General features: G+C 38.6%; 1 protein-coding gene across 1 annotated transcript; it reads left to right on the plus strand.

Annotated features, from left to right (window-relative positions):
- The first annotated feature begins 11,800 nt into the window (after positions 1 to 11,800).
- Positions 11,801 to 52,783, plus strand: NEMP2 (nuclear envelope integral membrane protein 2). The gene is made up of 9 exons (XM_004452556.4): positions 11,801 to 12,016; positions 27,380 to 27,495; positions 33,106 to 33,337; positions 33,483 to 33,555; positions 43,803 to 43,896; positions 44,640 to 44,754; positions 46,277 to 46,502; positions 49,604 to 49,780; positions 50,520 to 52,783. The coding sequence occupies exons 1-9, from the start codon at positions 11,917 to 11,919 to the stop codon at positions 50,641 to 50,643; spliced, it is 1,257 nt and encodes a 418-aa protein (XP_004452613.2). The 5' UTR covers positions 11,801 to 11,916; the 3' UTR covers positions 50,644 to 52,783.
- Positions 52,784 to 58,116: the final 5,333 nt, after the last annotated feature.

The following is a 58,116-nucleotide window of genomic DNA, read 5'->3' on the forward strand; positions in this document are numbered from 1 at the left end:
TTTTAAAAAGTCAGAAAACTGTAAATTTTGGAGAGGATGTGGAGAAATAAGAATGCTTATTCAGCGTTGGTGGGATTGTAGAATGATACAGTCACTGTGGAGGACTGTTTGGCAGTTCTTAAGGAAGTTGAATATAGACTTACTATGTACCTGGCAATATCATTGGTAGGTATATATCCAGAAGAACGGAGAACAATGACAAGAATAGACATCTACACACAGATTTTTATAGCAGTGTTATTCATGATAGCCAAAAGTTGGAAACAACCCAGATGTCCATCAACTGTGAATACATAAACAAATTGTGGTGTAGACACATGACAGAATATTATGCAGTGTTAAGAAGAAATGAAGTAGTGAAGCATATGAAAACATGGGTGAAGCTGGAGGACATTATGTTGAGTAAAGTAAGCCAGACACAAAAGGATAAATACTTTATGATTGCACTATTATGAAGTAAATATATCATATAAACTCATGTTATTAATAATTAGAATGTAGGTCACCAGAAAATAGAATGAGAGTAGAGAATGAAAAGCTCTTGGTTAATCTGTGAAGAAATGGTTAAAAAGTTGTTTGTAAATCTTTGAAATGTATGGAAATGGTGACAGCACATATGACACTGGTTGAAAGGAAAGCCTAAGGACATTTATATTACTAGAAAGGAAGATAAAAAAAATGTAACATGGGACTGTATAGTGAAACCTCATGTAAAATGCCAATATAGGTGATATTGCATACATGAGGCTGTTTTAACAAATATAAATACAAATAAATTAGAGAGAAGGAATCAGAAAGCAGCTATGTACAGTAGGTGAAGCATAAAGAGATTGAGAGGTAATGAGTTTGGTTTTTGTTTTTTCTTAAATTTTTATTGAAATATATCATTCATACATGAACACACAAACAGTAAGGGTAGAGTAAAGACTGCAAACTTACAAAATAAACATACATAACATCACACAGGGGTCTCATATATCACCCCTCCACTAACTTTTTGCATTGGTGTGAAACATTTGTTACAAACTATGCAAGAGCATTGCCAAAATATTACTACCATTATCTTACATTTGGTGTATTTTCCCCCCAACCCATACTATTTTTTTTAAGTATATTTTTGTTACAGATATTTGAACTTGCAAAACAATCATACAGATGTGTAGATTTCACATACAACTCCACACCCTGGTGGAACATTTATTATGGATTATGAGACAATATCATCAGACTATTATCACCAATCATGGTCCATAGCATACATTTGGCACACTTTTTAAATACACCTCCATTATCAACACAGTGCAGCTTGGCATTGATGCAAGAATATAATATTCCTGTTAACCACAGTCTGTAGGTCACACCAATTGTAGTTTTCCCATGTTTCTCCATATTCCCATCACCCTGCAATAGTGATGTACATCTGCTCTAGCTCACAGAAGAACTCTCTTGCATTTGTATCCTTAACCACAATTCTCAACCACCTCTGGGTTCACTGTGTTATTCAGTCCCTAAATTATTCTTTGGCTTTCTTTCTATTGACATTTACTTTCCCAGACTACATTTTTCAGTCACAATCCCATTTATAAACCAGTTGCTACTCACTATAATGTGTTACTATCAACTTTACCCATCTCCACACTTTTACAGTCAAGTTAATTAAAACTTCTACATACATTAAGCATCCATAGTTCATCTCAACCCTCCTCTTATCTCCTTATAACCTATATTCTAGGTTTTAATTCCATGTGTTTATTACTTGTATTTAGTTCATATTAATGAGGCCATGCAATATTTGTCCTTTTGTGTCTGGCTTACTTCACTTAGTATAAATGTCTTTAAGAGTCATCCATGTTATCACGTATGTCCCAATTTCAGTTCTTCTTATTGCAGCATGGTATTCCATCATATATATATATCACATTTTGTTTATCCATTCATTGGTGGGTGGACACTTGGGTTGTTTTCATCTTTTGGCAATTGTGAACAATGCCACTATAAACATTGGTGTGTAGATGTATGCTCATGTCATAGTTTTTAGTTCTTCTGAATATATGCCTAGAAGAGGAATTGCTGGGTCTTATGGCAGTTCTGTATTAAGCTTCCTGATGAACTGACAAATGTCTTTCACAGCCTGCACCATTTTACACTCCCACAAACAGTTAAGGAGAGTTCCTATTTCTCCACATCCTCGCTAGCACTTATCGTTGTCTGTTTTTGTTTTTTTTATATAATGGCCGATCCATGTGGTGTTAGATGATATCTCATTGTTGTTTTAATTTGCATTTCCCTAATAGCTAGTGATATGGAATATTTTTTCATGTGCTTTTTAGCCATTTGTATTTCCTCTTTGGAGAAATGTCTGTTTAAATCTTTGGTGCATTTTAATTGGATTGCTTGCTCTTTTATTGTTGAGTGTATGATCTCTTTATATAGCATAGAAATCAAGCCCTAATCAGATAATTTTCTCCTATTGGCTGGGCCACCTTTTCACCTTCTTGATGAAGTTCTTTGAATCACAGAAATGTTTAAGTTTGAGGAGGTCCCATTTATCCATGTTTTCTTTTGTTGCTCCTGCTTTTGGTGTAAGGTTTAAGAATCCACCACCTACCACCAGGTCTTGAAGATGTTTCCCTACATTTTCTTCTAGGAACTTTATTGTACTTCCTTTTATATTTAGGTCTTTGATCCATTTTGAGTTAATTTTTGTATAAGGTGTGAGGTAGGGGTCTTCTTTCTTTCTTTTGGGTATGGGTATCCAGTTCTCCCAACACCATTTGTTGAATACTGTTCTGCCCCAATTGGGAGGGCTTGACAGGCTTTTCAAAAATCACTTGGCCATAGATGTGAGGGTCTGTTTCTGAACTATCAGTTTGGTTCTATTGGTATATGTGTCTATCTTTATGCCAATAGCATGCTGTTTTTACCACTGTAGCTAGTTAATATGATTTAAAGTCTGGAAGTGAGAGTCTTCCAACTTCACTTTTCCTTTTTAAGATGTTTCTGGCTATTCAGGGTCTCTTACCCTTCCAGATAAATTTGACAATTGTGTTTTTCATTTGCTTAAAAAATGTTGGTGGAATTTTTATTGGGATTGCATTGAATCTGTATATTAATTTGGGTAGAATCGACATCTTAATGATATTTAGTCTTCCAATCCATGAGCATGGACTGTTCTTCCAATCATTTAGGTCTTTTTTTATTTCTTTTAGCAATACATTATAGTTTTCTGAATACAAGTGCTTTGCATCCTTGGTTAAGTTTATTCCTAAATATTTGATTCTTTTAGTTGCTATTGTAAATGGAATTTTTTTTCCTGACTTCTTCCTCAGATTGTACATTATCAGTGTGTAGAAACACCACTGATTTTTTTACATATTGATCTTGTATCCTGACACTCTACTGAAATCATTTATTAGGTTTGTTGTAAATTTTTCAGGATTTTCTTGATATATAATCATATCATCTGTGAATAGTGAAAGCTTTAATTCTTCCTTTCCAATTTGGATGCCTTTTACTTCTTTTTCTTGTCTGATTGCTCTAGCTAGAACCTCTATCACTACATTGAACAACAGTGGTGACAGTGGGCATCCTTGTTTTGTCCCTGATCTCAATGGGAAAGTTTTAGTTTTTCACCATTGAGTACAATGTTAGCTGTGGGTTTTTCATATATGGCCTTTATCATGTTGAGAAAATTTCCTTCAATTCCTATTTTTTGTAGTATTTTTATCAAGAAAGAATGATGTATTTTGTCAAATGCCTTTTCTGTGTCAATTGAAAAGATCATGTGATTTATTAATGCAGTGTATTATGCTAATTGATTTTCTTGTGTTGAACCAGGCTTGCATGCCTGATATAAAATCCACCTGATCATGATGGAATGTGCTGTTGGATTTGATTAGCAAGTATTTCATTGAGGATTTCTGCATCTGTATTTATGAGAGAAATGGAACTGTAATTTTCTTTTTTCATAATATCTTTATCTGGCTTTGGTATTAGGGTGATATTGGCTTCATAGAATGCGTTTGGTAGCATTCCTTCTTGTTCAGTTTTTTGGAAGAGCTTGAGTAAGATTAGTATTAAATCTTCTTTGAATACTTGGTAGAACTCATTTGTGAAACTGTCTGGTCCTCGGCTTTTCATTTGGGGTAGCTGTTTGATGACTGGTTCAATCTCTTTACTTGTGATTGGTTGGCTGAGGTTTTCTATTTCTTCTACTGTCAGTGTAGGTTGTTTGTACATTCTTAGGAATTTTTCCATTTCATCTACATTGTCTAGTTTTTTAGCATAGCTGTTCATAGTATCCTCTTATGATTTCCCTTTTATCTGTGGGGTCAGTAGTAAGGTTCCCCTTTTCATTTTTTATTTCATTTATTTACATCTTTTCTCTTTTTTTCTTAGTCAGTCTAGCTAAGCATTTGTCAATTTTATTAATCTCAAAGAAACAACTTTTGGTTTTGTAAATTTTCTCTATTGTTTTTTTGTTCTCAATTTCATTTATTTCTGCTCTGATTTTGTTGTTTCATTCCTTCTACTTGCTTTAGGATTAGCTTGCTGTTCTTTTTCTAGTTCCTCCAGCTGTGTAGTTAAGGCATTGATTTTAGCTCTTTCTTCTTTTTTAATATAAGCATTGAGGGCTATAAATTTTCCTTTCAACACTGCCTTCACAGCATCCCATAGGTTCTGATATGTTGTATTCTCATTGTCATTCATCTCTAGATATTTATTGATTTCTTGAAATTTCTTCTTTGACCCACTGATTATTTAAGAGTGTGTTGTTTAATCTCCATATATATGTGAATTTTTCCTTTATTTGCTGCTTATTGATTTCCAGCTTTACTCCATTATGATCAGAGAAAGTGGTTTGTATAATTTCAATTTTGTTGAATTTATTGAGATCTGCTTTGTGGCCCAACATATGGTCTATCCTGGAGAAAGATCCATGAGCACTTGAAAAGAATGTATATCTTGTTGTTTTGGGGTGCAATGTTCTGTATATGTCTATTAGGTTTAGTCCACTTATCATATTATTCAAGGTCTCTGTTTCTTTAATGATCTTCTGCCCACATGCTCTATCCAATGCTGAGAGCAGTGTATTGAAGTCTCCAACTATTATTGTGGAGATTTCTCCCTTCAGTTTTGCCAGTGTTTGCCTCATGTATCTTGGGACATCCTGGTTTGGTGCATATATATTTATGATTATTATTTCTTCCTGGTGAATCATTCCTTTTATAATTATGTAATGTCCTTCCTTGTCTCTAATAACAGTTTTGCTTTTAAAGTCTGTGTCATCTTATATAAGTATAGCTACCTCAGGTTTTGTTGTTTTTTTGTTTTGTTTTGTTTTGTTTTTTGCATACATGAAATATCTTTTCCAACCTTTCACTTTCAATTTATTGGTATCCTTGGGTCTAAGGTCTCTTGCAGACATTATATAGAGGCTTATATTTTCTTATCCATTCTGCCAGTCTTTGTCTTTTGATTGGGGTGTTTAGTCCATTAAGATTCAATGTTATTACTGCAAAGGCAGTTCTTATTTCATCCATTTTGATCCTTACATTTTGTCTGTCATTTTATATTTGGCACTTTTAGTTACTGTTACTGATGCAGTGTCATTTCTAGACTCTCTTCCAGGCCTCTCCCTCCTGTCTTTCCTTTTCAGGCTGTAATACTGCCTTTAGTATTTCCTACAAAGCTGGTCTTTTTGTTATAAGCTCTCTCAGTTTCTGTTTATCTGTCAATATTCTAATCTCACCTTCATTTTAAAAAGATAATCTTGCTGGGTATAAAATCCTTGGCTGGCAGTTTTTCTCCTGTAGTCTGTTAAATATATCATACCACTGCCTTCTTGCTCCATGGTTTCTGATGAGAAATCGGCACTTAATCTAATTGGGCATCCCTTATATGTTTTGCATTGCTTTTTCTTGCTGCTCTCAGAATTTTCTCCTTGTCTCTGGCATTTGACATTCTGATGAGTATGTGTCTTGGAGTTGGTCTATTTGGATTTATTCAGATGGGAGTACGTTTTGCTTCTTGGACATGGATATCTATGTCCTTCAATAGGGTTGGGAAATTTTCCACCATTATTTCTTCAAATATTCTTTCTGTCCCTTTTCCCTTCTCTTTTCCTTCTGGGACATCCATGACACATAAGTTTGCACATCTCTTGCTGTCATTTTAGTTCCTTGAGGCCCTTTTCAATTTTTTCCATTCTTTTCTTTGTCTGTTCTTTTGTTTGTTCATTTTTGGAGGCCATGTCTTTGAGCTTGCTGATCCTTTCTTCTGCTTCCTTGAATCTGCTCTTACATGCCTCCAGTATTTTTTTATTTGATTTATTGCACCTTTCATTCCCGTAAGGTCTGCTATTTTTCTATGTATGCTTTCAAATTCTTCTTTGTGCTCATCCAATGTCTTCTTAATATCCTTAATCTCTTTAGCCATCTCATTGAATTTATTAAGGAGATTTGTTTGAACATCTAAGATTAGTTGTCTCAAATCCTTTATGTCATCTGCAGGCTTATCTTGCTCCTTTAAATGGGCCATCTCTTCCTGTTTCTTGGCATGGATTGTAATTTTTTGTTGGTGTCTTGGCATGTGGCTTGCTAGATGTATTTATTCTGGGTGTAGTTTCTCCCTTTAGTTTAGGAAATTCTTATCTTTTCTCCCTTTCTGGTTGTGTAGTAGGAGCCAAGGATGTAGTTGGTGCTGTAAGCTGTGAAGGCTGAAGCTGCCCACATTGCCCCAAGAAGTGATGAAACTTCTCCCATCTTTCTCCTCTGTCAGGGGTAGGGACAGAGATGTAGCCATGTATAATAATCCCTGTTGGGCACAAGACTGTTTGTAGTCACCCAGAGATACTGATGAAGCTTCACACTCCTTCCTTCCCTACCTTAGGCAGGGATGGAGCTATAGTTTTGGTCAGCAACCTATGCTGTGTGGGTCCAAAATGACCACAGTTGCTCAGGTAAACTGATGTATCACCAGATCCTCTCCCTGCCGGAAGTGGGAATGGACCCTCTGGAGTGCCCAATAATCTAATCTCTTTGGGCCAAATGTGCCTGGAGTTGCCCTGAGAGGCTTAGGGAGTACTGTACCTTCTGCCCTTTAGGGGGTGGGAACAGAACCACAAGTGCTCAACAGTTTGGTCCTGTAGGCTGAAAGTACCCACTGTTGCCCAGAGAGACTGAGGAAGCACCAGTCCCCTCCTATCCTATTAGGTGGTAGGGTGGTTCTATGGGTGCTCAACAGTTCAACCCCTTTAGGCTGAGAATACCTGCCATTGCCTGGAAAGGTTGAGGAAACACCAGCCCCCTTCTATCCTCTTAAGGCATGGGGTTGGATCCACAGGCACCCAACAGTTCAGTTCCTGTTGGCTGAAAGTACCCACCATTGTCCAGAGAGGCTGTGGAGACAACAGACCCCTCCTATCCTATTGGGGGTGGGGGTGGATTCATCAGCATCCAATAGTCCAGTCCCTGCTGACTGAAGGTCTGCTGTTGCCCAAAAAGGCTGTGGAAACACCAGCCCCCTTCTTTCCTGTTGGGGGGTGAGGTGGCATCCACAAGTACCCACCAGACCAGGCTGTGTGGGCCAAAAGCACTTGCAGTTATCCAAAGAGGCTGGGCAAACACAGTGCATCTCTTTTTCCTATTGGGGATGGAGGTGGAGCCACAGGTGCCCAACAGTCAGGCTCGTGCAGCCCAAAACTTTTGCTCTAAGAGGTTGAGGCAACACCAGGCCCCTCCTATCCTGTGGGGGGACAGAGGTGGAGATGGGCTCAAAGGCACTCAACAAATCTGTTTGTGTGGGCTGAAAACTCCTGCCATTGCCTGAAGAGGCCGAGGATACCCAGCTCCTCTCCTATTTTCTTCGGGTGCGGGGATGCAGCCCCAGGTGTTTGACTATTCAGCCTCTGCCAGCGGAGAGCACTTGCAGTTGCCTGCTGAGTAGAGCTGTCCATGCCATGGAGGCATGGAGAGCCTGGTACAGGTCCTGCCAGCTACCTCTCTCCTGGAGGTAGGGCTGGAGCCTAGGCTAGGGCTGCAGTACAATCTTGGTGGAAAGAAGCCTGTCCCTAACTTCAATAGATTTCATTCAGCAAGACTTCCTCTCATGCCAGGGGTGGGGTCAAAATGGAGGCTACTGGGCTCCTTCCAGCTTGGACAAGCTCAGACCCCAGCTGTCTCTAAGATTATATTTTAGCCAGCAGAGTCCACTAATCAGTAGCTGAGGTCAGTGGACATTTGTCTCTTCTTCCACTGTTTACTCGGGAGTTGGAACTTCTAACTCCAGCCATGAAATAGTTCCTGAGGTGGCTTGCGCCCCTAGAATAGGATGTGCACCAGCTCTGCAGCGTGGCTTGCACCTTCCCAGAGAGGTGGTGCAGGTCCCCCCAGCTTCCTCCCTGCCGGAGGTGGGACTGGGGTTCAGGCTAGATCTGCAATTCAACCTGAGTGAAAAGAAGCTGGTCCTTACAGGCACTATGATTTTCAGTCAGAGCCACTTCCCATTGTTCCTGGGGTGGAGTCAAAATGGTGGCCACCAGCTTCTCTGACCTGGACAGGCTCAAAGTTTAACTGTTCCTAGGATTCTACTTCAGCCCGTTGAATCCACTAATCAGTAGCTGAAGTCGGTGCCACACCATGTTTTCCTCCCGTTTTTATTGGGGGAATGGAACTTCCAGCTCCAACCACAGAATAGCTCCCAAGGCAGCTTGCACACCATGGGCACTGACCTCCGCAGCGTGGACAGCTCTATTCACAATTCCTCTGTGCAGATGGGCAGTCTCCTCCTTCCACACTGTCAAGGATGTTGCAGGATACTCCTCTGGTCTCCTGGGTCCTCCAGAAGGTGCTTTAGGTAGCTCTGGGTGACCACCAACTGCCCTATTTCACAAGCTAACTCCAGGAGCTCCTTATTTTGATGCCATCTTGGCTCCACCTGGTTTTTGTTTTTTTAATATTATTATTATTATTGGAATAATGAAAATGTTCTAAAAATGACTGGAGTGATTAATGCACAACTCTGTGTTTATTTTATTATTTTTAAAGATTTATTTTTTATTATTTCTCTCCCTTTCCCCGCCTTCCCCCCCCAACCAGTTGTCTGCTCTCTGTGTCCAATCACTGTGTGTTCTTCTGTGTCACTTATATTCTTGTCAGCAGCACTGGGAATCTGTGTTTCTTTTTGTTGCATCATCTTGCTGCGTCAGCTCTCCGTGTGTGCAGCACCACTCCAGGGCAGGCTGCACTTTTTTCACACTGGGCGGCTCTCCTTATGGGGCGCCCTCCTGCATGTGGGGCTCCCCTACGCAGGGGACACCCATGAGTGGCAGGACACTCCTTGGACGCATCAGCACTGCGCGTGGGCCAGCTCATCACATGGGTCAGGAGGCCCTGGGTTTGAACCCTGATCTCCTATGTGGTAGGCGGACACACTATCAGGTGAGCCAAATCCACTTCCTACAACTATGTGTTTATACTGAATACCATTGATTGTACATTTTGGATGGATTTATGTTTTATTAATATGTATCAATTAAATTGGTTTAAAAAAAAAAAGGCTGTTCCACCAACCTATCAATCCAGCTTCTTCAGGATGATAAGGTTCATATTTAGCCCGGGGAATTCCATTGCTATCATTCTCCTTCAACCTGAACAACTTCCTTTAACATTTTCTGCAGTTCAGGTCTGCCGGCAGTGAAAAAAATTTGTCATTTTGCCTTCATTTTGTAAGATACTGTTGCTTGCATAGAATTCTGGGTTGACAGTTTTTCTCCCAGGACTTTAACGATGCACTCCCTTATCTTCTCGCTTTCATAGTTTCTGACAAGAAGTATGCTGTAATCTTATCTCTGTCCCTCTGTATGTAATGTATCATTTTTCTTTGGTCACCTTCCAGATTTTCTCTTTAACCTTGATTTTCATTAATTTTGGAAAATTCTCAGCTTTGTATATTAACATATTTCCATTGCCTTATTCTTCTGCTCTTCTTCTGAACTCCAATTACTTGTTGTTAAAACCACTTGATATTGTCTCTCAGGTCTTGAATCTTTCCTCCCTCCCTACCTCCCTTCCTTCCTTTTTTCCTCATGTTTGAGTTTGGGTAATTTCTATTGACATATATTTAAGTTCACAGGTTCTTTCAGTTCTTGCAGCTCTCTCAGAGGTTTTGTGTTTCTGTCCCTCCCCCAGAAACAGTGGGTCTCTGCTAGAGCCCTGCTATGGGAGTGTTTCTGCCTGTTCCCCAGTGGCTTAGGTTTTGCTAGGAAAAAAGGTTTCTGGGAATTGGGATGGGGTTTTATGATTGTTTTCCAGTTGCAGCCTATCACCTCCTAATAATCTTGTTAGCTCTAGGAAAATATTTATTGCTATGCCATAGAGAGGAATGTGGTGTTTCAATTTAGCGTCTTTACTAAGCATCTACTGCAAGCATAGCACCTTACCTACTACTCTAATTTGGTACACTGCCACTTGCCTTTTTATTCCTCTACCAGATACAGCTGTAGGAAAACACATTTGTTATTTGAGAATCCACCTGTTTCTTTTAGCCATTTTCTATGGTGCCATCCAAAATCGAACTAAATCAAAGCGAATTGAACTAAATCAAAATGAACATCAAAGAAGGGCCAAACAAGATTCAAGTAAACACCTCTCAAGTGGACCAAGGGCTCAGTCATTTTTCTCGGGACAGTTTGCCAGGGTCAGACTATCTTGGGGGTTCAAGTAATGATGGCTTATTTTTTAAAAATTATTCCTCTGAAGAGTCACTTACAAGGAAATTTCTGAATTTTCTAAAAGCCACACATTGGGTGTGCACAGAGTGCCAGGAGTTTGAGAGCTGTTAAACTTTACATTGGGGCCAGGGAATACTTTTACTGGGCCCTACTTAGACTTTTAGGGAAAAAGGTTTGGACTAATGTTAGAGGACAATCTCTTGGCACAATTGGGTTCCCTAAGGTACCTCAACAGAAGACCAGAATTAGAGAAGAGGAAATAGCAGTTTGTCCTTGTAAGTGTGAAGAGTGGGATACTGAATCACATTAATGGCTTCTCAGGATCTGAAGAGTCTTTTTTCCTTCTTTAAAGCATTGTATTGTTTATTCAAGGCTGTAAATTCCATACTAATTATTAGCATTAAAGTACACACACATAGAATGCATAAACACAATCTAATTTTAGAGGATTCTTAAATTGGTGAAAAAACATTTCACAGCCTCTTCATACCTGGAAATGTTTTATGTTTGAGAGCTTTGACATACAAATCCACGTTATTAAATCAATGTTACTTGGTCAAAACCAAATTTCCCATTTGTTATCGGCTGTCACTACCAAAAAGAAGAAAAGGTATACCACAGAAAGAAAAAATAAAGACACGAGCTTTCATTTATATAAACGGTGTGGGGGCTGGTTGCTGAACAGCCTTCCCGTTCCTAGGGTGTCGACGACCAGAGCTTTGAGAACTGACCCCAAAACTCCGCAGGTCAGAGGTCAGGCAAGTTTTGAGCACAATCGTGAACGTTCCCACTCCTCCTCCACTCTCCCGCCACCGTGGGCGGTGGGACGGACGTTCCGGAACTACCCAGGAAAGGAGGGCGAGGCCGAGAGGCCCCGAAGCCCGACAGCCAGGAGCAAGCCGGGGAGCCGCGGAAGGCCGGGAGGAGGCTGGAGACCGCGAGACGAGCAGCGCCCGCCTCGGCCAACCGAGCCAGACGCCGCGGGCACCGCCTACTGCGCCGGCCCCGCCCCGCCTCCGCCCTAGGGGGCGGGGCTCCGCCCTTCCCCGGGGCGGTCTCCCCGCCCCCTCAGGCCGCTCCTCGGCGGGCTCCCTCCGCGCGGCGCTCGGCCGAGCCGCTTCCCCTCCCCCACCCGGAGGGGCTGGAGTCGCGGCCGCGCGGCAAGGAGCCGACTCCCGGGTGGGATGCGGACGGCCTGGGCGCCGTGCTGGCTGCCGCACTGGCTGCCGCTTCTGGCTACCCTGGCTGCAGGCGCGGCGCGCGGGGAGGCGGCGGCGTTGGCAGGTAACCCCCGGCATCCTGCGGCGGACGCGCACTCGCTCGCCCCTGCCCGGCTCCTCGGAGGGCGCGCACCCTGCTCGGGGCGGGAAGGTGGATGGGCGCTTCCCTGCCCCGCGGGAGGGTCACTCCGCGACCGCGTCACTCCGCGACCGCGGCCCGCACCTGAACAAACCTGGTTCCCCTTTCCCGCCTTTTTGGACTTTGTGGTCTCTGTGCTAGCCCTTGGGCGTTTTATGATTGTAAGACTTAGAAGCACCGCAGAGTTCAAAGGCTGGCTCAACTTTATAAATGCTTACCAGAGCTTCCATTCTGCCTGAGACATGCAGGATGCCCACTGAGTTGGCAAAATTCCACAGCTAAGAAAAGTGGTGGGAAGCGGACGTGGCTAAACTGATAGAGCATCCGCCTACCACATGGAAGGTCCAGGGTTCCAAACCGGGGCCTTCTGGCCCATGTGGTGAGCTGGCCCATGGGTACAGCGCTGCGGAGTCCCATGCGCAAGGCGTGAGCCCCACACAAAGAAAAGGGCAGCCCGCCCAGGAGTGGCACGGCACACACTGGAGAGCTGACGCTGCAACACAATGCAATAGAAAGAGACACAGATTCCTGGTGCCACTGAGAATGCAAGCCGACATTGAAGAACACAGTGAATGGACTCAGAGAGTAGACAATAGGTGGGGGAGGGGAAAGGGAGAGAAAATAAATCTTTAAAAAGAAAACAAAAGAAAAGTGACAACCTCTGTGGCCTTATAGCAATACTAAACATTTCACATTGGCTTTACAATGTGAACGTGAAGTATCCAGGATCTTGTGGTGAGCTGATGACACCATTTTGGAACCTCTGGACTAGACTAAATCTAAGAATCATGGCTGTTGTAAAAGTCTGTGGTTTTATGAGGAACCCTGAGATGACCATCTGGTACTTCCTTTCATAAAATAGGGTTTGTCTATAACATAAGAGGCTTGGATTGGATGATACCTTAAGGGTATTTCATATTCTAAAATACCATGAAATGTAGAACATCTAGGCCAAGCCCAGCTTTCTGCCACCCTGTTTAGAGGAAAGACGCAGTTGACACCGGAAGGGCAGGTAGTTGTCTGCTGAGAGGAAGAGAGACTTCAAACCAAGAGTCCTCCATAGTTTAAAACCAGTGGGTCAGATTTCTAGACACCATGTGATGTTCTGAGAGAAGTTCAGGCCACTGAAGTGGTTTCCCAGGCTTAAACCAGAAAAATTGGCTGTTTGAAACTACAGCTTTCAAATTCATCAGTGGAAAAGAATAATCTGTGAAGTTAAAATCAGCCCTGAGTGTACAATATAGCATGTGCTAATTTCAGTTTTGTTTCTTACACATGGGTTTGGAGAAATAAAAACCAAGATGTATATTGAGGTCAGGTTTTTAGAAATTGGGGTTAAAAGAGAAGTTACTTTGTAACTTTTGTGCTACATGCTAACTCCTTTGAAAATCAGAATTTACATACCCACAAACAAGAAAAATCCTCTATTTGAACTCTCAAACTCACAAGTATGGTTTGTTGTTTTGTCTTTTTCCTTCTCTTCTCTTTCCCCTTTTGTTGCTTTAAAAGAAAAAAATATAGGTCAAATAGGGGAAATGGCTCCTTTAGTAAGTGATTATAGTATTCCGTTATAGTCATTATCTTCATATGAGAGCTATCTAAGGTTAAGTTTTCAGGAGGAGCATTGCTAAACTATTTTTATGTTGGAAGTTGTTTAAGATAGAACATCTAAGATTTGAGAAGAGTTTGTGCCTTTTATTTTTAGCATAATCTATAAGCAGGTTTAAGTACTACCTGCTCCTTTCTGAATTTTTGACTGAATATTTTATGTATTAATAAACTCTTTAGCTTAAATATATCCTTATGCATTTAGGAAAACTAATAAATGGCAAAAGTACTTCAAAGGAGTAACTTAAAACTGATTTGATTTGATTTTTTAGAAAGTACCAGGGGTTCAACCTGGGACCTCAAATGTGGGAAGTAGGTGCTCAACCACTGAGCTACATCCACTCCCCCCAAAATTTAACTTATTCGTTGAAGCAGGCGATATGCAGCAGTTTCTTTTTTAATATGATATGCAGACCCAAAATTAGATTAATTGAGTATTTATAAATTGAGTGGTATTTAAAATGAACTAAGGGATCTCACTGGTTAAGGTAAACCTAACTAGTAGCCTTTGATAATATAAGTAGTTAATGGCTCTTGTACTTATCTTAACAGTTTGGGCACAACTGTCCAGAAATATACTGTTGTCCAGAAATCAAGTTTATTGAAAAGGTCAAGAGAACTTGCTGAGGGCACAGAGAGTTAAGGAAGGAGATTCTCATTCTAGGGCTTAGAGGCACAGCCTTCCTATAACCATAGTGAGGATGGCACATGGGGTTGGTCCCACAGATACTCCTAAGTGCTTTGGAATATGGCAGATCTGGGATGACCATACTTCCAGATCTTTCTCCTGATTTGAATCAGGTTTGAAGAAGTAAATAGCGAGGTTATGATAGGGACACATTTCAGCCTTAAGTGGAAACATTAACTTTCTAGGCAGTATCCTTGTCTTCTGACCAAATGAATGATTATTACATCTTTAAGAATTCCTGAAAAGTCTGTTTCATGTTGGTATGATATATTTGTGCCTGCCTATATCCAGCAGGAGGTTCCTTCTTAGCAGAAGTAACCAGCAAAGACTAGAGCAGCCGGAATAAATGAAACCTGCAGACAGGTTGGCAACCTTCACTGTTAGGGGTAAATCAGGTGATAGAGTGAGTTGCAAATCAGCCAGTTGGCCACATTTCCTATTTTCCACCCTCAGGTAGAGATGGAGGAGGTAAAAAGTGAATATGCCTCTGGAAGCAGATTGCTCAAGGGAGGAGAGGCCTAAGAAAGACATAACCTTTATAACAATCTAAAAATGAAGAGATCTGGTTCTCTCTAGTAAGGCATTAGGCCGGGCACGATAACAATCTTGGTTGTCTTAAGTTGTTGTCTCTTGCCTAGTTTAACTAGCCCATGGTTCAGGGTTCACTTAAGCCCATTTGGAGCAAGGCTTGTGGCTTCTTGTATCTGACTGAGTTTCTAGACTCTTGGATATTTAGCAATTCTTGTGTGTGTTGAGGGAGGTATATTTGCCTCAGGAGCCGTAAGGATGGAGGACAGGAAGAGGACACCACAAAATGCTTATACCTTATCTATGTGCTCTCACATATTGTGTACATTCTATATTAGCTTTGCTTCAAAAGCCAGAGGCCACTTTGGAGAATTCCAGTGGGGAACACAGTTTGCAGCATGTTTTTCAGTACAGATCATTAGTTAGGGCAACTTATTCCAACTGTACTCTCTTTAATCTGGTTGAAGACTGAGGTGAAATTCTGGAGGTCCCTTATACAGAATACACTGATAAACCCAATCTAAGTAAAACAAAATCAACTTTTTGGCCACCTTTTTCTTTCCCCTGCCTCCTCTCCTGCTGGAAGAAAAGGGAAGATTCCTAGCCCAACATGTATAATGGGGGTCACAGCTCTCAATGCTCTAATTAAAGATACACTGATGTTGGGTAAGGGGGAAATGTCTGTAGCCTCTGGGTTCCCAAGTAACCCTGATTCTGTCACAGGTTCTTTAGGTGGGATGGTGCGGACTGGAAAGAGTGTCCTATTACATCAGGATGTCTCAAGGGAAGGGCAAGACAGCACTTCCTTTTATACTACTAACTTGCACTAGCAAGATGTATGAAGATTGGCCAGACTTTCACTGGCTAGGCTACACATGCCCAAATAACCCACTAAACCTCTTGAATTACAACACACACACACAGGACAAATATTTAATTCCAAGAAATGAACTCTGACTTAATGGGGAGACAGAGTATGAACAAATAAATGCATATGTAATATGAAATAAAAATAAAGCCAAGTAAGAAGAAAGGGTGAAAATGGTTAGTGTGTGCTATTTTAGACAGTAGGGTCAGAGAAGGTCTTTCTGAAAAGGTGACATTTAAGCAAAGGCACAAATTATTGGAAGGAGCAGGCTCGGCCAAGATCTCAGGACAGTATGAAAACTTGAGGAGGAGGGTAGGATTGGCATCTTGAGGATCAAGAGGGTGGGTATGGCTGGAGTAAGTGTAGCAAAAAGAGAAGTGTAGGGGGAAGTCAGTGAGGTATTCAGGAATCCTTGGAAGGGAGGGTGGATTATATTATGGGTGCAATGGGAAGTATTGCAGGGTTTTGAGCAGGTAAATGATGTGCTCCTATTGATGTTTTAAAATGTACAGCTGAAAAGTGGCTGCGGCTCAATCAGTTGGGCTCCTGTCTATCATATGGGAGGCCCTGGGTTCACGTCCCGGGGCCTCCTTAGGAAGGCAGGCTCGCCCGCATGCCAGAGAGCCGCCGGCCCGCAAGCGCCACGGAGAGCAAGCGCCACGGAGAGCCGACTCAGCAAGGTGACCCAACAAAAAGGGAGACAAGCAAAAGCACAGAGGAACATGTAGTAAATGGACAGAGTGCAGACATCAAACAAGCTGCGGGGGAGGAGGGGGGGGCGGGGAGCGCAGGGGGATAAATAAAAATAAATACAGACATAGAAGAATGCACAGTGAATGGACACAGAGAGCAGACAACACACTAAAAGTCGCATGAGGGAGGTAAAAAAAAGATCTATATGCTGAGTGGAGAATACGTTATAGAGGGCAATAGTGGAAGAAATTCAGAAAGTAGGGAGATAAGCTAGAATGCTGTTATAGTAATCCACATGCAAGATGGTGACGGCTTGGACAGCAGAGAAGCATTGACTGCTAAATTCAAACTATACATAAAAAACTGGGACATCAAAGGGCCAGCAGTTAGCTGTACAAATTAACTGCACAATACTTAAATTGCTCCTAACTTAAGAGCTGCTAGTATCAAGTGATTTAAGAGGCAGTCTTGGACCAAATGGAGAAAACCTCATATGAAGGCAGCATTTGTTTGCAAAGCTCAGGGCTCAATAACATTAGGGTAGTCCACTGTTCTGGCAATTGATTCAGGCCCTTGAAGTAGCAGAACCTATCAGGAGAGGGATTGAAGTGAGGGGCTCTGGAGGTGCTGACGAGAACAGCCACTACTAGAGCATTGCACACTCTTAGGAGTAACCCTAAAGAAAAAGCTGGCTGTAAATAAAGTTCTTGTAAGATCCTGGGGCTGTTGGAGCCTGTAGCCCGCACAGTCTGCACCTGCCTTGCCCAGCTGGAATGTACTCTCTTTCCGATGATAGGTGGGAATTCCTCTCCCATATCCAGAACTCCCAGTATAAAGTTCTCAACTCTAGCTACTTGTTTTTGCCCTGGTTCCTCCTCTTAGACCCCAGAGGAAGCCTGTAGAGGTAGAATATGGTATAAAGTGAGGTAGGTCAGAGATCTCATTCTAATCCCACCTCTGCTTCTCACTAGTTTAGGGCTTTTAATGAATTTTAATGTATTCTTATCCTAGTTTACCCATGCTCTTCCAGGTGTATGGTACCTTCTTAGATATTCATCTTTTATATAGCTAATCACCAGATCTTTGATGTCCCAGAGTGCCCTTATCCTTGGGCAGTCTTGGCCAGGAATTGTTTGCATCTCAGATAAACCCACAACTGTACCTCAGTGCTGGTTGGTTTGTGGTTCTGCATTTTCTTGTTGGCTCTTACATATAGACAGACCATCCGGAATGTACTAGTAATTTTTAAAATCCTGTTTTTAACAAAGGTCTTCTAAGAGCTTCCTCCTCTTATTTTTTCCTTTTAGTATATTTTTTAAATTAGAGAAGTAGTTGTGAGTTTACAAAACAATCATGTATAACAAGCCAAATTCCCATAAATCCCAGCCCTCCACAAGCACCTTGCATTGTTGTGGAACATTTGTTACAGATTATGAAAGAACGTCATCAAAATACTACTAACTATAGACTATAGCTTACATTTGGTGTATTTTTCCATATACCCCTTATTATTAACACTTCATATCAGTATTGTACTTTTGCTATAGTTCATGAGAGAACGCTCTCATATTTTAGTTACAACAGTGTCATCTACCACATGGTTCACTGTGTTCGACTGTCCCATGCCTTATACAGTCCATCCAAAGTGTACACTTAGTTGCTCACACTTCTGTCACAGAGTTGTGCAGTCATTGCCCTAGTAAATTTTTGAATATTTTCTTTCATTCAAAAGAAAAAATCCATATCCCCGTACTGAACCTTAAGCATTAATATAGTATCTTCTTTGCCATTACTGTAAGAATATTACAACATTGCTGTTAACTATAGTCCAGAAGCTATCCTAATTGTATTTTTCCCATGCATCATTATTCTTACCACCTTATAATAGTGATATATATTTATTCTAATTCATAGAAGAACATTCTTGTATTTGTACTATTAACCACTGTCCTCATCTACCAATGGATTAACTTTGTTGTACAGTTCTTAGATTATTCTCCAGCTTTCTTTCAGTTTACATGTATGTCTCTATACTACCCCATTGAGCCACAATCCCATATATATATCAGCCATGTTAGTTATACTCACTATAATGTGTTACCATCAATTCTATTCATTTCCACACTTTTATAGTCAAGCTAATAAAAATTCTATATACACTGAGCATCAATTTGCCTTCTTACCCCTCATCCTATCTCCAATATCCTGTTGTCTAGGTTTTAACTCCGTGTGTTTATTCTTCGTATTTGGTTCATATTAGTGAGACCATACAATATTTGTCCTCTGTGTCTGGTTTTTTTTACTCAGCATAATGTCCTCAAAGTTCATCCATGTTGCCATGTAGACCAGTTTCATTTCTTCTTACATCAGCATAGTAATCCATAGTATGTATATACCACATTTTGTTTATCCATTCATCAGTTGATGGACACTTGGGTTGTTTCCATCTTTTAGCAATTGTGAATAATGCTACCGTGAACATTGGTGTGCACATGGCTGCTTGTGTCTTATTTTCAGTTCATCTGGATATTTTCCCTGTAGAAAGGTTGCTGGGTCATATGGCAGTTCTATATTTAGCTTCCTGAGGAACTGCCAAACTGTCTTTCACAAAGCCTGCACCATTCTGTTCCCACCAACAGTAAAAGTGTTCCTGTTTCTCCACTCCCTCTGCAACACTTGTTTTTTTTTTCTTTTTAAATAATGGCCATTCTTTGAGGTGTGAGATGATAGCTCATTGTAGATTTGATTTGCATTTGCCTAATAGCTAGTGATATTGAACATTTTTTCTGTGCTTTTTGATCATTTGTATTTCCTCTTTAGAAAAATATCTAGTTAAGTCTTTTTCCCATTTTTAAATTGGATTGCTTACACTTTTATCGTTGAGTTGTGTGATCTCTTTGTATAGCATGGAAATCAAACCCTTATCAGATACGTAGTTTTCAAATATTTCTTTCCATTGAATAGGCAGCCATTTCACATTCTTGACAAAGTCCTTTGAAGCACAAAAGTGTTTAAGTTTGAGGTCCCATTTATCCGTTTTTTCTTTCATTGCTGGTGCTTTGTGTGTAAAGTTTAAAAAATAACCACCCACTTCCACGTCTTGGAGATGTTTACCTACCTTTTCTTCTAGGAGTTTTATGGTTCTGTCTTTTATATTTAGGTCTTTCATTCATTTTGAGTTAATTTTTGTATAAGGTATGAGATAGGTGTCCTCTTTCTTTCTTTTAGATATGAATATCCAATTTTGCCAGCACCATTTGTTCAGTAGACTGCTCTGCCCCAGCTGTGCGTGTCTTTTTATGAGCCATCAATTCAATGCCACTGGTCTATATGTCTATCTTTATGCCAGTACCATGCTGTTGTTACCAATGTAGCTAGGTAATATGATTTAAAGTCTGGAAGTGAGAATCCTCCAAATTCGTTCTTCCTTTTTAAAATGTTTCTGGCTACTTAGAGGCCCTTATTCTTCCAAGTAAATTTGATAATTGGCTTTTCCATTTCTTTAAAAAATACTGGTAGAATTTTTAATCAGGATTTCTTTGAGTCTGTAAATCAAGTTGGGTAGAATTGACATCTTAACAATATTTAGTCTTCCAATCCATGAACATGGAATGTCCTTCTGTTTATTCAAGTCTTCTTTGATTTTTTTAGCAGTGCATTGTAAGTTTTTTGTGTACAGGCCCTTTACATCCTTAGTGAAGTAAATTTTGATTCTTTAATTGCTATTGTAAATGGAATTTTTCCCCCAACTTCCTCCTCAGATTGCTCATTATTGGTTGTATTTTTTGGATATTAATTTTTCCATTTCATCTGCATTGTGTAGTTTGCTAGCATATAGTTGTTCTTCGTATCTTCTTATGATCTCTTCTATTTCTGTGAGATCAGTAGAAAAGTCCCCACTCTAATTGCTGATTTTATTTATTTGCATCTTCTCTCTTTTTTTATCAGTCTAGCTAAGGGTTTGTCGATATTTTTGATCTTCTCGAAGAACCAAATTTTGGTTTGGTTAATTCTGTTTTTTTTGTTCTCAATTTCATTTATTTCTCCTCTGGTCTTTGTTATTTTGTTCCTTCTGATTGCTTTGGGAATAAATTTCTATCATTTTTCTGGTTCTTCCAGCTGTGTAGTTAAGTAACGGTTTTAGCCCATTTTTCTTTTTTTAAATTTATTTAAGTATATCACTCATATATGAACATACATAAACAATGAGTGTATAGTAATGGTTGTGAACTTACAAAACAAACATACATAACATCATACAGGGCGTTCATACCTCACCCTACTGCCAATGCCTTGCATTGTCATTAAACATTTTAACTAATGATTAAAGAGCAGCCTCAAAATATTACTACTAATCAAAGTATTTTCCCCCAACCCACCCTATTAATATTATTTTTTATCACTTATATATGGACATACATAAATAATAAGTGTATAGTAAAAGTTGTGAGTTTACAAAGGAAACATGCATAACATCATACAGAGGTCCCATACATCAACCTGTTACCAACATCTTGCATTGTTGTGAGACATTTGTTACAAGTTATGAAAGAATATTGTCAAAATTTTACTACTAATTATAGTCCTTATATTTGGTGTATTTTTTTCCCCATTCCACCTTATTATTATTTTTTAAGTATTTTTTTATGACATAAGTTGTAAACTTACAAAACAATCATGAACATGTGCAGATTTCCCAAACAACACCCCTCTATCAACACACCATACCCTGGTGAAACATTTGTTACAGATTATAAAGTAATATCATTCAATTATTACCAGGTCCAGGTCTTTATGCCAGTGCCATTCTGTTTTTACCACTGTAGCTACGTAATATTATTTAAAGTCCAGAAGTGAGAGTCCTCCAACTTTGCTTTTCCTTTTTATGATGTTTCTGGCTATTCAGGACCCTTTATCTTTCCAAATAAATTTGATAATCATGCTTTCCATTTATTTAAAAAATTCTGGTGGAATTTTTATTGCGATTGCATTGAATCTGTACATCAATTTGGATAGAATTGACATCTTAATGATATTTAGTCTTCCAGTTGTGAGCATGGAATGTTCTTCCAGTTATTTAGGCCTTTTTAAATTTTTTAACAATGATTTGTAGTTTTTAGAATACAAGTGTTTACATTATCGGTTAGGTTTATTCCTGAATATTTGGGTTTTATCTGTCATGTTTTATTTTCACCACTCTTTTGACACTTTTAGTTACTTTTATTGATATAATCTTCATTTCTAGACTTTCTTCCAGGCCTCTCTCTCCTGTCTTTTCTTTTCAGGCTATAGCACACCCTTCAGTATTTCCTGAAAAGTGGGTCTCTTTGCTTTCAAACTCTCTCAGTTTCTGTGTTCCTGTGAGTATTCTAAACTCGCCCTCATTTTTGAAAGACAGTCTTGTTGAATATAAGATTCTTGGCTGGAAGCTTTTCTCTTATATGTCTTCTTGCCTCCATGGTTTCTGATGAGTATTACTTTTCTCTTGCACCTCTCAGAAATTCTCTATCTTTGCCATTTGATGTTGTGTGTTTTGTTTTTTTTTTTAAGATTTATTTATTTATTTATTTCTCTCCCCTTCCCTCCCACCCCGGTGTCTGTTCTCTGTGTCTATTTGCTGCCAGTCTTCTTTGTCCACCTCTGTTGTTGTCAGCAGCACGGGAATCTATTTCTTTTTGTTGCATCATCTTGTTGTGTCAGCTCTCTGTGTGTGTGGCGCCATTCTTGGGCAGGTTGCACTTTCTTTTGCGCTGGGTGGCTCTCCTTATGGGGCACACTCCTTGCGCGTGGGGCTCCCCTATATGAGGGACACCCCTGCGTGGCACGGCACTCCTTGCATGCATCAGCACTGCGCATGGGCCAGCTCCACACGGGTCAAGGAGGCCCAGGGTTTGAACCGCGGACCTCCCATGTGGTAGACGGACGCCCTAACCACTGGGCCAAGTCCGCCGCCCCATTTGACGTTTTGATTAGTATGTGTCTCCAGTTTGATCTATTAGGATTTTTTCGGATGGGATTATGTCGTACTTCTTGGACATGGATATCTATGCCCTTCAATAGGGTTCGGAAATTTTCTACCATTATTTCTTCAAGTATTCCTTCTTCCCATTTTCCCTTGTCTTCTCCTTCTGGGACACCCATGACACATATGTTTGTACATCTCTTGCTAGTGTTTAGTTCCCTGAGACCTTGTTCAAGTTTTTCTATTCTTCATCTGTTCTTTTGTATGTTCACTTTCAGAGGCCATTTCTTCAAGCTCACTAATCCTTTCTTCTGCCTCCTCAAATCTGCTATTATATGATTCCAGTGTATTTTAAATTTCATTTATTGCACCTTTCATTCCCATAAGATCTGTTATTTTTCTATGTGTGCTTTCAAATTCTTCTTTGTGCTTATCCAATGTCTTAATATCCTTAATCTCTAGCCATCTCATTGAATTTATTAAGGAAATTTGTTTGAACATCTATGATTAGTTGTCTCAACTCCTTTATGTCATCTGGAGGCTTATTTTGTTCCTTTAACTGGACCATGTCTTCCTCTTTCTTGGTATGGATTGTAATTTTTTGCTGGTTTCTTGGCATCTGGCTTACTAGAGTGTTTATTCTGGGTACAGTTTTTCTCTTTAGTTTAGGGCTTCTTGCCCTTTCTCCCTTGATGGTTGTATGGAAGGAGCCAAGGATGTAGCTGGTGCTATAAGCTGTGGAGGCTAAAGCTGTCCTCATTGCCCCAAGGACTAATGAAGCTTCTCCCAACTTTCTCCTTTGCCAGGGGTAGGGATAGAGTCACAGCTGTGTGGAATAATCCAAGTCATGCAGATCTAGACTGTAGTTGCCCAGAGAGACTGATGAAGCTTCACACCCCTTTCTTCCCTGCCTGGGATGGGATAGAGTTGCAGGTGTGGGCAGCAATCTATTCAATACGGGTCCAAGATGACCACATTTACCCTGGTAGACTTCTGATTATTCAGTCTATTCCAGCCAAATGTACTTATAGTTACCTGGATGGGCTGGTGCAGGGCCCTCCAGCTTCTTCCCTGCTAGAGGTGGGGCTGAAACCTAGGCTAGGGCTGCAGGCCAGTAAGGATGAAAGAAACTGGTCTCTACTGTCATTATGATTTTCAGGCAGCCTGGTTTCCCCTCATGCTGGGGGTGGAGTCAAAATGGTGGCTACTGGCCTCTTTCTGACTTGGACAGGTTCAAACTTGAGCTGTTCTTTGGGTTATACCTTAGTCATCTGAATTTATTAATCAGTAGCTGAAATCAGTGGCTAACCGTCTTTTCCTTCCCTGTTTTTGGGAAATGGAACTTCCAATTCCTGCCACAGAATAGCTCTGGGGTGGCTTGCACTGCCAAAGTAGGATGATCACTGGCCTTTGTGGTGTGGCCTGTACTTTCCCAGAGAGGCTGGCTCAGGTCCCTCCAGCTACCTCCCTGCTGGAGGTGGGGCTGGGGCTTAGGCTAGAGCTGCAGTCTGCTCTGGATGGAAAGAAGCCCGTCCCTACCAGCACTGTGGTTTTCAGTCCTTCCACTTCCCCTCGTGCCAGGTGCAGAGTTAAGATGGCGGTTACCAGCCTATTTTCTGACTTGGACAGTTTCAAACTTCAGCTGTTCTCAGGATTATACTTTAGCCCACCAAATGTATTCATCAGTAGCTGAAGTTGGTGCCCAACCGTCTCTTCTTCCCCCGTTTTTGGAAAGTGGAGCTTCCAATTCCAGCCGCAGAATAGCTCCCGAGGTGGCTTGTGCCTCTTGTGGAGGATGGGCACCAGCCTCTGTGGTGTGGAACGCTCTACTTATGAATCTTCTCTGCACATGGGCAGTCTCCTCCTTCCTTCCTTTTAAGGGATGTTGCAGGATGCACTTTTGGTCTGGAGCCCCCAAACAAGTGCTTTAGATGGCTCTGAGTGATTGCTAACTGCTCTGCAGCAGGAGCTGATTCTAGGAGGTCCTTACTCTGCTACCATCTTACTGATTGTGTTTTCCTTCTTTTTTGATATAAGCATTGAGGGCTATAAATTTTACTTTCAGCCCTGCCTTTGTTGCATCCCATAGATTTTGATCTCGTATTTTTAAAATTTTAACCTGGATTTTTGTATTTGCATCTCAGAGTCTCAAACTCTGGAAATTTGTTTATATATTTAAACACTTTGGTATTTCTTCACAATGTTAAGAGTAAAGATTAAATGATTTGACAGTGTCACAATGGAATATACCCCATCCTCATGTAACTTACCTGCTTTATGTAGCCACCTAAAGACCCTGATTTTATGCAGTTTATTATATTTCAGGAGGTGGTAGGCATTCATGGCATCTTTTCTTCAAACCTGTTCTTTTTCTCCCACTGTATTAGTCAGTCAAAGGGCTGCCAATGCAAAGTACCAGAAATCGGTTGGCTTTTATAAAGGGTATTTATTTGGGGTAAAAGCTTACAATTACAAGGCCATAAAGAGTCTAGCTCAAGGTTGCTTTCTAAATAAGGTCAGTTGCCATGTGCTGAAGCAAGATGATCGCTGATCTCTGCCTGGTCTCTCCCCTCGGGGCTTCCAGTCCCTCTCTCTCCTCATTAGGGCTGTCTCTCAGGGCTTCCTCTATCTCAGCTGCAGGCCACCATAAGGCTCGTCTCTCATGGCTCCCTCTCTCTCCTGGCATAGAACCCGTTTCTCTCCAGGCTTTCTATATCAGTCTCGTCTCTCTTCCCAGCAGTCTCTGTAAGCTATCAGGCAAATGTCTTGCTCTCCCCAGGGCCACAGAATCAAAAATGACAAAGTTCTCTCCTCTTCCATCTTGAGTAAGTGTATGTTTATATTGGCCCACTAAGGGGGTGGAAACTCAACCTGAGTTGTCAAAGCCCTAATCTTACTAGGTAATTTAATCATGGACTGCTCAACTAAATCCAGTATAATCAAAGGGTATCACACCCAGAAGAAGAGATTAGTTCACAAATATAATCTTTCTTTTTTTGGGATTCATATATAATCTCAAATTACCATACCTGCTTAATACTAAGGATATCCTAATCAGCACAGGGATCTAGCTGGGCTTATTCAATATTATTCCCTAGATAGATAAAATTATTGATACATTATTACTGGTTCCCCAGTCCTTCCCCAGCTTTAGTAGGCAGGTTGTTCTCTCTTTGTTTCAGGTTTTTCTGTAGAAACAACTGACCACACTTTACTTAGGGGAGGCAGGGGTTGGGCATAAGGTCCATTTCAGTATGTGTCCATACGTGTTCCTGTTCCTGTTATCCATTTGACAGATGTAGTGATGGCACCCACCCTGGTTCCAGAATAACTTAAGGCTTTGATCCTTCTTCATTTCAAATCAAGATATATCAATGGCCATGGAATAATATAAATGCAACTGTGTTATAGTTTTCTTATGGTATTTATCACTACTACTCTCTCGACTATAGTACCTCTCTCTCTGTATATTATGTTGTGGTGTAGTGTTTTATATTATTTATAACATATAACACACACATATATTTATACATGCACGTATTTATGTATTTATGTCTCTAACCAAATTTCTCCTGAGCTGCAGACCTGTCCGATCTTTACTTAGTCCCACCAACCAAAACTCATTATGCCCAAATTGAACTCTTCTCCCCTTTCCTTTCACAAGCTTGCTTCTTCTCCATTATTTCTTACCTGGGTAAAGGGCCTTGTCCCCTCACCAGAAACCTTCATGTCACTTTGTTTTCCCTCATTTAATGAATCTCCAAAGTCCATACCCCCAGTAGTCTTTGCTCTGTTCCTTCTCCCTCCTTAGTTCATTTCTTGTTTAGGTTTTTTATTATCCTCCTTAGTAGTTCTTACTTTCAGTCGTCTTGCCCTCTGATACTTTCATACTGCTAATAGAATATTATTTCTAAAAGACAAAGGTACTCCTGTCGCTTCCAAACTGATCTTGTTATTCTGTGTTCCCACAGATCCATTCTTAGCCCTTCTCTTTCCTGCTCTGTGCTTGAAAGCTGATCTCTATGGACTGTATCACCTGGGCTTCTTTGCCCTCCAGCTGCCGTTGGGTTTGGCCAATTGGAAGCACTGGCAAGAGGGCAAGAGAGAGAGAGGTTGAGGTACTTTTACCCTCACCCCACCATTTCCCTGAAATTCTGGCAGTGACAGCGTTCCATTAGACTGACATTTGCTTAGCTCCACTAGGTCCAAGGACATAAGAACCTCCCATTGCTGGTTCCAGCTTACGGTTGATAAAGGTTTCCTGCTATTGCTGGGTCCTGGGAATCTCACAGTGCCTTATTAGTTTCCTTAATCCTGCCCACATCTTCTCTGAACTCCTTTCAGTTAAACCCTTTTGAGTGTCTGTAGTTTCCTGTTGGGACTCATACTTCCTGATCTTTCAGTGCTTTGCTTTCCGAATGAAGCCCACGTTCCTTAGTGTAGTAGTGCCCACTGCTTACCTCTCTAGTTCCATGTGTTGAAATGTTCTTATATAGTCTTAACACTCCATACTTGTGATTGGCTGTATCACTTACATGATTTTTCTCCATGATAGTGTACATACTTGCCCCACATGCCTCCCAACTTCCATCTCTTTGCCTTCTACTTACCCTTTAGTGTCCCAGTCACATGTCTTTCCCGGAAAGTTGCCCTCAATTCTTTCCCTCTGCTCCAGGATGGGGAAAATGCCTCTTCTCTGTGCTCTTATATCCCTTCATATGTCATAAGAATATTGATACCAGACTGTAATTTTTGCCTATGTCCTGCTATGCTGAAAAGGTTGAAGAACTGACTATAAGTACCATGTAGAAACTTTGTTGGTCATAGAATGTTAAAACAGCAACCATTATCCCTGTGTGGGACCAAGGGGAAGATTTTTAAAAAGATAAAATTCTGAACAATTAAATATTGAGAAAATATATTTCCTCTTTTATCTTTCAGTTCCAAGGTGTAAACCTTTGAAGGAAATGGATTTAATTAAAAGTTCTGAGTCAGACTGTTACTGCTACAGTCAAAATACCCAAATGGAATGGAAATACATGTGGTCAACTGTGCAGGTAAGGGCCTACTTTTTTTTATTTTATTAAGTATCTTTTTCATACATAAATATACATAAACAATAATTGTATAGTAAAATTTGTGAATTTACAAAACAAAATGCATATAATACAATGCTCTCATACATCTCCCTACCACTAACACGTTGCATTGCCATGAAGCATTTGTTTAAAACTGTGAAAGAGCATCGTTAAAATATTGCTACTAACTATAGGCCATAGCTAACATTTGGTGTATCTTTCTCCCAGTTCACCCAATTATTAACACCCTGTAATGTATTATATGTGTCTATCATTCATGAGCAAATGTTCTCATATTTGTCCTGTTAAGTTAACCACAGTCTGTTGTCCACCACTTGATTCCCTGTATTACATAGTCCTGTGCTTTGTACAGTGCATTCAAAGTGTATACTCAGTGGCTTGCATTTTAATCCAGAGCTGAGCTGTCATCACCTCAGTCAATTTTAGAACGTTTTAATTACTCCAAAAGAAAAATCCCATACTTCCTTATACCCCCCTATTATTGTCCCTTAGTATTGAAAAAATACATTCTTGCCATTGCTGCAAAATATTATATTACTGTTAACTATCATCCATAAGTTACACTTGTTGTAATTTTCCTGTGTATCACCATATGCTAGCACTTTGTAAAAGAAGTGCATTCTTATATTTATACTGTTAATTACAATCTTCATCCACCACCAAAATCACACCCTAGATTATTCTGTAGTTTCCTTTCAGTTGGCATTTATGTCCATAGACTACTCCTTTCAGCCACAATCACATTTATAAATCAGCAGTGTTATACTCATTATAATGTGTTACTCTCAACTCTATTCATTTCCACACTTTTACAATTAACCTTATGAATAATGCTACATACATTAAGCATCAGCTCCCATTCTCAACCGACCTTCCCTTTCCTAGTAACCTATACTCTAGAATTTACCTCTATGAGTTTACTCATCATATTTAGTTCATATTAGTGAGACCAGAAAATGTTTGTCCTTTTGTGTCTGGCTTACTTCACACAACATAATATCCTCTAGGTTCATCCATGTTGTCATATGCATCCCAATTTCGTTTTTTCTTACTGCTGACTAGTAGTCCATTGTGTGTATATCACATTTTGCTTATCCATTCATCTCTTGATGGACACTGGGCTGGTTCCATATTTTAGCAATTGTGAATAATGCTGCTGTGAACATCAGTGTACAAATGTAAGTTCGTATCCTTGCTTTCATTTCTTTTGAATATATTCCTAGTAACAGGATTGCTGGATTATACGGCAGTGCTATATTCAGTTTCTTGAGGTACTGCCAAGGGGCCTACTTTTAAATAATGTCTTTGGGACAGGGAATTAAAATGTACCATTCCAAGAATTGAAAATAGGTTTAGTATGACACAGAGCTGTGTATCAGTTTGAAAGTGGAATTGGGCATCCTAAGCAGTGGTTCCAAAGGGTAAGCCATGTGGAAGGAGCATAATCCCTTCCATATTTTTTATTTCCTCCTCCTAAGCCACTTCAAATAAATATACCAGCTAAGTGAATACAGTGTGCTTGCTATTCAAACACAGCTCAAGACAACACTCACTCTTCTACTTTCCAAAATAATTGCTATCCCAGGCCCCTCCCATATAGAAATTCTATAGAAATATAGGATGGACAAGATAGCATTTGTTTTCAGTAGATTTTTCTTCATTTAACATTCAGCAAATACTTATAGGGCACATAATATAAGAAGCAAGAAGTGTTCTAGGCTCTTAGAATACATCAGTCAACAAATCAGATATCTGCTCTTTTGGATGTTTGCCTTAGGGGTGGGTGGGGCAAGTGAGGGGGGCCAGATAGTAAACCATAAATGTAATAAAGAAGAAGATTATAAAACCAGTAAGTGCTACAAAAGAAGAACCTATAGAGTAAGAGGGATTGAGATGTGGGAAGTAAGGAACAAGCAATATTGTCAAAAAGAATGGTCAGAGTAGTTCTTATTGAGAAAGTGAGATTTGAGAAAGATTTCAAGGATGTGTGCAAGGTACCCAGGAGAATATGGGGGGAGAGAATATTCTAGGCCAAGGGAATAGCTAAGGCATTGTCTCAGCATGATGTTGATTTGTACCATTATCAGTGATACAAACTTTGATTACTTGGTTAAGGTAGTATCTGTTAGGTTGTTCCACTGTAAATTACTATTTTATCCTTTATAATGAATAAGTGTTTTGAAGAGATAATTTGACACTATGTAGATGTCCTATTCCTGATCATACTTTCATCTTTTAGTTTTATCATCCATTGGTGATGCTTGTTTGAATCAATTGTCATGAAGTTTGTCAAATGGTGATTTTCTTTAATGCCCTTATTTCTTCTTCATTCATTTGTTGATATTCAACTATAAGCAAGAGTTTTATTTATTTGTTTATTTATATCCACTTATCTTAAGTACTGCTAAGCCATTCATTGGACTACAAGCCCTTACTCTCATTATTTATTTTGGTATTCAGATAGTCCCATATTTGGCCAGTAGGAGCCCCTTCAGACTACCTATATTCTTTTAACTTGTCCCTACCATTTTTTTAATGCTTCTTTACTTTCTTGCAAATAAGATCTTCCTAGCTCATCTTGTGCTTTCCTAGCCTAGCTTTTTTCCTGGACCCAGCTTATACTTTTCCAGACCCAGGTTTTTTCAGTGAACATCAGTGCTAGGTGTTTAATTCTGTTGTCATATGTGTGTACACACAAGCATACATACCCATATACCTATACATGCATCTATTTCTAACACCTATCTTTCTATCAAAATCCATGAGTTTTGATATCTCCAGTGTCACCAAGTTCATTCTGTCTTCCTCCTTTCCATATTTGTAACTGCTTTCTCTGATAGTGAGAAACCTGGTTCCATTATTTGCTTAAGCCTAGAATATACTGAAAGTAGTTCCAGAATTGTTAAGCCACATTTCTGTGACAAACAAGCCTAGTAACTGGAATTCAGTATTTATTTACAGTACTTTTTGTATGTAGGTTGAGAGCATATAGTCTAAATACTGTGCTCAAAAGTTACTTAGGTTAATTTATTCCTACCACATGCCCCCCTGCAGTGTGGTAATTTTATTTGTATGAAATATAGTTAGGTTTGTTTCTGTTTGTATTCAATTTCAGGGTTTTCTTCCATCATGTTTAGTTTTATTGTCATTATTTTTAAGTATGTACAACACTAACATTGCTGAAAAGTGAAAACTTACACAAAGGTAGTTTTTGTTTTGTTTTGTTTTACTTCCCCTCATCCCTTTTACCAGTTCCTACCCAAACTATTTTTAGATAATCAATCTTACTAATTTCTGGTATGTCTTTTCCTTTTGCAAAAGTAAAGAGCAATGTGTATTAACATAGATGGCACTTAATGCCATGAACTTGATAAACTCACTAAGGAGTGAATTACCAATAATTGAGCCTGGGTCAGACTGATATTAAGAGGTCAGGGAGAAAGAAAGAAGCCATAGAGGAGAGAGAAGGCTCAACAGTGAAAAAAGGAAGAAAACCAAGAAAGTGTGATGTCCTGGAAACCCAGGGAAGAAAATGTAACAAAGAGAAGGAGTGCCGAATGCTGTTGATGGGTCAAATAAGGGGACTGAGAATTGATTGACCATTAAATTTAGCAAAATGGCTGTGACTGGTGACCTTGTCAAAGGCAGTTTTGGTGAAGCTTGTTGGGGATGGAAGCCTGTTTGAGTGGTTAGAAGAGAGAATGGGAAAAGAGGAATTGAAGATTGCAGATAAAGACATTTCTTAAAGGAATTTTATTGTAACCAGAAGCAAAGAAATGGGATGATAGCGGGAGGGGCAAGTGAGATTAATAGAATGCATTTGTTTCTGTTTTTAATGGGAAAAATAGCAATGTGTTGATTAAAAAAAAAAAAAAAAAGATCTGGTAGAGAATGAAGAGAGAGAGGAGAAGTGCTGGTGGGATGTCTGTGAGTAGGCAGAGGCAGATAGAATTCAGTGCCCAGATCTGGGGCTTGCCTTTAGAACAGAACATGCAAATGTCCTCTGTGGAACAGGCAGGAAGCAGAGCTTGTACCTGCAGGTGCTGACAGGTGGGTGGATGTGGGGGTAGCAGCCAGTGGACATTGTCTTCTGATTCCTTCCATTATTATAGTGAAGTAGGAAGGTAGATTTGACAGCTGAGAGTAGGGGTGGGGAGCAGCTATTGGGGTATTGAGGAAGGAAAGTTTTGAAATCATTGTTGAAGAGAGTGGAAAAGTGAATGGGCAGCAGTATGTAGTACGATTGCCTCCACTTTCCGGGCCCCCTTAAGGTTCATGCCATGGATTTGAAGTGAAACCAGTGTGTGTTTCTGTAGCACATTCAGCGACACAAATTCAGGAGTGGAGAAGGTGAAGAGTTGGATTTAACCAAGGTACAGTTTTGTAGGTGAGTTTGACACATCAAGAGATATGCAAAGGAGTCGAATGTACATGCAGAGGAGTCATTTATAATGATTCATTATGAAATTTAACTTGGAAAGAAGGGGCCGAGGACATCAAGTGGTGAGGAGCAGTAGAGAGATAATTGGATCAATGGTGGGATCAAAGACTTGTTGGGTCAGGATGCTAGAGGGAGCAACTGGAAAGATAGGAGGTGGTGCTCAGCCAGTGGGGTGCATGAAATACAGTGCATGGAGGGGCTGCCGTTTCAGTATTAACAAGGCCCAGAGTATGACCAGGGAATGATTAGCTGAGGCAGAGTGGAGGACGAGAGCTTAAAAGGAGAAGAGTTCAAGGAACTGAGAGGCCAGGGTATTGGAAGGAGTTTTGGTGTGTATATTGTATACATCAAAACCCTAGAGGAGTAAGGCAGGAAATAGTAGTGGGGAGGAAGCAACAGTGAGCCAGGAGTTAAAAGTCAATGAGAAATAGGGGGAATGACCTGGGGCTGGTAGATAGATTGTGGGTGATATTGACTGATGCCTGAGATTCAAAGCTGGTGCTCTCCCTTTCCTTTTCAGGGTTGCTCTCCTCTTGGGTAAAGAGGAGCAATATGTATATAGAGAGGCAGGCGAGGGCAGCAGCTGAGTTGTCGTGTAATGATCAGTGGTTTGTCCCCATCCGCTTGCCATTGTAGCTAGGGCTTTGTTGTCAGGACGCATGGTTGGGTTCTGGTCTGTCTTCAGAAGTAGTGAGAGAAGCCTGAATTAGATGTGCTTAGCTGATACAGAAGAAGGGGAAGCACTTTTGCTTAATCACAATGAGCTCTGCTTTATAGAAAAGAATGGAGATATAAGCCCTGTTCTCATTATATTTACAACCAAATAGTTTGTGTCTGTTGCTTTCTATCTCATCCTTTTTTGGATATCCCTTAGCCACAGTAACTTGCTAGAACAGGAAGTTAAGTCAACCACAATCCAGGAGAAGAAACATTCACTTTCAAAACAGTATGTGTGGTCTGGGGTGTGTTTGGTACTAAACACAGCTCTCATTCTGGGATCAGACTGTGCTCACGTGTATCTGAGTGCTCTTTACTCTGCCGGTTCTGGGTTCTCTTTATTCCTCTGCTCATGTTTTTAAGAAACTTTTAATTCTGTCTTTATGGATTTATTTGTTTATGTTTTACAGGTGAAAATTACCAGTTCAGACCTGTTCAGTATTGTGCATATCACAGAAAGGCATAAATGCCAGTATCCAGAAACCATTATAACTTTTATCAAATGTATGATTCATAACTTTTGGATACCAAAGGAGTATAATGAAATAACCATAATTGTCAATCCAAATGGGGAGACTGTGTGTTTCTCTGTGAAGCCTGTCAGGAATATATTTATCTATACAGTAAAAGTGAATCGAAACAGTAAGTCTGGTTTTTTTTTCATACTTTCTGGGTTTAGTTTCTTAGGTGACATTTCAATAAATTGATGTTTCTCTTCTTTCTCTAATACTACATTGACACAAAATCTTTATATTTGTTCTTTTTTGTTTTTTGTTTTTAACTCCAGTCGTGGATTTCAAGCTCTTCCTTGTGTTTGTGGCAGGTGTTGTCCTCTTCTTTTATGCAAAAACTCTGAGTCAGTAAGTACTAATTTTTGCTTTCTTAGGTTTTGTGAATCAAAAAAGTATAGGGTGTTTTTGACCCTATAACTAAGTATTTCTGCATTAGTGTGCTTTTATAGTTCTTGTTTGCAACTTCTTGCTTTAGGTTTTGTAAACAATAGGTCTGAAGGTAGTGTTTGCAAGGCATTTAAAAACAGGAACAGATATTTGTATAATATGATATGTATTACAAAGTGCTTTCACATTCATTCTTTTATTTTCTATAGTAACATTTTTTATTTGATTTGATCTTCATGACAATTATGTGAGCTCTGTATATTGATGAGAAAATCAATATCCATCATCACACAACTAGTTCTTTGTTTTGGCCAAGATTTATACTCAGGTTTCTTTATGCCGTGTGCCTTGCTCTCTCAAATACATTAGAGATTCCTTCTAGTTTTGTGGCTCTGACACAGAAGGTTTAATTTAACCAATATCTGACTCTTGGATAAACATTATTCTGATACTTTGTATCTTACCATTTCTCTCATGAAACAGAGAATCTCTTTCCTAATAATACTTTACTTCTTTCCTTGCTCATGCTAGTTAGGACCAAACATTTGTTAATTATTCCTAAAATTGTTCATTTTTAGCTTTTCCTTATAGTATAATCAAGTGTGTTTAATGTCATTGTGGTCTTTAGAAACTATACGATACAAGCATAGCATGAAGAGTAAAGCTTGCAGAGGAACTAAGCTAAAATCCTTAATCCTCCACTTAGTAGATACTGTCTTTGAGAAGGTGTTTTAACTTCTTTGTGCTTTGGTTTCGCCCTCTGTAAAATTAAAACCGGGATAGCTGTCTCACAGGGTGGCTGTTCATGCATATAATGATCTCAGCTGAGGACCTTCAACATAAAAGGTGCTCGATGATTATTTGCTGAATCAGACTCAGTATAGATGGTAACTCAGACCTTCTGTTTGGAGTTAGCAGCATGCTATTTACCAAAAATTTCAAGTACTGATTTAACTTTTTTTAAATTTTGTATTAGAGTAGTATCGGTTTATAGAAAAACCATAGCATAAAAAACAGAGTTCCCATAAACTATAATTAACACCTTGCGTTAGTGTAGTACATTTGTTACAATTCATGAAATAACATTTTTGTAATTGAACTATTAACTGTAGTCTGTGGTTTACTTTAGGGTTCACTGTGTTATGCAGTCCTATGTTTTTGTTTTTGTTTTTTTATTTTTACTTTTTACTCTAAAAACATATATACAACCAAAAATGTCCCCTTTTAACCACATTCAAACATGTAATTCAGTGCTGTTAACTATGTTCACAAAGTTGTGCTACTGTCACCAACATCCATTACCAAAACTTTTCCATCATTCCAAACAGAAATTTTGTACAATTTAAGCATTAACTCTCCATTCTCTAACCCCACCTCTGCCCCTGTTAATCTTTATTCTCATTTCTGACTATGAATTTACTTATTCTAATCATTTCATATCTGTGAGATCATGCAATATTTGTCCTTTTGTGTCTGGCTTATTTCATTCAGTATGATGTCCTTCAAGGTTCATCCGTATTGTTGCATATATCAGAATTTCATCCCTTTTTAAGGCTAAATAATAGTTCACCCTGTGTGTATACCACATTTTATCCATTCGTTGGTTGGTGGAGACTTGGGTTGTTCTATCTTTGGGCAATTGTGAATCATGTGAATATGAACATTGGTATACAAATATCTGTTTAGAGTAACTGCTTTCAATATGTGGGGGTATATGCCTAGAAGTGGGACTGCCTGGTTTTATGGTAATTCTATACTTAACTTTCTGAAAGACTGTCAAACTGTCCTCCACAGTGGCTGTACCATATTATGTATCCACCAGCAAAGACTGAATGTTCTTATTTTTCCACATCCTCTCCAAAACTTGTAATTTTCTGTTTTGTTTTGTTTTAATAGCAGCCATTCTAGTGGGTGTGAAATGTTAACTCATTGTGGTTTGATCTGTAGTTCTCTAATGGCTGATGACGTTGAACTCATCCTTTAATGTGTGTATTATTAGTCAGCCAAGGGGGTGCTGATGCAAAAAAGTACAAAAGCCAAGAGGCTTTTATGAAGGGTATTTATTTGGGGTAGAAGCTTACAGGTATACAGCCCTAAAGAGTCCAACTCAAGGTACCATAAGAAGTACTTACTCACCCAAAGTCTGTTGACACATGTTGGCACAAGATGGCAGGCAATGTCTATGAGAGTTCAGCCTTTCTTCTTCTTTTTAAGGCTTCATGGTCTCAACTTCTTCTATTCTTAGCTGTAGGCTGGCATGAGGTTCATCTCTCTTCCCAGGGCTTGTTTCTTTCTGGGCTCAGCTGCTCTGTTCTCTTCACAAAGTCAGCTGTAGATTATCAGGCTCATCTCTTTTCCTGGGGCCTCTGCTGTGTCTCTGAGCTGTCTCTCTTCCTCTGTGTTCTTCTCTGTGTATCTACTTCCATGTGAGAGTCTTTTATGAGCCCACCAAGGGTTCTGGGACTCAGTGCTGAGTTACACTCTAATTATGTGGTTAAATCAAAGCCCTAATCTTAATGTAATTTAAATCAGATATCTCAGCTGAATCTAATACAGTCAAAGGGTTATCATGCTCAGAGGTTCAGACCAGTTTTATAAACATAATCTCTCTTTCTAGAATTCATAAATAATCTCAGACTGCCACACTGTGCTTTCTGGCCATTTGTATATCTTTTTTGGAGAAAGGTCTATTCAAGTCTTTTACCCTTTTTAAATTTGGGTTGTTGAGTTGTAGGATTTCTTTTTATATTCTGTATTTTAAACCCTTATTGGATATGTGGTTTCCAAATATTTTCTCCTGTTGCATAAGTTGTTTTACTTTCATGATAAAGTCTTTGCACAAAAGTTTTTAATTTTGATGAGGTCCCGTTAATCTATATTTTTCTTTTGTAGCTTGTGCTTTGGGTATAAAGTCTAAGAAACCATTATCTAACACAAGCTCCTGAAAATGCTTCTCAGTGTTTTCTTTTATAGTTGTGGTTCCTATTTGGTCCACTTTGAGTTGATTTTTGTTTATGGTGTGAGATACGGGGCTACCTTCATTCTTTTGCATGTGGGCATCCAGTTTTCTCAGTACATTGGTTGAAGAGACTCTTCTTTCCCAATTGAGTGGGCTTGCTAACCTTGCCAAAAAGCAGTTGGCCATAAATGTGAGGGTTGATTTCTGAACTCTCAGATAGATTCCTTTGGTCTATATGTTTCTCCTTGTGCCAGTACCATGGCATTTTGATTACTATGGCTTTGTAATAAGTTTTAAGATGGGGAAATGTGAGTTCTCCAGTTTCATTCTTTTTTTCAAAATGGCTTTAGCTGTTTAGAGCCCCTTAAGCCCCATAAAAATATGATGATTGGCTTTTCCATTTCTGAAAAGTAGGCCATTGAAGTTTTGACTGAGATTGCCTTGAATCTATAAAATCACTTTGTGTAGAATCAGCATCTTAACAATATTTAATATTCCAAACCATGAACATGGAATGTTCTACCGTTTATTCAAGTTTTCTTTCATTTCTTTTAGAATTATTTTTGCAGTTTTCTGTGTACAAGTCCTTTACAATTTTAGTTAAATATATTCCTAGGTATTTGATTTTTTTTTTAGTTGCTATTGTAAATGTAATTTTTTTCTAAATTTGTTTTCAGATTGTTCATTACTAGTATATAGAAACATGACTCATTTCTGTATGTTGATCTTCTACCCCACCACTTTGATGAATTCATTTATTGGAGTAGTTTTGTTGTGGATTTTTTCAGGATTTTCTGTATATAGGATTATGTCATCTGTAAATACAGAAAGTTTCACTTTTTCCTTTCCAATTTGGATGGCGTTTATTTATTTTTCTTGTTTAGTTGCTCTGGGTAGAATTTCCAGAACAATGTTGAATAGCATTGTTACCAGTGGTCATCTTGTCTTGTTCCTGATCTTAGAAGAAATGCTTTCAATCTTTCACCATTGGTTATGATGTTATATGTGAGTTTTTCATATGTGCTTTTTATTGTGTTGAGGAAGTTTCCTTCTATTCTAGTTTTCTAAGTGTTTTTACCAAGAAGCAGTGCTGGGTTTAGTCAGATGGCTTTTCTGCATCAATTAAGATGATGATGTGGTCAGTTTTTTTGGTGTCATTTAGTTTTTGTTTATCTTGTAAATATATAGGTAGATTTGTAGGTAATTACTACACCGTTTAGTGCTAATCATGTATTCAAGAACAAAATTAACATATATGAGAAAAAGGATATTACAGACCTTTTAAGAATCATAAGGAATTTCTTACTACCTATTAATAAGAATTTTGAAAAAAAAAAATAAGAATTTTGGCAATAAGGTACTATGACAATATGAACAAACAACTTCATATTAACTATGGCCATTTTATGCACTTGGCCCAAAGCCATGAATTCTTGAATTAAAATATATTCAGTTATTGTTTTTCCTTTGCATCTCCAGAATCTTGCTTCCCTAATACCAAAAGTTATCAGTTTGGTTAATGCACTGGGTTCCAGTGTAGTCCAAGTAAATTTCATTAAAGAATAAAGGCATGAGAAATCAGCATCAACATAGTTTCAGGTTTATATATAACCAAGATTATGAAAGCTTCAAAAATCATAGAAAACACATTTTGGAGTCTATTTGCATATAAATTCCATTATAAAGGGGAAATTTTTTCTTCTCTGCTCTTTCTCTAGTGCCTAGAACAATACCTGGCACATAGTAGGTACCTATAGCTGTGAATAATGAGGCAAAAGATGCATAATATCTTTAATACTTAACAAGGGGAAAAGAATGTTTAAGTTACAATATGCAGAGAACATAAGGTTGTAAAATATTGTTGCTTGAAAAACGGAGTCAGTAGAGGTTGACAATGCAAATGTTACTTCAGAATATTTCCCTTGCTTCCTGGATTTGTTGGGTTCCTGTGTATCAGCAAGTCTCCACTAGCACGTCTCAGGTTTCATGGTCCTTTTCAGATATGTTGATGGATTATTTGTATATATTGCTTGGAAAAGTCCATCTGATATTTTCAAATAACAAAACAAATGCAATTTAAAACTGTAGCTGATGTGCTCCTCTTTCACATATTACTCTTTGAAATATTTTTAACTCAAATGCTTAAAAAATTTAACAATAAAGTAAAATTAGTGCTTTAACCAAACAGTGAGATACCAAAGAATCCTCCATCACAAGTTATTGAGTAAAATCTCATGACATTTGCAATATATCCAGAATTAAAGATTAAAAAATAAAAAGAATTTAGAATTTAATACAAACTTTGGACTGCTGACTATTAGCGTTTGAAAGACTTAGTTATTTGTAGCATACACGTAGAGTAGTACAAAATGCATCAAGGTGTATATGATAAATATACTTTGAATCCAGTGACTATCTCAAAAACAAAGAGGGAAAACTTACCATTTCTCAAAAGCAATCTAAAATGACTCAGCGAGGTTCACAATTTAGCAAAACCAATTGATACTCTATTTCCACAGATTACAAAAAGATTTCAGAAGCAGATTAAACATACAATTATTTTTCAAAATAGAAATTCTGTTTATGACTTTACAAAACTTTACAAAATATAACAGTGTATTTGTAAATTCAAGGTAGTTTCACACTGAAATAGACAATACTTCTACAGATATGAAACTAAAACAATTATCTACCTTTACCATTCTTATACATTATTTCTTCCAAATCTTCAAGCATAAGTATATCCTGTGTTATATCATAGGATTTTTTAAAAGAGATTGCTTATTTTCAAGGGTTTTACAAGAAGATTTTTCATTCTAGAAATGTTAAAGTAGGTTACTTTTATCTAAAAATGTCTTACTAAAATTAGAAGCTAATGCAGTATGACATTTCATAATTACTTGATAAATTGCAAACCCAATTCCTAAGAATAACAACTTATTACTAATTTAAAATGCATATATTTGACATTTATAATTTGGTACCTATAAAATGTAAAAAATATAAACTCAACTATTTTATAGAAAAATGTTTATTCATACAGAATGAAGATATCTCTCAATTTAGTAATTTATAGCTGTCAGCTAAGTATTTCTTGATTATACACATTCATAAATACTCACTTTTTCACCACAAACAGCATCAGCATATTTTTTAAACAAACCGGAATATGAAAAGATAGGGGCTTAGTTCATGTAACAGTGCTATTATCATACAGCACCATGAAGGTATTCAGTGTATGAAAATGCTAAACAAAGTATTTCCATGTCATGTATTTTTGATACTGTTGTCTTAACCATTAGATAGGATGGTTAGGAAAAAAGCTAATATTATTAATTAACCACATTATACTCCTTTTTTAATCATTCTTTGCTTTTAGTTTTTCCATATAACAGAAACAAATACAATACTGTAGTACATGATATGTTAAAGATAAACATCTTATCCCAATCTTCCAAGAAAGTAATCTAGAAATAAACAATAAGAAACCAAAAATTCATCTGATTTATTTGCAGTAGTCTATCTTCATCTTTTAATGTGCTGTTGGGTTCGGTTTGCTAGTATTTTGTTGAGGACTTTTAAATCTATATTCATAAGAGATATTGATCTGCAATTTTCTTTCCTTGTGACATCTATTTGGCTTTGGTGTGAGGGTGATGTTAGCCTCATAGATGGAGTTAGGGATTGTTTCCTAACTCTTCAGTTTTTTGGAAGAGTTTGAGTAAGATCGGTGTTAGTTCTTGGAATGTTTGGAAGAATTTACGAGTGACACCATCTGGTCTTGGGCTTTCTTTTTCGGGAGGTTTTTGATTACTGATTTACTTTCTTGTTAATAGTCTGTTGTGATCTTCTATTATTTATTGAGTCAGCATAGGTAGTTTTCGTGTTTCTAGAAATTTGTCCATTTCATCTAAGTTATCTGATTTGTTGGGGTATAGTTGTCTAGAGTAGTCTTAAAATCCTTTTTATTCTGTGGGATTGGCAGTAATGTGCCTACAATACATTTCTGATTTTAATTATTTGTGTCCCGCATCACCACCTTTTCTCTTCCTTTGTCCATCTAGCTAAAGGTTTGTCAATTTTCTTGATCTTTTCAGGGTATCAACTTTTGGTTTTGTTGATTTTCTTTATTGTTATTTTATTCTCTCTTTCATTTATCTCCACTTTAATCTTTATTTTTTTACTTCCTTTTGCTGGGTTTGGGTTTAGTTTGTTCTTTTTCTAGATCCTCCAGTTTTGAGGTTAGGTATCCTTGAGCTTTTTCTTCTTTTGTAATGTAAGCATTTAGAGTTACACATTTCTTTCAGACTGCCTTTGCTGTATCCATAGGTTTAGGTATGTTGCGTTTTCGTTTTCCTTTGCCTCAATTTCCCTGATTTCCCTTGTGATTTCTTCTTTGACCCTTTGGCTATTTTAAAGTAAATTATTTAGTTTCATATATTTGCAAATTTTCCATTTTTCCCTCTGTTACTGTTTTCTAGCTTCATTGCCTTGTGGTCAGAGAAGATGCATTTCAATAGTTTTTGAATTAATTGAGACTTGTTTTGTGACCTAACATATGGTTTATCCTGGAAAATGATCCACATACACTTAGAAGAATGTGTATTCTGTTGATGTTGAGTGAAGTGTTTATATGTCTGTTAGGTCTAGCTGGTTTAGTGTGTTGTTCAAGTCTTCTATTTCCTTATTGATCTTCTGTCTAGATTTTCTATCTATTATTGAAAGTGATGTTTTGAATATTCATAGCATATACATACACTGCTTCCATACTCTTCTGTGCCCCCATCTTTTTTTGTACTTGTTGCAAATTATTTCTTTGTACATTGTATTTACAAAACCATTAATTTATCATTAAATGTTTATGCATTTGCATTTTAACACATATAAGAAGAAGGAAGTGGAGTTACATAACAAAAAAAATACGATAGTACCAGTGTCCTTTCCTTTATCTAGTCTGAAGAATTCCTTTAGCATTGCTTGTAGGGCAGGTCTAGTGGTGTTGAACACTCTTAGCTTTTGTTTATTTGGGAATGTCTTAATCTCACCCTCATTTTTAAAAGAAAGTCTTGCTGGATATAAAATTCTTGGTTGGCAATTGTTTGGTTTTTTTTTTTCAGCTCTTTAAATATTTACTTCTGTGACCTTCTTGCCTCCATGATTTCTAATGAGAAATTGGCACTTAATCTTATTGGGATTTCCTTCTACATGACTCATTGCTTTTCTCTTACAGCTTTCAGAACTTTCTCCTTGTCTTTGGTATTGGACAATTTGATTACTATGTTGCTGGGTATGTTTCTTTTTGAGTTTACCTGTTTGGAGGTTGTTGGGCTTCTTGAATGTGCATATTAATGTCTTTCATTAAATTTGGGAAGTTTTCTGCCATTATTTCTTTGAATATTCCTTCTGCCCCTTTTTCTCTTTTCCTTCTGGGACCCCTATAATGCCAATAGTGGTAACCTTCATTGTGTCCCACATGTCTCTTAGGCTTTGTTAGTTCTTTTTTTTTTTTCCCTTATGCTCCTCAGCATAAATAACTTCAGTTATCTTGTTTTTGAGATCACTGTTTATTTCTTCTGCTACTTCCAATCTATAGTCAGAACCATCTAGGGAATTTTTCACTTCAGTTACTATGTTTTTCAACTTAGTATTTCTGTTTGGTTCCTATTGAGAATCCCAAAACATTTCCATTCATTGTTTTCCTCATATCCTTTGGTTCTTTCTCTGTGTTTTCCTATAAAGGAAATGCTCCGTGAGCATACTGAGGATCCGGATCTTTTTTTTTTCTTTTCAGTCTAGTAAACCCAAAGTCTGGTCCTCTTGGTTGATGCTTTCTAGATTTTTATCTTCTTCTTTAGATAAACCATCATTTCCTGTTTTTTTTTTTTTTCCTTATAATCTTTTGTTGCACACTGTGCATTTTATTATTTTCAAGTGTTAACTCTGGGATTTAATCCCCAAGCTTTCTGTTCCCTAAATTTGCATTCAGCTAGTGATATTACAGAGATTTTCTGGAATGCCAGGAGTGAATCGAAACAAACAAACCAAAGCAAAAAGCACCTCTCACTGTCTTTGCAAATTGGCTGTGCTTTGGCTGATGGTCTCCTTTGAAGTTTAGTCCTATCAAGATCAGCCCACGGCAAATGGAAGGTATAGCTTTTTCTCTGTGTTATCCTTTTCTCCCTGGAGCTGGAGCCATGAAGCCTTAGGAGCTTCTTTTCCTGGGCTTGTGCTTGTAGAGACCTTAGGAATTCCCATATTACAGTTTATAGTTGTTTGAGTGATTTCTCTATTCCCTTTGTAATAGAACTTCTCTCCCTCTGACTTAATGCAGGTAGTCCCTTGTCCCAGGCATGTCAACTTAATTGTTTCTCTTTCCTAGCTGTCTGCAAGCCCCTTTTCTTCCCTCAATACAAACTCTGGGAGGGCTAGCTGCATATGTTCCCCAGCTCAGTCTCTCAGACTTCCACGGGGAGATTGGCACTACACCCCCTATGTACAGAGGGGCCACTCTGCTCCCTCTGGGGCAGAGCCAGGGATTTGCAATGGGAACTCCAACTGACTCAACTCCAGGTTGCGAAGGGTATGGGGGAGGGGCCAGCCAGAGCTTCAGGAGCTGCTTTGGCTTTTGAAGCGTTGTTTTCTTGATTTTGCCCTTTCCCAGTTAATGTAGCAACTGTTTTCCATCCTTTGGAGGAATGTTTCTGTCTTAAGATTCCTCTGCTGCCTTTGCCGTAGGGGTTTGGAACAATGACCATCCGCAGAGCTGGGCCCCTAGAGATCCAGAGCTGGGCCCCCTGAGATCCTAAGCAAAGATGAAAAGTGGAGATATATGATCAGACCACACCCCTGTAGGTCTTTATGTCCCACCCTGGCTCAAGCTCCTGTCCCCACTCCTGCCAGCCATCAGGAAAGTAAAACATACCAGTATTTATCACAGTTTACCAGCCTCTTCCTCCCACTACTCCCTGAATGCTGCACAGTGTTCCACTAAACTCTGGAGTTTCAAACAGTTACTGCAAGTTCAATATTTGTTTTGGTGGAGGAACTGATTCCTGGAGTTTCCTATTTTGCCATCTTCCCACAGTCCTCTCCTGATTTCATTTTTTAAGAGTATGGGATGTAATTAGAGCTGCTATCTGAGTTTTCCTTTCTTTAATATCCTTTATGGCTACTGCTGTCAGGTTAACATGTTTTTAATACTTAAAGTGTTACATGGCATTTACATAGTTTTATCTGCTTGTCTTGACAGAAGCTCTATTTTCTATTACTCTTCGGGGACTGTGCTAGGTATTCTGATGACATTAGTCTTTGTCCTGCTGTTGGTGAAAAATCACATTCCAAAGGTAGGCATATTATGTGCAAATGAATAATAAATGGAAATTGTGATAGCATAGACATGAAAAATTGATGAAAATTGATTGTTACAGTTCATATTCCAACTTCACTGTATCAACTGGCTTTAAAATGTATCATTTTCTAGGGACTTTGTTTTATGTATTTACATAGATGCTCTATATGTAGGCTTAACCAAGTTTAAGTTTTGGTGATCTTTTTTTTTTTTTTTTTTGAGACCCTTTTATTTTCTAGATAATAAACTTTTGCTTAAGAGTGACATGGTCTGATTCTGTCCTGAGTGAAAACTTCTCCTATCTTGATAGTTTAGGAATTGCATGACACTGACCCATCACGGCCTTAGTTGAGATTAAATGAATAATAATTCATGATGATAATGTTGCTGTTACTCTGATTAAGGCTTATATTATTTTGAGATAAATTTATTCTTTAGAGCAGTGCTGCTCCAACTTTACTGTGTATGCAAGTTGCCTGGGAATCTTGTTAAAGTGCAGTTTCTGATTGAGCAGATCTGGGGTGGGGTTGAGATGCTTCATTTCCAACAAGCTGCCACACGATGCCGCTCCTGCTCGTCTGTGGAACACAGCTGGAGTAGTGAGATCCTAGAGAATATCTGAATTGAGTTAATCAATTCAGTTTGATGTAGAAGTTTCTAATGCAAAGGGTTTATTTATTTCTATTTTTATGAAAATAAATGCACCAAAAAATGTCATTAATTTTCTTCTATACACAGTATAGCACGTTTTGGGCTCTAATGATTGGTTGTTGGTTTGCTTCAGTTTACATTGTGTGCCAATTGATGGAAGATCTGAAGTGGCTGTGGTATGAAAACAGAATCTATATACTGGGTAGGTAAATTTTTTTAAAAAGTTATCTTATTGTTAAAGCTGAAAAGTACAACTAGAGGAGTTCTTTTGATATATATTTCTCTCCAGCTTCCAAATTTCCATTTTGAACTCAAGAGAAAATGCTTTTAAAAATAATACTTTATTTTATTCTCATAGTTGATTTCAGTTTATGTAGATCTCAGGTTAGATTATTTCCCCATTTCATTACTTTTCTATACTAATGATCAAAAGACCAAAAAATTATTTGTCCCTTTTGACTACATATACTCCTGAATTATGGTTAAACTCTAACCACATCTAACTTCTAATGTAAAAATTCTTTAAGTATTCAGTATGAAAGGTGAGAAATCCTAAATATAAATGACAAATGAGAATTAAATTGTTCAGAAACAGAAACTTTTAAGAGACCACTCACTTTTCTTGTTTCATTTTATAAAAGCAAGATATCTTTTTGGTTGTTTGTTTAACTAGGAAGTAATAGAGAAAGGGAGAATTGATTTTCTTTTAACACTTAGCACCAAACTGCACACAATAAGCTCTACCCAAAGCAAAAGCAATTACATTTTTGTTTTACTTGAAGATTTTATATTTTTACTTATTTTTCATGCTAAAGTATTTTTAATTAGAGATATCATGGTATTCTCCCCTAAATACTTCTCTCTGCATCTCTAAAGAACAAGAGAATTTTCCTATATAGTTTTTAAAAACTAAAATCTAACAATAATTTCTTAAAATAATCTATTACCTAGGCCATGTTCAAATTTCCCAAGAAAGGGAAACTCAAAAATGGTTTACTGGATATGGCCCATACATCTCTTTCAATCTATAATTGTTCCTTTTTTCTTTATAGCGATATGCTGAGGATATTCTCCACAGCATAGTTGGTCTGTAGAATGCCCCACTTTCTGGAATTCTCTGATTACTCCTTTGTAGTGTAATTTAACTTGTTCCTCCTTCCCTTATATTTCCTGTAAATGGATATTAGATTTTGGGTTTTGCTTAGATACAAATTGAACACTTCTGGTGGAATACATAAGAGGTGGTGTGTGACGTTTTGTACTTTATGAAGGATCACAGTAGGAGACACAGAATATTAGTGACCCTGAGATATGGAGTACTTCATTAGGAGTGACACTCTGATCCCTCCACTGTAAAACCGCATTTTTCTTTGTAACTAGAAACTAAAAATAGTAAGGTTGTAGCTGACAGTGACATACACTGAGGCTTATTCTTGGCCAAAGCAGTCACAATAACATTTGCTCATAGAAGACACTGGACTGAAAACTGGATATACTTATATATCATAATAATGTATTATTATGTATCCTAAATTATTAGCGGTCAACCCATTAACTCATATGGTAAGAATAACTAGCTCTCTGTCCATTTTTCAATGTTATTTCATTGGAAAAAGAAGCAAAAATTAAGGTTTTCTGATATGTTAGGTCAAGGCTCTGCCAAATTTTCACATGATTTTTAAGTACAAATTTACATTATTTTATGTTCCTCTTCTTATTTCTAGGCTATGTCTTAACAGTTGGCTTTTTCAGCTTTGCTGTTTGTTACAAACATGGACCCCTTGTTGACAAAAGGAGCACAGATCTTCTGACATGGACACTGCGGTTCCTGTCCCTGGTCCTGATCTATTCTGGTGTCAACATGCCTCAGTTTGCATATGCAGTCATGATCCTCATCATGTCCTCCAGAAGGCTGTGCTACCCACTGAAGGCATTCTATTACATGAGCTGGTGCGTATCTTTTCTTCCTTTGTAAATGAACATTTTGGGCTCTGGTTTTTTTTTATTGCTTTGGAAACCTTTTTGGAGCCATCATAATCTCCTGAGTACATTTTATCTGGAGATTTCACTATGAGAGAGGGGGAGGAGAGAGAATGTCAGGCATCTGATCCCATCTCCATTTCTAGACTTCATTAATCTTTCAGAGATACATTACCAGTTCCAGGTACTTACATACACTCAGAATTTACTAAGATCAGTGGCAAAATTACTTGGGCTCTGGATTGCCTAAAATTTCTACTTTCATTCTGCATTTCCTTCATTAAGAGCCAAAACTGCTTTAGTGATATTGATTGTGTTTATGAGATAAGAGTTAGGAGACAGAAATGAGTCATAAATGATTGAAAGGTATTATTTATATTTAGAACTCTCTTTTTTTTAGGTTTTTAGTTAAGGCTTAAGCTCTGTCAAACTTTTGTCACCGTCATTGAGTTTGAGCGCCTGTTTTGGTGTCAGATGCGCAGATGAAGGATAGTCCATGCCCTTGAAATACCCTTGTTGAGACATAGGCATATGTTTCTTTATCTTTTAAGTATTAAAATAGAGGGTTTCCAAGGAGCTAAGGGTGTATAGAGAAAGTTCAGTAAAGTGTTCCTAGAAGAGTTACTACAGGATTGAATCTTAAAGGATGAATCAAAATAGCCAGATGAGTAAATGTGGGAAGGGCGTTCCCAACAGGGCACACCCAGTTTGGTATCGTCATGAGGCAGGCAGTGCTGCTGATGCAGCTAGTGAGGGGAGCACGGGCCAGACTGTGGAGGCTTCGCAAGCCATGCTAAGTAATTTAGTCTGATCCTGTACGCAGTGGAGGTTAAGTATTATGCATTTGAGTTAGCTCTCTCTGCTACCTCGAGAAGAGTTCTAAATTCAAATACTTAGGGCCCAGGTAGGTATTGTAATGAGTGATGCTGACCATGAGGATGATGGGAAATTCTACAGTGTAGCATCATCTGAAAGGAAGCGGTTCTCATGCAGCTTGAGCAGATTGTTACCATGTAGGAATATGGGCCCTGTGTTGCCAAATCTGGTTTTCTAGAAAAGCCAGAAATGTGGATTAGAATGTGAATTCTTATGATTTTTAAATGCTGGCAACCAATCTAATTGAATATAATAATACATTCATTAAGCAAAAATCAAACCAGATAGCACAAACACTCACCAGCCGGCAGGATGTAGCATGTCTGTCTTCCGGCACTGAAGATGGCTTGGAGGGGAGGGCCTGTAGCTGGAGACCAGTCGTCAGGCATTGTAGTTGTCCAGGCAAGAGATGAGGGCCTGGAGGACAGCAGTGGGACTAAGGGCTGGAAGAGGGAGTTAGGACGTCTTTAAGAGGTGAAATGGACTGGCTATGAGGAAGCAGGCTATGTGGTAACTGGAAGGTTATTGATCTGGTGACTGTGTATGTGGGAGTGTCACAGGGTTAAAAATACACCAGTAACAGAACAGACCCCTGTCCAGAGGATGTTGGAAGAGGCTGAAGTGCCTCTGGAGGATGGGGCTGGCGGGGTTGATGCTTACTGCTTTTCCCCTTGCCCTGTCCACCAGAGGCTGGCAGTAATTGGGATGACCTAGAGTTTCCTACTCCAGAAAGACGCTGGCCATTTTGCATCCTACAGCTTCTGGCCCATTGCCAAGCTTGTGGCCTGCAGAACCTAGGGTGGATTCCTTCCTCCTTCCATTTAACTGCCTAACCGCCCCGCCAAGAGCCAAATGTGTTCTGTCACCTGCACGATGATCCTTTTATGCTTTGTATTCCGTTAACATTCAAGTAATTATCAAAATGTACCTTGATTTGCTCAGCTTTTCCTTTTGCTCCTGAAGAATTAAATGAAAAATTAGGGGATAAAACAAGGACCTGGAGGTTAAGTAGTAAACCAGAGAAATAATGTCCTGATTTTGTATAGTCCTTTCTAGTTTTCATATATTTTAATAATAATGGTAGCTACTGTTTTGATTATACTTATTGAGCACTCGCTATAGGCTGCTCACTGTGCTAAGCCTTTTACACACAATATCTCATTTGATCTCTACAGCAACACTATGGGGTAGATATTATTGCTTTCATTTTTTTCAGATGAGCAAAGTGCAGCTCAGAACTTTTAAGGAATTGTCCAATTTCAGACAATAAACCTCAAATCTAGGACTTTGCCCTAGGCTTCTGGCTCAGAGGCCAGGGATTTTCCTTTCTAGGGAAATCATGGCTGGGCATTCAGAAAAGGAGAAGAAAGAAATGTCAGCAATTCCCAAATACAGCTTATCAATCACCAGACAAGTTTTAAAAGATAAAATACAGATTTTTCAGGTCCCAACCCTCAAGAAAAAAAATATATATATATTTTTAATTACTAGTATTAGGATACTTATTCAGCTTTGGGAACTCTGGTTCAATTAAATTTAAAATCATCCAGAAACATTTTTTAAAAACTCATTGGTAAATATAAATTTTTAAACCTTATCATCATTACTGTTTTTATGAGATTTAGGACTTTCCTGGTTATAAAAGCAATATTCCAATTAGCCCCTCAGCATGTGGCAAGGGAAGAATTATAAATTATTGTACATACAAAACACTTGTGCAATATGTCTTCCCTCTCTCTGGAATTAGTCAACATCACCACCACTAGGTGGAGGCGATATCTCACAAATCCTCCCAGCTTTTCAATACAGGGAGAAAGTGATGTGTGATTCTACTGGGTCTCCAAAAAAGGACATCTCAAAGGCTTGCTTCTTTTAATGTCCTGGGAAATCAGTAAGCCAAGCATGAAGAAGCCAGACTTTAATTTTGTGATTAGAAATTATCATGGAAAAATACAATTAACATCTCTATTATTAATTGATTCTCAAATGCATTAGGACATCATTTAGGATAGTCTAAGAGGAGAAAGCATGTATTATCAGACCCAAACAATACATTCTGTTTACATCATTCATAATAACAACAGTAAAAAAAGTACAGATTTTATATAAAGAAATGCATTGTTATAAATATTAAGGATTGAATTGAGCAACCAGATATAACAAGGATTCTAGCAACCCAGTGCCACATGTTTCAGGAAAGTGAAGAAGTGGTTTACATCAGAAAAGCCTGTGGTTAAATATCTTACTGAAGAAGAATACGGGGAACAAGCTGAGGCTGAAACGGCCAGTGCTCTGGAAGGACTGCGCCAAGCTTGCCGCAGAGCCGACTTCCCGTCTTGGCTAGCTGTCTCCAGACTCCAGGCTCCTAAAAAGTAAGTGAGCATTTAATTGTTCATAAGCCCTTCTCAGTTGCTTGGACCATAGTGAAAATGATATGGTAGTTTGGTACAGATTTGAGATTAGAAAAAGGTGACTCTTCTGGACAACAGAGTATGTGGACATTGTCAGCAGTTCCCTTTTTCTCTTTATTCCTCTGACTTGGACAGGAAAACTGATGTTAGATTAAATATTGATCTGATATCTTTCATAGGGAAAGTTATAAAGATAATAAATATATGAGGAGGAGAAAGGTGGCATGGGATAAGTTACTGGGTTCTTCTACTGGTGTGGAAAAAAATTTTAAGTTAACCAAGAAAGCCATGTTTGCCTAACATCTTCCTTTACTGCTTTCCCTTCTTCATAGCTTAATCCAAAGACAGTGCCCTCAAATTGAGGATTGAAGGAGAAAGTATTGACAGTTTAAAAAAAAAAAGCAAAAAACAAAACTAATAAAAAATAAAGACGCAAAGGAATTAGAAAACAGGAGTAAGTACATTTGGCTGCACTCAGTGCTTATAAGTCTGCCCACTTCTCTGCCCTTTTCTTGAATAGCTATTTCTAGAAGGATCACATTAGCCATTCTCACTTTTACACCCACTGTGTAAATGCCATCCTCTACTGATGCAGTCAAATTTAATTAAAGGGGATAAGTACTAAGGGAACATGTTATCTTCCAAATAAACCTTCCTGTGATAACATTAACTTTATTTAAAACAAAGAAAATATTATTAGATTTGCAGACTTTGTTCTTGGAGCAAGTCACTTGTCACCTGAGGAAATTAGTCTGCATGAAGAGCAATATGGCCTTGGAGGTGCCTTCTTGGAAGAACAGCTCTTTAATCTGAGGACTGCCTGACAGTGCTACTTGTGAGTTGACTTCATTCTGGACAAGGAAATGGGTAAGGGGCGAGGTACCCTATAAAAGTTGGCAGAATGAGGAAACAATGACACAAACATTTCCTATGGAGAAGAATCAAGTCATGCTGGAAAGGAAAATTAAAGTGTATTGAAGATAACATCATTCTTGGCAAGTTTTGCTTACTCCACTGTAGTTGGCCATCAGGATCCTGTGACAGAGCCATGCCCACTTTCCTTGATCATTAGGAACAAGGGAATTTTGTTAAATTCTTCAAGAGGCCAATCAGCATGAACAGGTGCCTTGTCAGCACTGGGGTATTTAATCCTGTTAATCCCCAGAACCTGTATCAAAAGACTGCGTTGCTCTTCCTACATTTCATCAAGGTAAGTGCTGGAAGAGACTTGGAGAGGTGCTGGACAAGTGTTTTCCAAAGTATAGTCTACAGGATGCTAATAGGTGCAAGTCAGTAAATGGACTCTGAGGTCAACTAAGTTTGATACAAAGTTAAACAAATGTATTTCAGGACTCCTGAGAGCGTTTAATAATGCTAACACACATTGTGAATCTCCTAGAGAAGGGATATTGTGTGCAGTAGTTTCGTTTAATTTCATCACAATACCCTTTTTCAAAAATTAATATTCCTTGGAGCACAAATGCTAATATATTTCCATTCTCTATTTTACTAATGGAGAAAGTGAGGTTTGGGGACGTTAAATAACTTGTCCAAGACCGCAAAGCAATTTAAAGGCAGTACTGGAACTACAACTCCAGCCCTGGCATGTTACGGCTTAGGTAGAAGTAGACATTTATGGCATGCCATGGGGCCACTTCCCTGGAGCTTGGGTCTCACAACAGTGGTGACTTTTCTGTTTTTATTTTTTAATGATGAGAAACTAGCTATTTGATAATTAATAAAGAGAAACATTTCTTAAGATCATTTTTTAAAGTTTTGATACGATTTTTACAGAAATATGTAAAGATTAGAAATTAGAAGTACTTTGGTTTTTTAAATGAAATTGAAGGTATTTAACCTCGTGACATTTTGAGTTAACAGGTTCGTTTATTTAAATGGTTTGAGTGTATACATTTGTAAGAATTTTCTATAGAACAAATTTGTGAGCTTATGGAGAATAAATCCTTCCTTCTTGATTCATGATGCTAAACTTCAGAACGAACTAACTTAGTGCTGTCACTATTGAAGAAAGGAGGGCAAAAGATGGGTCTGAGAAAAGAGAACATGGCAAAAAAATCTTGAGTTAAGCTGTTGCTAAACTGATTCCCTTTCATACTCAAACTCAGGCTTTTTCTGCTCTGATGGCGTCATAAAGAAGAGAGGCATTCCTGAGGAATCCCCTTTTACCAAAAGGGTTATGGGTTGTGGCATACAGAGAATTGAAGACTGTTGCTCTCCTGAGCCAAATTTAGTAAGAATTTTTCTCAATTATTGAATGTAAGAGAGAGCATGGCTATCAAAATTTGGAAGTTTCATAGACTGATTTTTCAAATGTTATTTCCTCTTCAAAGCAGAATGTTAGTACTTTGTCTCTTTTGGTCAGGAACCTTTTAATTTTAGGAGCTTTGCTCTCTTTTTTAAAAAAATGTGCTTAATTTAGTCTGGGCCTTTACATAGACTTTGATTTTTAAAAAGCCAAAGAAAGTTTCGTTTAGACTTAGGATGATGATGACTGTTTTATTTGTTCAAATAGAAGTAGAGCTCTAACATTTTTAATGTTTAATCTGATTTCTGTTGTTTTCTAAATATATTTATTGGTAATACAGTATAAAAGTATCAAATGTATCAGTGCTTGTGTTCACCAGGTTTTCCTCCCTAGAGGCAGTTTGTCTAGGATGAACTGCATGTGTGAATTCAGGAGAACAGGCTGTGGGAGTTCCCTTGGACGTTCAGTCCAAGACAGCATCTGGGCCTCACCTGTGCAGGAGGCACTCCTGATGGGAGGAAGCAGCTCCTAGTGGCCAGCAGCTGGGTGCTGTCTCAGTAAAAACAGCCGAAGAAAGAGAAAAAGAGCAGCAATCTTCCAGGGTCTTGTTTCTCCTGTTTTAGAGGAAATCGTGGATTGTCAGTTTTTGTTATGTGTGAACTATGAGAGTTAAACAATTAAAATCATCACTTGTTTGATTTGGGGTGTATGTGTATTTATATTGAGTTCATTTTATTTGGGGTATATTATAGGATGGGGATATAGATATGTGTATCTATAGATCATAGCTCTAATTCTCACCAAACCATGATAGCTCCTTTTTTAAAAAAAGATTTATTTCCAGTCCCCCAAATGCCCCCCTTGTTTGTGCTCTCTGTCTCCTTGCTCTGTCTGCTGGGAGGCACCGGGAACCAAACCCAGGGCCTCCCATGTGGGAGGGAGGCACCTAATCACTTGAGCCACCTCTACTCCATGATAGCTCTTGAAGAGATCCTTTTTTCCTCCTTCCCACTCCTCCCTTTTCTCTCTCACCCCCCTCCTCCCTTTCTCCCTCTTCTAAAAGCTTTTAAACTGAACTATAAAATGACTCTGCCCTTGAAAGTAGTTAAAAGTTGGCTTCATGCTTCATACCACCATAGGTGTGCAATTACCAAGCATAACAGAACCCTTTGTTATGTTATTGCTTACACTAGTGCCTCACAAAAGCTTACTGTTAGCAGGCTGGACTATTCGACACCAAAATGTGTGGGTGAGATTTAGTGTGGGTGGCCATTCTTAAACAATTCTGTCATTCAAATGTTATTTTAAAAGGTTTTAAAACACATTTTACTTACCACAAAAAGTGCTTTGTGCATTAATAGAGCTTGCCAGTAATAGTTGGGCTGAAGTACAGGGGAGTGTCCATCTGACATTTAAGGAATATATGAATTTATGACTTTTTTTTTTAATCTAGAAAATTAAACGATTTTAGATTTTAAGAGGTTTGGAATAGATGATGGGTTACATCAATATATCTAAATATGTGGCTAAATTAAGAACCTGAAGTTAAATCAAGAAAAGGAATAGAATCTTATATTATTCTGTATGGGACATTTCCTATACAGAATAATAGAGTTAGAGATGTACAGCTTCTAAAATCAGCTCTTTTTGGCCCTCTTAAAGAAGGATCCTATTATGCACAGATAACATAATAGATATGGAATTTTAAAGATGCCTACAGTAAGATAGAGAGGTATTTTTAGATGACCCAGGAGCAAGCTGCCTTCCCAGAGGCCTCACTGGGTGGTGAGACATGGATGAGTTACCATTCGTGTGTGATCTTGGCTTTACTGACTCGAACCCTGGTTTTTGTCATTGCACCATTAGAAGACCTGTCTCACATTACTCAATTCATAGAGCTTGTCCACCTAATGATTCACAGCAAAAAAACATAACTGGCATTAGGATAAGAATACTTGAATTGATATAACCAACAGATTCTCTCTTGGAAGATGGATACTTGAGGTCAAATTATAACAAGAAAGCTACTTGGTGAATAGAAATAGAACAAAGAGGGCTGTTATATAATTCACATGTCTAGTGTCATCATGCTGAAGAGTCTAATGGATCTCCTTCTATTAGGGATAGCCTTGAAAATGTTATGTGATACCAGCCTGTTGACAAGACCACCCTTCCTTCATAGAGACCCTGCCAACTTTTTTCCTCTCTGCGATTGCTCTTTTTTTCTAATCTTTTTAGTTCTTTATTCAGATACTTTATACCTTTCTGTGACCGATGACACTAGTTGTCTTTTTAAGATAACTTTTCCTATTTTTGCTATGATCCCTGAATGTGATACCTTGATAGGTTACTAGAAATTTGGATGAGTATATTTTTAACCAGGATAATCCTTAGAAGATGTGCTCAGTGGAGTAGCTGCTCTTTGTTGTTTAAATAATGTGGGGGATCCCTTTGTTTTTTAGATTTGGTTCACTTTCCAAAATGGTAGGGATTGAAAGGGGAAAGGGGAAGAGTACCAGCATTTATTGGAGATCCATCAGGCACTATCCTAGGCACTTTATCTGCCTCCTCATTTGAATCTTAAAACTACTCTATAAAATGTGTTCGCATTATTTCTACTTTACAATTGAGGACAGACTCAGAGAAGGTAAGAGAAGGTTGTGAAGGACACTTACCTAAAATGGTAGAATCAGAATTTGAGTCCAAGTGTATTTGCTGCCAGGGCTTATGTTCTTTCTTTCTACTTCACTTTTTGCCACCTAACAAAAAAATTAGCCAAGAAAATAGCCCTGTGGGGATAAACCATTCAAGAGATGACTCCTTCTGCTGATGTTGTACATCGTAGCTATGTTACTGTAGACTGTGGTTTGTAGACAGTATGCATATGTATACTAAAGCTATGTATACTGTAGATCAGGGGTTCTTAAACCAGGGGTCCATGGAACCCCATGAGATCCGTGGAAAGATTTCAGGGGGTCCATGAGCTTGAATTGAAAAAAAATGAACTCGATTAGATATCCAACATGATATGCATGTTGCCTTGTTGAATACTACTCCACAGTTTAATGTTCTTATTCAAGATAAACAACAGTCTGCACATTGACATGTCTTTTAAAAATAAAATTTAACTTTCTTGTATTTTTGATGTGTTGATTTTATGTGTTAAGAAAGAAGCACATAGGGAAGCAGACTTGGCCCAATGGATAGGGCATCCACCTACCATAAGAGAGGTCCGCGGTTCAAACCCCAGGCCTCCTTGACCCGTGTGCAGCTGGCCCATGCGCAGTGCTGATGCACGCAAGGAGTGCCACGCCACGCAGGGGAGTCCCCCGCATAGGGGAGCCCCACGCGCAAGGAGTGTGCCCTGTAAGGAGAGCTGCCCAGCGCGGAAGAAAGTGCAACCTGCCCAAAATGGTGCAGCACACATGGAGAACTGACACAAGATGACGCAACTAAAAGAAACACAGATTCTTGGTGCCACTGATAAGGATAGAAGCGGTCACAGAAGAACACACAGCAAATGGACACAAAGAGCAGACAACTGGGGGGAAGGAGGAGAAATAAAAAATTTTTTTAAAAAAAGTACGTATGTGTAGTATATGTTTTTTTATTTTAGTACTGCATTTCAATATATGTAACTGATTTCTTTTGTAATTTTTATGCATTTAAAAACATTCTTGTGGGGATGTGTTGGTGCAAGTGATATATTAAATAATACACAGTATAGTGTGGACTTAAACTGTGGTTTTATTTTGACATAGCATGTTCTGAGTGCAGTGGATAACTGCCTGCAAAAAGGTTGGTAAGGATGGCTGAGATGGTTTTATGATTCTATGGGAAAACTTGAATTTCTAAATGTTTGCTGAAAATGACCATTTGAACAGATGTTGAACTATATTAGGTTATCAGGTATTGAAGTTATGGGAAAGTTGTAAAATATAATTTTGAATAATCCTAAAATTTGATTTAAAGACATGCTGATGTTGAGTGTCATAAAAACTATCTGCCGCTACATTCTGAGAAGAGGTATGTGGTTTTCCCTGACTGGCAAATGGGTCCGTGGAACAAAAGAGGTTAAGAACCTCTACTGTAGATAGCGCTTCTCAAACTGGGGGCAATGGACCAGACTCCCCCCCTCAATCCAGTACAGAGCAATACTTTTACAAAATACAATGAATTATTGGAAAAATGAAATAAAAAAAAAAGACATAAAATATAAGCCCAACAATTATGTGCTGGAGTCACATCTTACCGAATTGCCTTAAATGTTTCAAAATGCTTAATTTCTGCCTTGTCACAGACTAGTAACAGCTTATGGACAGCACCAGTCAGTGACTACACTCTTGAGTAGCACTGGTCTAGGTGTTATTTTTCTGAGGCCGTATTGATCTTTTCAGGGAATAAAAAAATTCATGATCTTTTTAAAATGTAAGTTTACAGTTTAAAAGAATAGCATCCTCGGTAGACTCTTTGGGAAAGAACACAGTGTTTAATTTGTTAAATTATTATAAAGTTCTTGTTTTACATTGGTTAACACCTCTTAGGAAAAAAAGTTGAAATTGTGGAACAAATGTCTTAAAACATGTCTTTAACTAATATCTCCAACCATTTCAATGTTGGAAATGAATGTTTTCTTGCACAGGTTATTAGATAACCATATTTAGCATGGTGCTGTAAGGAATGGAATATGACTGTAGATTTAAACATCAAAAAAATCCAAAGAGCCAATGGTGAGGCCCTGGCTGCGAAAAGGAGAAAGAACTCCTGCCTGCCTGCGCCAATTTGCCATTAAACAATAATGGCAGTATTTATGGCATGTGCACTGTGTCAGGTATCTCATTTAAACATCAAAACAACCTAAAAGGTAGATACTATAATCACCTCACTTTGAGGGGGAGGGACCTGAGACCAGAGAGGTTATGTGTATATGTGAGTTCTCACAGGCAGAGATGGGACTCACATCCAGTCAGTCTGACTCTAGAGCCTCTACTAACCCCAGCACTGTCAGCTCCCAAGTTGCCACCTAAAAATTGGGATCTTCTTGGAGCTACAGTGGGGCAAGTGGTCCCACACCAGCGGCAGTGTTAGGTACCCACATGGACTAGCTCACTTCTTCCCCGACCTCTCCATCAGCAGGTTTCCAATTAGTTACTCCCTTAACTTAGGCCACTGTTTGTCCTGGCCTGAGGTAAATTACTGATTTGAGGAAACACTCTCCCTCCCCCTTTCCCCACCTCTCTATTCTCTCCCTATCCTGGCACCAGCCTCTCCAATCAGCGCGATAGCTCTGGGTTCTTGAGCTGGCTTTCCTGGTGCCTTGCTGAATTAGCACAAGAGTGGTTTAGGAGCTTGAGGAGTAGCCTGGACCTCATCCCCATCCACAAAGGGCAGAAGAACTTTTGAGCAGAAAACCACCTTCTTCCTTCCTACAGTCAACTCTTTACAAATACCCTCATCTTCACAGAACTACTGGGTTTTTTGAGTCCAGCCTCATGGTAAAGGCTGTGACACCCAGAAGACCTGGTATAAAGGTGCTCTCTTCCTCTATACTGTGCTGTCCAGTAGGGCTACAAGCTGTACCTGTTTACATTTAACTAAAAATAAATAAAATTAGAATCCACTTCTAAAGATGCATTAGCCACATTTCAAGTGCTTAAAAGTCACATGTGACTAACTGCTCCCATACTGGACAGTGCATATAGAAAATGTTTCCATCATCACAGAAAGTTCTGTAGGGCAGTGCTAATCCGTACAGTGCTGTGGCCTGGGGTAGCAAGCTGTGGAAGTGCCCGCCCTGCCTTTCCTGACCCCTTCAGTGCTGGTCTTCACAATCGCTCTGGATTTTTATTTCAGGGTAGCCAAACAAGTCACCTCCAGGAGGTAAGACATCTGGCCCTCTCCCATAATTAATAAAGCATCTGAATTGTCTTTAAAGGGGTTACATTTCTAGATATCTGGGAATATCTAGAAATCCTAAATGAAAATACAACCACACATATACTTGTCTTGGCACAAGAGGCAGCAGTTCAGG

Source organism: Dasypus novemcinctus, chromosome 7 (assembly GCF_030445035.2).
Source record: "Dasypus novemcinctus isolate mDasNov1 chromosome 7, mDasNov1.1.hap2, whole genome shotgun sequence".
Classification (NCBI taxonomy): domain Eukaryota; kingdom Metazoa; phylum Chordata; class Mammalia; order Cingulata; family Dasypodidae; genus Dasypus; species Dasypus novemcinctus.

Bases quoted from the DNA above. Each gene is read 5' to 3' on its own strand.
- NEMP2 (XM_004452556.4), top strand. From the start codon at position 11,917: ATGCGGACGGCCTGGGCGCCGTGCTGGCTGCCGCACTGGCTGCCGCTT. The intron at 12,017-27,379 runs GTAACCCCCGGC...TTTATCTTTCAG, and splicing joins GGAGGCGGCGGCGTTGGCAG to TTCCAAGGTGTAAACCTTTG. The intron at 49,781-50,519 runs GTAAGTGAGCAT...AAATATTATTAG, and splicing joins AGACTCCAGGCTCCTAAAAA to ATTTGCAGACTTTGTTCTTG.